The sequence below is a fragment of the Melitaea cinxia genome, chromosome 17 (genome assembly GCF_905220565.1).
Source record: "Melitaea cinxia chromosome 17, ilMelCinx1.1, whole genome shotgun sequence".
Classification (NCBI taxonomy): domain Eukaryota; kingdom Metazoa; phylum Arthropoda; class Insecta; order Lepidoptera; family Nymphalidae; genus Melitaea; species Melitaea cinxia.
In genome coordinates, this window is record NC_059410.1 from 13483130 (window position 1) to 13555218 (window position 72089).

A 72089-nucleotide genomic window follows, 5' to 3' on the forward strand; every position below is an offset into this window, starting at 1 on the left:
CCGAAGTTATCGGTGATTCAAAAGCATGAATGTCTCATAGCTTCAGTTCATACGCAATAAAATGAAAATTATAAATAATATTCAAGTTGAACTTTTATTTTTATTGTCCATTAATTATTTAATTTTCGCTAGAGATGAACTAACGATAAATTTTATAAAGAGCTACATAGCTAACGAGAATAAACCGACTTTTCTCATCTGTCATCGAATATGCTGGAGAGAGAGTAAGTTTGTTTTTATTTAATTAGTGCGCCCGAAGAGAAAGTAAAAACATTGCACTGCACCGTACTGCACTTTTTAGACGTGTTTATAGCACGAATGAAAATTCAATATCAAATTTAAAAAAAATGTGCATCTCAGCACCGATACGTGACTAAAGATTACTACTTAAAAACAATTACCGTGGTCTTTCAAAATTAAAACATACTATTAAATGAATTTAATTATAATTAATAAAAGTAATAAAACAGTAAATACAAAATAGAAATTTACCCTTGTTTTTATCGGTAAAGTAAATGCTGGTATAATATTATATCCATATCTTACATAGGCAGTTAAAAAAGTTCTGTAATTCGTTACTCTAAGCGTGACTGCGCTTCAGTGTCAATTGTTTCTCACGATTTCAGGGCCTTATATCGTTTTTAAGGAGTTAAGTCCAAAATTTACTTGCTCAAGTACGCTTCAAAAGAATTATTGAATCGTCATTTTACAAATTATAATTGATAGCTACCACACAAATTATACGGTCTTTAATGTTACTTTTTTTTTAATATATACTACCTTCACATTTTATTCTACTTATATGTTGTTCCAGGTGAAAAGACGAATTTATTTAAAAAGTTATCTGATAACGGGATTCGTTCGGCATCTGTTTTACAAGAACGTCATTCAATTCAAGACCATGCTTTATTTTATTTAGTGGATTTAGATTGTCCAGATGCAGACGTCGCTTTAAATGTTAGATTCAATCAGTATAACGTGTATAATATATTAAATTTAGGGATTATGCTTTTATGTTTACTAGACCTATTTGGTTACCGTTTTTATTAAAACCTATTGATATGACTACCCTTTCTCTTCCCCTGGGTGTCGTAAGAGGTGACTAAGGGATAACACAGTTCCACTACCACCATGGAACTTAAAAAGCCAACCGATGGCAGGATAAACATCCGTCTGCTGGCATTGAAATACACAGACCGAAGACGTGCAGCAGCGTCTTCGGTGCGACAAAGCCAGCCCTGCGGTCACCAATCCGCCTGCCCAGCGTTGTTACTATGGGCAAAACACATGAGTTCACGCCATATTTGGCGCGAACGCCTATGTCCAGCAGTGGACTGCGATAGGCTGATGTGTGATATGACTACTGCATAACTACCACTGTTTTAATGACAAATTAACGCAGTGTCATACAGTTCATAAATGGTTGTAGTATTAGCAGTTGCTGATTGCCCTAATATACGGTTTTGTTGTATTGGGTCCGTTGAGTATGAAGTGTTTATTTATTTATAAACTTGATCTTCCTTTAGTTTTGTGAAAAATAATGTATTAATAATCTCTACTTCTTCTCTAATCTTAACTTTCAAACTTTTGCTTCAATATTTTATAGATACAGGTTTTATTTTAACATACCTATTTTTTTTCGCTAGGTTTCTAGTTTGCACCTGCGATCACCATACCGTTGGCTGGCTATACACGAGAAAGTGCATCAAAAGTCTAATAATATACAAAAACTTTGGGACTTACCACTGTTGACTGATAGTGATTTTGTGTTAGCCATGAGAGACAAAGACAAATTTACACTGTCAGAACGTAAGCGAATTCTTATATCCATTATATCATGTTTTTATAATACTAGGGTAATAAACATGCGTACGAACCACCTGATGGTAAACGATTACCTCTACCTACCTTTAGCACCAGGAGCATACAAACCGTTCCACCGCTGTCATCACAACGCGTCTTCAAGAGCTCGGACTACCTTACTCACTACAAGAACATAACACTTATTGACAGTAGTAGTATTTGTCTGTGCTCTGTAAGATTGTTGGGTACTTCCCCAGTTAGACATCTCCAGATTTTGAGCAAGATATTTATTCATTAAGTATGTCCATTTATATTGACTTTCTGTAAATAGCCGTACTGATAGTAAAGATTAATATGATGTGAAAAAGTCAATACGTAACTGTAGTTTTAGATATATTATACTATTTAGAAGAATTAACATAACTTACTGACCTCTGATCTACATAAATCTCGAAATTATTTTCTTAATAATTCTGATAATGAAACGTACCTATTCTGGAGCTTTTCTATTCCATGGCCATTTATAGGTAGCACAACTTCCTGGAACGAAAGCAAAAGCCTCTGTCAAAAAAGTGTCAAACATAAAATATGTGGATAGAATTTTTCAAATTATTTTGTCCACTTCTTTTGTAACTTTTTAGTTCATAAACCGACCCCAGATGGTCCTACGCTTTCGAATCCTCGAGGCTACTACAGTGGTACATTCGTAGACACTAGACCCAGTAGAGAGTTCTTCAGAAGAAGACAAGATGTAATGGGTCATCCTTTGACTATGGCTAACGTTATACAAGATAGTAACACTTCGCAGTATCATTTGCCAAGAGAAGATAGATTGTAAGAATTTAATTATTTAAAAAATGTCGTTTTAATTATTTAACATTTTAAATTACATTTGCTAATATTCTAAAAAAAGAGAGTCGTTGCCACTACTTCCCAAATTTTGCTACATTTGGGATTCATTTAATTGTTTTTGTTGGATAATAAATACAATAGATAAAGCATCCGACAAAATGTGGGACAGACTGTTAAAGTCCAGTGTTAGGTCAACGAGCATGTTAGCAAATATAATCAACACAAGAATACGAGTCTTCAAAAATAAAATAATAAAATATTAACAGTCGCTGTTATTAAGAAATAAATCTGATATTGATATTAATTTTAATTTATATTTACTAGGGAACTTGACCACGATCCAATCGCAAAATTATCGTGGATGATTGTCCACATTGCGTTTCAAATGCTGAACGCCACACCGAGGTATATATTCAGCCACAGATGGGGCTACAAGAGGAACGGCCAGTGGTCTGGAATGATCAATGACCTTAACACTGGTAGAGCTGATTTAGGTACAAATGTTAATCATGTGCCCAATTTATTATATAAATATAAGGATTTTTGCTGAACCCTTTTAACAGTTTCATCATTCTCGTAATTCTCACACCTGGCAATAACAGTAAAACCGCACTTAAATATATTTATTTATCTAAATATGGTCCCTTTGAGCTTAGTACTTATATTTGTATTAGACGCAAATTTAAAGATTTTTTTATTTTTCACTCATAAAATTCAAACAAAACAAACAAAGTATAGTAATTCAAACAAAATAACACAACATAATAAAGGTATCTTATTATTTTCATATGTGTAATATTATAAGTAATTTATGGCTAAAGTTATTTGTTATTGTTTTTAGGTACGAATTGCGTTGCAAGTTCTGACCGGCTAAGTGTGGTTGTTTTTACGGATTCAATCGCTAAATTTAAAGTCAAGTTCGTCTTTAGACAGCCTCCACTTTCTTACGTTTCGAATATCTATACGCTACCTTTTTCTCTCAACGTCTGGTTCGCGACTATTCTTTCTATTGTCACCTCGACATTTACTATATTTTTAGCAACAAAATGGGAGACTTTGAGGCTAGGAAAGGTACAATGATTTTTTTTATATTTACGCTTTAGCCTGTAATCTCCCACCGCTAAACATAGGCCTCTTTACCCCTGTAGGAGAAGAATCAGAGTTTAAACCACCACGCTGCTCCAATGCGGGTTGGCGGATATATTCCCTACTATGAGTAACGATCGCTATAAAGTGTACCTGCATGATAACAACTGGGACTGATGGCTTAATGTACTCTCCGAGGAACAGTGAGGAAACCCACAAGGACTGCACAATCACCCAGACCACGGCAAACATCTTTATGGCCAATCCAAATGTTTATCATGTGCGGGCATCGAACCCGCAACTGCCAGCGTAGCAGCCACAAATCAGTGCTGTGACCGTTGCGCAAACGCGTCGTCGTTTTATATTTGTATTACTTGAAAAGAACAAATACGTTTCTACGTGATGAACTTTTTTCATAGTATAGGTTAGTGTAATAGTACTCATGCATTAATGAAAAATAGTATAAATGTGTATACGCAGAACAACACATTTATATATTTATCCCTGTATATTTTTATTTACTTTAAAATTGAACTAAAACGAAGGATCCATTGATGGAAAAAGTTCTTAGCCTTAAGCCCACATATGTCATAAATTCTCCCAAGACATGCAGAGCTACTTACAAAATTTTCCACGATGTGTATTTGTCGCGCTAAGTACTGAAGCGAAATTTTAAAGTATTTTTGTACAGATCATAATTTTTCGCCAAGTTCGACAAATAAGCTTACTCGACTACATCGCCTATTATAAAATGATAAATACACATTCCTTAATGTACAACCTTTTACCATTATACATTTAGGAGTATCATTGTTTTACAATTTTTAGTCACAAACCCAACTCGATGGAAACATTGGAGACACAATGCTGTTGACAATGAGCGCTCTCAGCCAGCAGGGCTGTTCTTTAGAACCCAAAAAAATTTCAGGTAATTTTGAGTAATTGTAGAACATAGGACGTTCTTAACTTTACTGCAAGTGTGGTGGTAAATTGAACAAGCCAAAGTAATGCGAATTTGTATGCTAATATTTCATGCCACTATTTAGCTTTAATTCGTTTTTAAAACCTAAATAAAACACTGAAAAAATTGGTTTGTTGGTCATTGTGACACATGTTCTCTAATAATATTTATTTTACCTATTACGGGTCCACAAATACAGCCACGTCCATGTCCTGTGTAGAGGACTAAAAATTCAGAACTCTTAAAATAAATGTATTTTAGATTTTGGCCATATTCTCTACATTTTATGATAGTTTATTTATTGGAGTGTAAAATTAAAACGTAAAATTGTTGAAACAATTAGTTAAATAAGTTTTAACTAAATTAACAATCACAGGTCGCATAATGTTATTTGTGATATTCACTGCAATGATGGCTCTCTACGCAGCGTACTCTGCTAATATAGTGGTTCTTCTACAAGCGCCTTCTAGTTCGATAAAGACGCTGGAACAGCTTGCCAATTCTAAGATGACAATCGCTGCGCTAGATGTCGATTATAATCGCTTCGTTCTGAAGGTATAGCATAATGGTGTTTAGTTTTGTAATTGACTGGGGATTGTAACTGCATTTTTATCAATATATACCAAAATGATCTTGTTTTTATAAAGAAAATACTTAATTCCACATAATAACGTATGTTTTGCAGAATTTCTACAAATCATGCATGTCCTCTAATGAAATAGTTTCTTGTATGTTAAATGAATTGTTAAACTAATCTTAGCACTTTTAGCTATGATTGCTTGATTCATTATTCATATAAGTGAAGGGTTTCACTTTTAACAAAAATAGTAGAAAGTCAGCATTTTTAATCACCAAACTTTCGGTTAAAATTCAACTCTTAATAATAAGATATTTTTAATATATGGAAATACATTTTTATTCAGGCTCAAAAAGACCCAATAAGACGTCTTATTTACAAAAGAATAGCACCAAATACGGGAAAAGAGCAATACTATTCTCTTAATGAAGGTGTTGAACGTGTGAGACAGGTAATTTTTTTTTGTCTTTTTATCTCTTTTATAGAATTTGGTTTAAAAGAGTAATTTTATACTAAGATGAAAATAGATACCGTTTTAGTGTGTAACAGAAATGTACTTCCTTTGAAATAGTTTAATCAAAATGATTAGAAATTTTGCATAGAAAATGTTACGATTGAGTTGAGCATTAAAATTGTAATTGTTTTGTTTTTTTTATACAACTAGGTCGGCAAACAAACGTACGGATCACCTGATGGTAAGCGATTAACGTAGCTCGTAGACGTCTACAACACCAGAAGCATCGCAAGCTCGTTGCCAATCCCTTTTCCCCCAGGAGCTCTGGTCACGTTACTCACCAACAGGAATACAGCACTGCTTGAAAACAGTAATATATATGTATAAATGTACCCTACTCATACGGTTTAATTTTTATCTGTTTTGTGATTTGTTTTTATATTACATTAAGAGACATAGGCTGAAGAGAGTGAGTGACCTATTTGTATTTAAGCAGTGCTTGAGATTTTCTTTGTAAGGTTATCACTCATTATGACTCAAAGAAAACCATTTATATTTGTAGGGTTTATTTGCATTTCATTCAATTATGGACTCGGTATACCGACGCATGGAGGCAACCTACCTGGAGACAGAAAAATGTGACATAATGGAAGTGGACTTCATGAACGCTTTAGATCCATTTGTACCGGTTTATAAACACTTACCGTACTTAGAACTACTGAGAGTCACGTAAGAAATCATTCATTTAAAATACTTTCGACAATTTTTTTTGCATCATCAACCGAGCAATGGCTGTCTCGACAAAGGAAATCTTGAAGCTTAATCGTAAAAGATGCATTTACCAATCCAACACTTAGTCGCAAAGCTATATGTGTAATGCCTTAATTATGTAAATAAAAGTATCACAAGTAATCATTTTAGGCTGCTAGAATTAACTATCAATATCAAATTTAGACTACACGTTGGCGCAGCGGTCACAGTACTGACTGTTGCGCTGGCGGTCGCGGGATTGATCCCGCTCACGACAGATATTTGTATTGGCCATATGGCCATATGTTTGTCGTAGTCTGGGCGTTGTGCTTGTGTATTGTGTGTGTGTTTCCGGACCCGCGACACAGAAGAAAATACTACAGGGGACCGTTGAGTGTGAAGCGTTTATTTATTTATTATTTTAATTAATTTCCATTTATTGAGCGTAAGAGGCCCAACTTTCGTTTTCTTTAACCAAACATTCGGAATTTGCGAATTTTTAAAATCTCATATGACATATCAAAATCGCGACATAAATACCATAAATATGCTCTCTTCAAGGGACAATCATTTATTTTCTTCAACATTCAACAGTCTTCTAAAAACATTCTGCGAAGTATGGTATAATTATATCCAAGAGTATTGTTACTCATCTTCTTGGGAAAGTTTCTGGCATCGGTAGTAGTTGTTATACGCTATACTTAGTTAAGTTAAACTGTAAAAAAATTAATAAAATATTAAGTAATCATACCATGATATGTTCTTTTTCGCCAGATTCAAGCGAATTCGCGAATCGGGTATTCAGGAGGCTCTCCATAAACGAATTTACGTACCAAAGCCGCGGTGTACAGAAAAGATGTCTACATTCAGCAGTGTCGGCCTTCTTAACTTGCGGCCTGTTGTTCTTTTCATGGTGTACGGTATTAGTGCCTCGATTATTATACTTCTGGTCGAAATCTTAGTACATAAAAAGTAAGAATTTTGTAATTTACTATAACTACTTAATGTATCATTTCTAAACATACTCAAAAATGGAAGTGCGTAGTTAAGAAGATTAGATTATTATCTTTCAAATTAGTACATTTTCAAAAATTTAAAGAACTCTATAGATTAATTATATTTTTCGCTGACACGGTGGCTTACTTGGGGTTGTTTTGATGGAAAAATTGTCTGTAACCCTAAAAATGATGCCAATTTATCTACCATTATCTCTAATTGTTTTTTTTTTCAGCTCGAATCGGAGCCATAAACGAATTTCATCTAAAATATTAAAATACTTCGAAGACTAATGTAGTGAAGCTTATTAGATGATTTAAAAAATAAAGAAATATTACAATACATAAATGTTATTATTTTATTTTATTAACAAATTTAGTATATATCTTAATTAATAAGGAAAAACATTTTTCTCTTTTTTTATTAAAGTTATAGAATAAGTACCTACCTTTTTTAAACACTCATGCTTAACGATAACATTTTGTAACTAAAAAATTAGAAAGAAAAGAATCAAATGTAAATTTACATCATTTAATTATCTCTATCTAATAAACACGTTAAGGGATAAGGAAACTAAAATATTTACCTAAATTATTTTAGCACAAAATTTAATTATCTGTTCTAGATGAAATATCTTTTTTTTTTAGATTAAATGTAATTCGTAAAATAATAATTTTTTATATGGTGTGAACAAAAAATACTAAATGAAAACTTTGAGTAAATTATTTTATATAACTAGATAGCTTTAGTCAAAAATGTTATTCTGTGAAGCTTGCGATTGTTATAAAATCACCGCGTCTCTTCTTTTTCACTAACTTTAAAAAGGAGGAGGTTCTTATTTCGACTATGTAGGTATGTGTTTTTTTTCTACGTTTGTTACTCCTCCAAATGTAAATGGAATTTGAAGATTTGAAGATTTTGAATATTGAGACCTGACGGGTACTTTTTGAGTTGTACTAATAATACGTATTTAATTGATTGTTTATTTTAATATAGATGTATATTATTTTTTTTATGTCACTAGGTCGGCAAACAAGCGTACGGCTCACCTGATGGTAAGCGATTACCGTAGCTTAAAGACGACACCTGCAACACCAGAAGTATCGCAAGCGCGTTGCCGACCCAATCCCCAACCCCCCCAGGAGCTCTGGTTACCTTACTCACCAACAGGAACACAATACTGCCTGAAAACAGTATTATTTTGCTGTAATCTTTTGTAAGGTCGAGGTACTATCCCAGTCGGGCTGCTCCATATTTTGAGCAGGAAATTCCTGCTGTGCCCTACCTCAGTAATACCCGGAGACCTAAAGTAAAGAAGCATGAGCATTTACCTAATGTTAGTGAGCTACTGTCACGATGCGTATGCATTAAAAATCTCCGTCACTGTTTACTAAACACGTTCAGTCTCCGTCGTGTCCACTTCTACGGCCGTCCCGTGCACGTTACGTAAGCAGCGGCCTTAAATATCAACATAAAAAGCGAGTGTGCTTTAGACCACACGACTGAAGTAAAACTTCTTTAGCTCCATCTAACTTATATCTCCCTCTCTACTTCCGTTCATCTTGCCTGTTCATACTTTTCGTAACGCTCTCATCACGCATTCACTAGCTTACTCTCGAAGTCAAGCGTACGTAAAGAAGCCTTACTTCAATAATCGGTTTTGGTTTAACTTTTTTTTAAACAATGGTGTTTACTTACGCCCGGGTGCTACATGAACTAGAACCGCCCCTGAGCACGATTACTTTACACCTTATTAGAGTTCATTAAGGTACTTGCGTATTTTAATGTCCCTCACGTATGTGTACAGAGTATTCCTTGCGCTATTTTGATCACATACATTACCTAGATCTGTTGACTTTTGTACCAAAGACTAAAACTATATAAACTAAATATCACAGTACGTTGAAATATTCGATGAAGAAAAACTTAAAAGAAAGGGGAGTAAAACAAGCCTTATTCGTAATTAAAATAAGCGAGTTATTAGATATAGTGGAATATCGAACTTTGTTTCTATTGACTGACTATTCTAATGACCTATGCTAACACAATATGAATAATCATAAAGTATTTATTATAAGTCACCGGGAATTAAATAAAAATAACATCAAACCGGATCATGTGTACAAACATAACTTAAGGAATTTTACGGGCTCAAGGAGTCTTTATCTTCTTTTCTCAATTTCATCGACTTTCGCGGTGCTTCCCCCTTTCTCTGTCTGGGAACGCGTTTTGCGCCTAAAACTATTTTGGGACACGTTGAAGTTTTTGTTACATTAGGGTTTACGTCTCTCATATCGTTAACTCTATTTCTTTGACCTTGAAAACTTTTTGATATCATTTTTGAAGGTGGAGTCTGCATTGTACTTCTACGTTTAGTTTTAATTGGTTTTTCATGGTAAAAATTACTATCTGGGTGCATTGCTGTTGTCTTGTTTACAAGTTTCTTCATCTCCTCTAGTTTCTCGCTCTTAAAATTATTTAGAATATTTCCGCCCGAAATATTAGCGAGCATTACATGAAGTTCGGAAAGAGTATGTCCATGGTAGTTTACGTCGTCCTGTAGTTTATCTAATTTTTTCTCGAATTGCTTAAACGATGATAGTATATTTTCTAACGTATCTATAGGTCGTACTCTTTGAATAGACATTTTTATATATTTGAAATTTATAATTTTTTAAGATTTATTTTCACACATTAATTTTGAAAGACTAAACGGTAAACTTCATCGTGACAGCTAATTTTTAAGATAGGTTGATTTATAATTAAAAAAAAAAAAATTATTGGTCTATATTTTATAACTTAACAAAATTAACATAATTATGTTTAAAAAAAAATTCAAGTTAGACACGCAATGGCTATAAATGATATTTATTGATATTTGAACACTACGCAAGCTATAACTACACTAGTTTGGTAAATAAGACTAGGAATGTTTTAAACACTCGTACCTCAAATTCTAGTAAATAAGATAGCATATTTGACTGCTCGTTGCCAATACATATAAATATTTAGGTTTATAGTTATTTAAATGTATTATTCTTGTTAATAAGAATCACCTAAGTAAATGAAATGAGAAAATCTTACCATACAGGTAGTTTTGTACAAAACATTTGTTTGTCATAAAACCTATTCGCGGATCGTAATTTATCTATCGCTTTAATTCACTTAAGCTTGTGATTATCTTTTATTTTATTCAGAATATATGGACCGATGACATGGATGATACAGGCAAGGGGCAGGCCACAGTGGACCCTAAAATATATTTTTAATTATTTTAGTTTTTCAACAAGTAGAGAAACGTTTTTTTTTTGCATTAATCGAATATAGGTACACGATACTTGTATAGGTAGGGCCGGTCCATAGGTTTATTATATGTCAAAAACGCAAAGATAAGTTCATAGGAATCTATGTTGACTTAAAACTTTATTCCAATCCATGCGAAATATTTATTCACAACCCCCATAGCTGCATGTTTTCACCATACCGCTATATTGCGAGCACACAGCGCTCAAATATGCGTTTCACCTATAAGATTCGCGGATGCGGATTAATGTAATGGCAATTTCAGCGATCTGGCCGTCGTGGTCGACCGTCGATGGCTTTACCGGCATTTAAAAACAGGTACTGTAAGACCAATAATAAAAAAAGGAAACTTTGACTCATATGAAAATTATAGACCTATAACTATTTTACCAATAATTGATAAAATAACGGAAAAATACATTAATCAACAAATTCAAAATTTTTATAATAAAAATAACATATTATATAATAATCAATTCGGTTTTCAGCCAAAAAATAAATTTTGACCGACTTTCAAAATGGTCCCATGATGTTGGCCCAGTATTAAATAGAAAAAAAAAAACCAAAAGTCGTCTATATAAGCTCAACGCAAAATAGATATTATAGTCATCAATGTTTTCATAATTCATATACTGGTTCCTGCAACTAACACCATTGACTTTGTTAAAACTCAGCGTTACCTTGGTACTTACTATCGATACTAAACTCAATTGGAAGGAACATATAAACAATGTTTGTGACAAATTACGTACCCTTTTAGCCAAATTAACCATAATTAAACCCAAAATTCCATTCACAATACTATTAATGTTTTATAAATCTTTAGGTGAATCTATTATATCTTATGGACTAAGCACCTACGGTCTTTCATATAAATCACATCTCTATAGAATCTATCATCTCCAATTACGAATCCTAAAAACAATTGTACCCATATACATAAGAAATAAATACAAAAAGAACTCTTTGAAATTATTTAAGTACTGCAAAGCAATGCCAATATATACTAAAATAAAATACATATTATTAACAGAACAATATTTTAATTCAAACATTCAATTAAAAATGAGTCACAATAAACTAACAAGAAATATTACAAATCACATATTAAAAATACCTAGACATAATAATTTTTATGGAATACCTACGCTTGAATATATTATTCCTTTCTTAATAAATAATCTGCCATCGAATTAAAAATAAAAAAAAAACAACTATAAAAACATATTATTAAAAAAAATAATTTTAGACCAACATAATTATAGAGAGAGAATGAAATGGCCGCATTTATTAGTTTTATTATAATTATTATTATTCTTTAACCACGCAATGTTAATTTTTTTTCTTTCCAATTATATTCACATGTATAATTTATTACTTTTATAGCTATAAATCATATTTTATATTAGTATGTAATATCGTGTGTAGTTTAATTTTATTACTTTAGAAAAACGTGCGTGGCGTGTAGTACCTTGGGGAAGTACTGCACTACGCTCCCAAACCATGTATTATGAAATGAGTGAGCCTAACGAGACTGTTTTGCCATGCCATCCGGTTAGCACCCGGCGCGCACAGGTATCCGGGCCTGTGAGTGAGAAATTAGTTACCGAAGACTGTGAAGGGGTGGGTACCCAGGCCCCCTCATTAGTAAATACTACTGGTCTTAAAGAAACAAATAAAAAGCTGGTTCAGCAAGCGTTCCACCCTAGTCTTTTTGTATCTAGACCTAGGAGTGCGTCTATGAGTTCCGTGGTTGACGCAAATGCGCAAAACATAGATCTTGCTCGTCACTCGGAAGTACAAACGTTGAACGTGACGGAATTTTCCGAGACAGAGAACATAGATACCAATCCTCCCTCGTGGCAGCGAGTCCCAAGCATAAGAAATGCCAAAAGGAAAAAAATGTCTACACCCTCCCCTGAAAAAATAAGCATCTCAAATAGATTCAGTGGTCTTCCCACCGACCAGATAGAAGAAAACTGCCCTGAACAAGGTGACGCTCCCAAAAAGACGTCCAAGCCACCACCTATTATCCTGTATGGTATAGAAGATGTCAACAAGTTAACTGATCTTCTTGAAAGCGTTGCGGATAAATCTGAGTTCACCTATAAAAATATGAACAAAAACCAACTTAGAATAAGCTGTACTAAGGTGGACACCTTCAAAAAAATTATGGAGGTTATTAGGAAGAATGGTCTTATCGGACACACGTTTAATCGTAAAGATAAACGACCATACAGAATTGTCATAAGGAACCTTCACTACACTACTCCCCTATGCGTGATAAAAGAGACCATAGAAGACACAGGTAACACAGTTGTCGGTGAAATAATTAATGCCAAATATGGACCTGATAAGCGACCAACTACCACATTCTTCGTCAATTTGGCACAGGGACCTAATAACAAAGCTGTGAAAAATTTAAAATACATCTACCACCAATCCATCACCATAGAAGATCCACGTAAACGGAATACTGTAGTCCAATGTCAGAGATGCCAGCAGTATGGACATACCAAAAACTACTGCATGAGGCCGTACCGTTGTGTGAAATGTGCCGAGTCTCATAAAACTTCAGACTGTCCAAAAAAAGACCGCAATCTGCCAGCTAAGTGTGCTTTGTGTCTTGGTTCTCACCCGGCAAATTATAAAGGCTGTGAAGTCTATAGAGAGATACTTGCAAGGAAATATGCTAAGCAAACACACCTCAAGAGAAGAGACAACATCAACCCAGTAGTCGAAAAACCCCCTTTGACACAACCGACACACGAAACATCGAAACCCATACCAGCTAACAATCAGCAACGGACTTATGCGAAGGTAACAAAGTTAAAAACAAAAAATGATAAAGAAGATCTGTCACCCCTCCAAGCCTCTAATAGGGCAGTGGAAGATTTGCTATTGAAACAAGCAGAAAAGTTTGATCTTATCCTTCAACAAATGAGCACTTTAATCAGTCTCATGACTACGCTGGTTTCAAAGCTAGTAAAATGACATCTCTTAAGATAGTGGCTTGGAACTTAGATGGGCTATCACCTAAAAAGCACGAAGTTGAAGTCCTCTTGCATACGCATAATGTTGACGTTCTTTTGGTGTCAGAAACGCACTTTACAGCTGCTAGTTGTGTCAACATCCAAAATTATAATATTTATACTGCCAACCATCCAGACGGAACTGCACATGCGGGTGCTGCAGTCATAGTGAGATCTAGCATTAGACATCATGAGCTCCCACAATTTAGAAAACCTTACATACAAGCGGCTAGCATCGCCATAGAGGATCGAAACGGTATGTTTAACGTTTCTGCAATATACTATCCTCCGAAATACGGAATAACTGTGGAGCAGTATGACGAGTTATTCGACTCATTGGGACCACGATTCCTTGTCGGAGGGGACTGGAATGCGAAGAATATCCATTGGGGTTCTAGACTTACTAATACTAGAGGTCGACAACTTAAGAAAAGTATAGACAAAAACCACCTGGATACAATTTCAACAGCAGAGCCCACCAACTGGCCCAGTGATCATAATAGACTACCAGATGTCATAGATTTCTTTGTGGTAAAGGATTTGTCCCGACTTTTCTACAATATCTACACATGCCTGGATGCTGAATCGAACCACGTGCCAGTCGTACTGATAATCAGTACCACAGTGGTTAGCATCAGGAAACCAGTCAAACTGTACAATAACCGTACGGACTGGACCTCATTTCGAGAACTAGTGGATTGTAAGCTGGATCCAAAAGTAGCTTTGAAAACAGAAAATGATATTGATATAGCTACAAAAATATTCACTACAACCGTCCAGGAATGTTGTTGGGTTTGTACGCCGGAAGTTACTGAACGTCCATCTCAGTGCAAAGTATACTCTGAAGAAGTACGGGCAAAAATAAAGGAGAAAAGGAGGCTACGGCGTGTATGGCATACAAGCAGACATACAAGTGACAAAAGAGCCCTCAATAGAGCAAGCAGAGAGTTAAAGGTCCTAATAGCGGAGGCCAATGATGTGACTGTGCAAACACATATAGAAAATCTCACAGCTACTAACTATTCACTATGGAGAGCTTGCAAAAACTTTAATAGACCATTACACCATAAGCCTGCTCTACGGAAGGAAGATGGAAGCTGGGCTAGGACCGCGCAAAGCAAAGCGGAAACCTTCGCAAAACATCTAAGCGAAGTGTTTAAGCCGAATAATAAGGGACCTGATGCAGACGAGTCGGACATTGACGCTATTCTCAGCCAGGATTTCCAACTTGATCGCCATCTAAAGCTGGTTACGCCGGGAGAGATAGCCCGGCAAATCAAATGTCTAGCGAACAACAAGGCACCAGGTTACGACCTCATTGATAGGAGGGTCCTTGAAGAACTGCCACGTAAAGGAATAGTCTACCTCACCATGCTGTTTAATGCTATCATGAGAGTGGGACACTTCCCGGAACTCTGGAAGGTATCCCTGATTACAATGATACACAAGCCTGGCAAACCTGCACACGAAGTCGCTTCTTACAGGCCTATTAGTTTGTTGCCGACTATGTCAAAGCTCTTTGAAAAATGTTTTCTACAGAGACTTAGCAAGGTTCTGCTGCAAAATCGTATCGTTCCCAACCATCAGTTCGGATTCCGGAAAGAACACTCAACCGTAGAACAGGTCCACAGAGTTTGCAAAAAAATAAGATCTTCATTTGAGAGGGGCGAATATTGTTCAGCTGTCTTCTTAGATATACAACAAGCCTTTGATAGAGTTTGGCACAAGGGGTTGCTGTGCAAAATAAAGTCATTGTTGCCCCACCCTTTCTTTGGAGTACTGAAATCATACATTTCTGATAGAATATTTCAGGTGAGAGAGAACGATTCCACATCGAAGTTCTACGAGATAACGGCAGGCGTACCGCAAGGCTCCGTCCTGGGACCAGTTTTGTACACTATATACACGTCGGATTTACCACAGGGCTCGAACGTTACTGTTGCAACCTTCGCGGACGATACAGCTTTATTGGCGTCGAGTGAAAGTCCAACTGAGGCGTCATCTATACTCCAGAACTCTCTTAACAAGATAGAAGAATGGTTGGCCAAATGGAGAATGTCTGCTAGCACCACCAAATCCATTCAGGTTACCTTCACGCTTCGCAAGGAGAACTGTCCACCGGTCACCCTGAATGGCACACAGCTCCCACACCATGACACTGTCAAGTATCTAGGCATGCATCTTGACCGAAGACTCACCTGGAAGAAACACATTTTAACGAAAAGGGATGCAATCAACCTAAAGTTCAAGGATCTCCATTGGCTTATGGGTCGAAACTCAAAGCTGAGCATCGACAACAAGCTGCTCATCTACAAAGCCGTTCTAAAGCCGATTTGGACCTACGGCATACAACTGTGGGGAGTAGCGAGCGCCTCTAATTTGATGGTACTACAAAGAGCGCAAAATGGCATACTACGGCAGATGTCGAATGCGCCATGGTTCCTCAAAACCTCGGAACTCCATGAACTGCTCCACATTACAACCATCAAAGAGGAAGTAGCTTTCTCGTGTCGTAGATACAAAACACGACTGCAGAAACACCCAAATCAACTTGCGGGTCAGCTGACGATACCGGAAAGTAATCGCCGTCTGAAAAAGCGAAGGGACATGTTTGACGAAGAAGACGGCTGGTCAACCTGATTAGCTGTAGCATACTAAAGGGCTGAATTTCGATGGGAGTTGCGCCCTACACATGATGGACCGACACCGCATCTGCTCATGGCCTACCAGCCGATTGCATGATAAAAAACAGAAAAAAAAAAAAAAAAAAAAACTTTAGAAAAACAGTGCACTGTTAAACTGTTAATTGTTTTTGCTGAACTGATTATTACATAAATTGTATCTATTTTTTTCTGTAAATAAATAAATAAATAAAATAAATAAATGGAGCGTAGCCACATATTTTGTATAAATGTCAGCTGTCACTTGTCATATTATAGTGAAGTGGTTGAGTTGCTTGCACCATGGGCGACACGGCGGCAGCAGAAATCGAAAATCTAAACATTAACGAAAAGGCAGGATTTTGAGCACAATATTTATATTTTACTCGTTATTTTATCAACTAGATAAGCGATGTTAAAACTGTTTAAATTGCGTAGAATCTGCGTTGTCCACATCAAAGAGGGCTATGCCACATGGGTTTGTAGGATTTCATCAGAAATGCCAGCTGGAATGATATCATACTTCCTAAACATTATTTATATTTTGAATAATAATATATATCTTCCGATATGTATAAAAATATTAAAGGTTTATTTAAGTTTATCGAGAGAATTTATTTTCGCGTTTATTGATTTGTACTACTTTGTTCCTTGAAAATAACACTTCTTATTGTAAATCTTATAAGATATCGAAAATGATTGAATAAAGCATGAGTCATTACCATTTTACTAGAATTTTTAGCTAATTTACATCTCATGTTTTAAAACTATGTGTTGACAAAAAAAACTCTATTCGTCGTTATTCAAATTTTTAATACTATATATATTTTATCAATTAATAAATCACATGATAACATATCCACAAAACTGATTTCTTAAATGAGATTTAATTTTATTTATCAGTTAACATAAAACCTTTTTGTAGTCACAGAAAAAAGCAATGAAGGAAAAGAAAAAAAAAGAGGAGTCATCCGGAGGTGTTGCTGAATTGAATCCGTGGCCAGAATTCATTCAAAAACGTATTGCTCTATGGGATAAGTTTAAGGCCGAAAGAGATGCAGAATTAGCATCTAAACCAGATCTGAGTATTGTTGTTACATTACCTGATGGCAAGACCGTTGAAGCAAAAGCTTGGAAGACAACTCCATATGATGTTGCAAAGGGTATCAGGTAAAGATATAAAGAGTGAAGCTTTTTTCTTTCATTTCTGTGCTGTGATACATAGCTTAATTAACTTACATTTTTTTGTAGTTAAAAACAGTGATATTTTTTTTATGATTTTTTTATTGTTATACTGTTATTTTCTTTGTTAACAAGTCATTATACTATCTTAACCATTCATAGTCATTTTACATTATGTTGACATGTATTTTGTCTGTATTTTTTTTTTGTTTAGAATTTGGATAAATTAATACATATTTATTATTACTTGCATCATCTAATTTTTTTTCCGATGTATTTATTTAAATCATGCTGCCGAATAGCTATCACACTGTTTATTAATTGGCAATTTTCAATAAATTAACACCTTATTTATTTGCTCACAAGCGAATTTTGGAGTGAATAGTAAGTATTGAATAATACAAGAAAAAAAATATATACATATATATATTATAATAATTTTTGTATAATTACAATTATTTATTATGAGCAAACTATAAAATAAGACACTAACGGCTAGTTTCAATATTCTAATTTGTCTACTAGAGATAGAATTTTGATGCAAGCTCTATACACATTGTGTCAAAAATCTATTGCTAGTAGGCAAACCAAATTAGATTATTGAATTGGCCATTAAATGTCAACATTTATAGTATACTTACTAGCTGACCTGGCGGACTTTGTACTGCCTTACTTTTTTTTTCTTAAATATAATAATTACATATATCAAAATAAGGTATAGGCTACCTTTCAAGTTGGATCAAACTGCACACGGTGTGCAAATTTGATTAAAATTGGTTAAGTAATTTAGGAGTCCATCGTGGACAAAGAACTTGATGTATAATATGAAGATTCCTTATATAACTATAATACAATATTTACAGTATAACAAATGACAACAATAAAACATAAATATTTGCTGTATAATATTTAAATTGTCATTATTACATATTACAAACAAAAATAATGTACTAAGTATACATGTACTTTTGACCTTTTTGATCAGTCATTCATTGCATATATTGGCTTAAAAAGTATGGCTTTGCATTATAAATAGTTCACTTTTTATCTCATACACTCTCCCTTACAGCCAAGGTCTCGCAGACTCTACAATAATAGCTCGAGTGAACAACGAGCTCTGGGACTTAGATCGGCCATTAGAAGGAGACTGCAAGTTGGAACTTCTGAGATGGGATAACACAGATGCACAAGCTGTGTTCTGGCACTCGTCTGCGCATATGCTCGGAGAGGCAATGGAAAGGGTACAGTGTTAAAAAATATACTAACTTTGCCTCGCGGTTTCACCTGTGTTCATTTGAGGAAAACTATACTAAAATATTATTATAGCCTATATAGATAAATGGACTATCCAACACAAAATATTTTTTTTAATTGAACCAGTAGTTCCTGAGATTAGTGCATTCAATCAAACAAACAAGCTTTATCTATATCTATATCTATATATTATATAAAAGCGAAAGGTCACTCATCACGAAATCTCTGAAACTATAACACCTACAAACTTGAAATTTGGCAGATAGGCTTCTTAACGAACGTAGACATCCGCTAAGAACGGATTTTACGAAACTCGACCCCTAAGGGGGTAAAACGGGGGTTAGAAGTTTGTATGAACGTCCTATGTTTTTGAAGTAAGAGACTTGAGATTTAAAATGTAAGCTCTATAGATGGTGAGAAGGTGTCCAAATAATGTATCTTTAGAAATCAACTCCTTTTTGGGGATAAAACGGGGGTTGGAAGTTTGTTTGAAAGTTCTATGTTTTTGAAGTAAGAGACTTGAAATTTAAAATGTATGCTCTATAGATGGTGAGGAGGTGTCCAAATAATGCATCGTAATGACACACTGATTTCAGTTCAGATTCAGTGTGTCACAAAGTTTTCCCGGCAAACTTCCAGTGAAACTCTCATCAAAATTGGCTTAGCCGTTCAATAAACCGTCCTCTTAAAGCCCCCCCTGACACACTGATTTCAACGCGGGCGAAGCCGCGGGCACAGCTAGTATTAGTAATTTAGTATAGACTTTGCCATTATTCGAACAATTAAAAAATATATTTATTGAAAAATAATAGTAAAAAAAAAAAAACAAGTGTGTTAGTGTGTATACAAAACTACATTGTTGTCTTAGTAAAATTATTGTAAAAAAAACGTGTGTGTAGTGTAATACAATAATTTTATAAAATAAGCATAAACTTATGTTTTACCAACATATCCCTTTCGAGACGACTGAACATTTAAAACCAACCTGCGCTATTCCAAACCAACTTTTTGAGCTCAAGATGGTAGCCAATATAGTGGACAAGTGTTTTTTTTTTTGGAATTAAGCGCGCGGGTATGAGTTTCTACTCAGGACATTGACTTCAGTTTCCTGTCATTTCCAATAATTGTTTGTTCGCAAACGGAAAAAAAACCGACTTCAATTACATCGACAAGTAATACAACGTACGTAGACGAAAAAAAATTAACAAACGCACTAGTCGTCACTACGATTTTCTAGGGTTTCCCTTGATTTCTTTGGGATTCCATCATCGGATCCTGGTTTCCTTATCATGGTACCACATTTGGGATGTCTCCTTTCCAACAAAAAAAGAATTAAAAAATCGGTTCATAAAGACGAAGTTACCTACATACATTAAAAATATATATATAAACGGTCGAATTGAGTAACCTCCTTCTTTGAAGTCAGTTAAAAAATTAGAAATCAAGCCTGAGGGATATAAATTAAATAGATGTGCAAGGTAGGATTCAAGCATTGTGTGTGTGTTCAAGTGTTTGCAAAACATGAGGTTAAAAAAATATTTAAAAAAAAACGAGTGAATTTTAGACCACACAACTGAAGTAAAATTTTCTATCTTCACTAACTTATATCTCCCCCTCGACTTCCGTTCGCCTCGCCCGATCACACTTTTCGTAACGCTCTCGTCAGGCATTCACCAGCCTACTCACCAAGTCAAGCGTGGGTAAAGTAGTTATTAAGTTTATTTTTCGTTCTAGGTATACGGTGGCCACTTATGTTATGGTCCGCCCATAGAAGAAGGATTCTACTACGATATGCATTATCCAGAGAAGGGTGTAAGTTAATATTATACCTTTTATAAAGTAATTGTTAATAAAACATGCATTTATAATTACTTACAGCCTTAAATTGCATAATAGTTAGTTGTTTTTAGAATACCATGCCAAACAAAGTACTAAACGAATCCTATAACAATATTTGTTTCTCATCCTTCAGTCTGATCTCGTTGCTTGAATGTGTTAGTTATCTTTTGAACTGTATAGTAATTGTATTGAAACTCGATGAAACGAAAATGCATCATGATTAAGAAACAAAAACATAAATGTGGAGGAGAGAATGTAATACAATACATTACACAGTATTTTATATGCTCGATGAAAAAAAAAATCTTTTTTATCTTATTCTTAACTTTTCAGAAGTTTCATTTCTGCCGTGTGTGAATTGCGCATATACACACACTTTTTTTGCTTTCTTCACTTTTTAGCGAAAATATATAATTTTAATAATGATATTTAATATGATATTGACAAAATATTTTTAATTTTACAGATATCTTCAACGGATTTCCACATACTTGAAGGCTTAGTCAAGAAAATCGCAAAAGAGAAACAACCATTTGAGCGTCTTGAACTTACCAAGGAGCAATTATTGGAAATGTTCGATTATAATCCATTTAAAGTCCGTATTCTAAATGAGAAAGTTAACACACCGACTACTACTGTGTATAGATGTGGACCACTCATCGACCTTTGCAGAGGACCTCATGTAAGACATACTGGAAAGGTCAAAGCACTAAAGGTCACTAAGGTGAGTTTTGTATGAGAAATATTAAAAATACATCGTCTTTTCCTTCATAAGTCATAACTAATAATGTCAAATATTTGTACCCTTTAATATACTAATTAACTACTATAATTTATTTATGAAATATAAAAAAAAATGTTACTTCACATACTCAAAAGAAAATAGTTAACATCATCGTTTTTTTTTTTTTTTTTTTAATTATTAATAGAATACATTTACTATCTATTTTTGGTAGTTAATAATACTCTTGTAGTATTACTATTTGTTCAGGTATTGCATAATATAATAACAGTTTTTTTATGTACTAATAAGTTTTTGCATTGACTATAATTTACATATTATTACAGAAATATCAAGGATTACAATTTACATAATTATGCAACCTATATGTTTAAATGTATAAATATAACTAAATTTATAAATGTTTAACAATACAGAATTCGGCTACATACTGGGAGGGTAAGGCTGATGCAGAAAGTCTACAGAGAGTCTATGGCGTGTCATTCCCTGAACCAAAACAATTGAAAGAATGGGAAATGATTCAAGAGGAAGCTGCGAAGAGAGATCACAGGAAAATTGGACGTGTGAGTAAATTTTACCCTGCTAAGGCTATTTGTAACTCAAATGACATAAACAAAACTAAAAACAGCTTAAAATAAGAAAACTATAGTCTGTTCAACTAGAAGAGATACCATACGTAAACAAAGCCCACCGTTCGTAGCGACAACGGAACAAACAAAATATAGTCTATCTCTTTCTATCTTGCTTGTTTGCTATCCGCTGCACGTCTCTCGGCAAGGTCAAATGATATTTTAACTGGCTTTGAAAACATTTGGACCGTGGACGGTCCTTTGATTTTGTATTATTTATTATTATTTCATTCCGTGTCCTGAAGCTCTCGGAGTGATACATAAATTTTGTTCGTTCTCGACTATTTCCTGTTATTGTTTTCGTTAATTATTGTTATCTGTTACTGGTTTTGTAGTTATAGTTGTTATTTTAGTATTAGTTGTTCTTTTTGTTATTTAATTGTTGCTGTTATATCTAAGTTTGCTATTATGGAACCTCAGCCAAGTACTTCAAAAGGAACACCCACAGATTTTAATTCCCCGAAGAAAAAACGAAAATAACCAAATTTCTCCACCACAAAAAGCAGACCGACTTTTAGTGCAAAAATCGATGATTTTACGAAATCGGCAATACGGAGAAAGGTGCATTCGTTTTTTTATAAAAGGTGAACTGCCAACTTTGAATAAAGTGAAAAAATGAAATAATGATGATGAAATAATGAAAATGAAAAATGAAATAAATATAGACTAAAAGGACATGCCTGTATAAAATATTGAAGCATTTAAATACGTTAAAAGACAGATAAATAATGCAATAATTGATAGAGACGACATTGTATTATGGAAGCGAAACTATTTATATAAAATGAAAGTGTATAGAGAACAGAATCGGCGGTTTTTTTTTTTAAATAGATGAGACATGGATAAACGCGGGTAAGTAAATTAAGTGAAAATTTTCATTATATCTAGGTTGAATGTTTTAGCTGACTTAAAAAAACAAAAGGGTATAAAAATTGACGTGTCTCGAATATGTATGTAATATTATTTGTATTAACATACCACGATCTTTTAAGGCCACTATTTCTCATTGAATTAGCAATATTACCTATATTGACATTCATCAAACCATTCAGTAGTTTTTACGATATAATAAAAAGCAAAGGTTGCTGACTGATCTATTAGTGCTCAGCTCAAACCACTGCATCTATCGGGTTGAAATTTGGCGTATTGACAGTTCAGATGATGTAGGTATCAGCTAAGACAAGTATTTTGAAAACCCCAAAATTCACGCGGGCGAAGCTGCGAGAACTACATCAGATAGGAAAAGTCGAACTTGATGTAGGATGGCTTTACAACACAACTTCAGTGTCTAAATGGTAGTATTTATAAAATAATTACACTAAGAATACTGATACTTTGCACTTTACATTTTTTTTTTAAATATGCTTTTCAGGTCACACCGTCAATAAGACTTAGATGGATCCCACCGTAAAGTCCAAACGTCAGGCATTCTTGAATGGCCTCAGTACTAGGATAAAAAATCCTACGTCAAAGGGCCGACGTTTGATAGTACACATTGGAAACGAGGATGGGTTTTTTAGAAGGTACTAGTTGGATTTTTGAATCCAAAAACCGGTGACTACCACGAGTTTATGGACGCTGTGCATTTCGAAAAATGGTTCGAGGAGGTATTGCCTAAGCTAGGTGACAATGCAGTGGTAGTTATGGACAACGCCCCACCACTCAAGGCCTCAAGAAAAGATCCCTAATTCAAATTGGCTGATAGCTGATATTCAGCAGTGGCTTACAAATAAAAATGTCAGTTTTTCTGGAAAGAATATAAAGTTAGATCTTTTAAGTAAAGTTAACCAAGTAAAAATCTTGTATGAAAAGTATACTGTAGACGAATTAGCCAAGCAACGTGGAGTAGAAATATTGAGGCTACCTCCATCCTGAATTACCATTCTGAATTCGGAGTAGAAATATTGAGGCTTTCTGCTTACCATTCGGAATTAAATCCTATTGAATTAATTTGGGCGGATATAAAAGGATATATTGCTAAAAAATAATACAAAATTTGAATTTAACAGAATAAAGGAGTTATTGAATGAAGCCATCGAACAAGTCACATTTGAAAAATGGCAGAAATATGTAGACTATGTTAAAAAAGAAGAAGAAAAGTTGACCAACTAGACCATATAGTTGATAATGTAACAGAAAAAACTTTTATAATAAATGTTACAGATTCCGATTCAAAATCAACAGATTCTGAAAATTCTGATTTTTAATATATAATAAATATTTTAGTAATAACAATCATTAATATTTTATTTGTCCCTAAAATCCTAAACTTAAAATTAAACTAAACTTAAACTTTAAATGTAAAATAAATTTATATTTTGATAATTACTATTTAAGAAGTATCAAATCTTATATACTTATATATAATTATATTATTTAAGTAATCATTAAAATATAAATATATTTTACATTTTAAAAATGTAATAATAATGTCAAGTAAAAAAAGGTTACAAAACCCTGCATAGGTAATTTACCTCGCCTTTGGTTTTTTGGGGGTGTATGAGGAACATGGTGTTCCTCCTCAGGTGTCAGTTCCTCGTCCGCCATCGCAAAGGGAGGATCCTCCGACCAGACGGGTGTTGTGTCTGGTGGGCTACCGACGCCGACGGTTGTTGTCGGGATCTTGTATATATACTTAATCACTTTGAAAACTCTGATAGCGCGATGTAGCATACGTCAGTTTTCTCTAATTACGTAGTTTGTAGTCGTTCTTATTTCGCGCGATAGATGTCGCCACAGTTTGTTTACGTTGGGTATCTCGACTCGTTGAACGTACTTTAGATTTTTTTTTTGGTAATATAATAAATTGATAAATACAAAATTTACACAAAATTTTATTTTTAGAAATCCATTACATACATACATTATTTATATTTTTAAAATATTGAACAAAATAGAACATTTTTCTGTGGACTGGGTACACTATACCACTAAGTTTTTGATTTAAATGCTAAAATGTACCCTATATTGTCGCAACTCTAGCGATAAGACCACCTTTGTACACTGTTTTTTTATTTATTTGTAATATGTTATTGTGTTGATCGTTGTTGTGTACAATAAAGAGTATCTATCTATATTTACAGGAACAAGAACTATTCTTCTTCCATGAGCTATCTCCGGGGTCCTGTTTCTTCCAGCCCCGTGGAGCTCACATTTACAACATCCTTGTTAACTTTATAAAAGAACAATACAGGTAATCAATCTTATGTTTTCTTAGTTAAAAGATTAAATAGTAGTACTTTAAGTCTAAATAAAAGACTAAGCTTTCACTTGGGTAAAATTTCGAATTACAATATATTGCGCCACAAGTTAGGGTTACCAAATTAAAGAAAAATTTTAATTAATTTAATTTTTTTTTTTTTTTTTTGATACATTTACTTAAAATAACTTTTTTCAATGCTGTGTGGTTACGGCATCAAAGAATATAGCCACCCCCTCTCTTCCGGTGGGTGTCGTAAGAGGCGACTAAGGGATAACACAGTTCCACTGCCACCTTGGAACTTGGGCTTTGAAATACACAGGCCTAAAACGGGCAGCAGCGTCTTCGGTGCGACAAAACCAGCCCTGCGGTCACCAACCTGCGTGCCCAGTGTGGTGACTATAGGCACAACACATGAGTTCACGCCATTTTTGGCGTGAACTTGTGGAGGCCTATGTCCAGTAGTGGACTGAGAAAGGCTGCTGTGATGATGATGATGATGAACATTTTTCAAAAATTGGTCTGTGACAAATTGATGTTTGCATATATATGGATCTACATTTTTCAAAAATTGGTCTGTGACAAATTGATGTTTGCATATATATGGATCTACTTTCTTCAGTCACATTTTAATGTGATGTGTTGAACTGTTGTTGTGACTGTGTTTGTGTGAATGTGTAATGTGATATTTATGTAAACTTTGGGGATGTGAATCTAAGACTTAATTCTTTGGTGTATGCCTAAAATGTCTCATTAAAACAAATCCATTTTAAATAACAATATTATTTTTTACAGGAAGCGAGGTTTCAATGAAGTAGTGACTCCAAACATGTACAATGCTAAACTTTGGCAGACTTCGGGCCACTGGGCTCACTATGCTGAAAATATGTTCTCATTTGACATTGAAAAGGAAACGTTTGCTTTAAAACCTATGAATTGTCCAGGACATTGGTGAGATATGTTTTATTGAATTTATTTATGTGTTACTTAAAGTTGATTAGTGTATTAGTGTTTATAAGTGAAGTGTCGAAAGTCTGGATAGGCAAATTGTTACATCAATTTCTAAAAGTATATTTGTTTTGTCATAAGTAAATTAAAAATAGCATGTGTAAAATGTTGGCTTCCTAATAGGACTCCCTTTTATAGACAGATAACCTCCGCAGGTAAGACATTAACATGAATAATTAAATCAATGCTATCGAGACCAATGAGGCCTCACCACCATCCCTCGGTGAGCACCTTAAGCCGTCGGTCCCGGTTTTTATCATGTACACTTGATAGCCATCGTTACTCATAGTAGGGAATACATCCGCCAACTCGCATTGGAGCAGCGTGGTGGGTTAAGCTTTGATCCTACTACTACATGTGTAAAGAGGCCTACGCTTAATAGTGGGATATTACAGGCTGAAGCGTATCAACGGTGTCGGTGTTTGCCTTTGCGGTCTCGTCATAGGTCCACTACACTGATCCTAATTTCTAACTTCTCTTCAAAGGAGACCAGGATACTTGTTACCGGCAAGCCGAGCTGGCCTTCTGGACTTCTTTCTTTCTTTTTTGGTCCTCAGTCTTTTGCTCACATAATTTTCAAATGTGTACATTAGGTGTGATTTTTTGTGTTCTGTATTAAAAGAAATCACGTGTATTGTAAGTGTTAGGTACACTGAAATAAATAAAAGACCTCCGCTGTCGGGTCGCACCGTTGAAGTTCGCCCTGCAAGAAGTGGAACAAAACAAACCGACAACACCCTACTTTGAAATAGAAAAAAAAAAAAAAAAAATTGCATGTATTTAGAATAAAAACGGACATGGGTTTATAAGTGGTAATGTATATGACTTGTAAAAAAAAAAAAAAATACCGACAACACGGTTACATCTTGCCCCCGTCCCGCAGCCTGATGTTCGAGCAGCGCAGCCGCTCGTGGCGCGAGCTGCCGCTGCGGCTGGCGGACTTCGGCGCGCTGCACCGCAACGAGCTGAGCGGCGCGCTCACCGGCCTCACGCGCGTGCGCCGCTTCCAGCAGGACGACGCGCACATCTTCTGCGCGCCGCAGCACATCGAGAAGGAGATGGTGAGCCCTTCTCTCTCTCACTCACACACACATGTTCGCGTGAGTGACGCGCATACTCACACGCACGCACACACGCGCAAACAAACGCACACGCACGCCCACGCAAGCAAGTGACGACGAGCACACTCATGAACGCACATCTTGACCAAACGATAGCAACGAGCGTCATACATCATCATCATCATCATCAACATCATCATCATCATCGTCATCATCATCACCACCACCACCACCACCACCACCACCACCACCACCACCACCACCATCATCATCATCATCATCATCATCACCACCATCACCACCATCATCACCACCATCACCGTCATCACTTCAGCCTAATACAGTCCACTGCTGGACATACGCGCCAAAAATGGAGTGAACTCATGTGTTTTGCCCATAGTTTGCCCGCTGGGCGGGTTGGTTTACATACCAACAAATAATTTTTGTCTTTATCTTACACAAGAGACATAAACATAAATTACATCATAAATATTATTTGCTTATTTCTGTAACCGTAATACCACTGATAATGGTACTGGAGGCCACAATACTATTTCATATCTATATTATGGATTTCCTCGAGCATTGTGGGGACCTATTGGATTGAGAATGATGATGATATATCAGATCATGATAGTTTCCAAAAATCTAAAAAAAAGAATCAGTCACAAAAAATGCTCAAGCACGTCAGATATTAATAGTAAATGGTTTGCGTGGTGGGTGTGACTGTACGAAGGGATAAAAAATGAGGAAAAAATATATCAAATCAAAAATCGCTAAATATATCACAGTCATATTCAGAAGGGATGTTAAGTGAACCGTCATATAATATATAATAGTAGCTCCTTTTCAAAATACAGATGATTTGGATGTGACCAGAGGTCATGACCAAGTTTTTAAAAGACCAAATTAAGAAAGACTTGGAAAACTTTAAAAAAATTTTTTTTTTTTTTTTTGTATATTCAAAACGCTTAAGTTTGCTAGCATTTATTTTCGTCGCCTTCGACATGATTGTCAGATTTTGGGTCAGCACGACGATAAAATTAAGAGTCTGTATAATATGATAATCTGACACATTCGAGTATTTTAGTATTGATATTTTTACTAATCTGAACGGCTACCCTCGATGTTCGACACTATACAAAGGGCTCAAGTATCGTTGGAGTACTTATGTCATTCTGATGCGCTCAAATTACTCCTAAAATCTCCGGTAGGGCTTCCGCTACCATAATGATTATCTACCAGTATCAATTAATCTTTCATTTTCAGCTTGGTTGTCTAGATTTTCTGGAATGTGTATACTCCACTTTTGGTTTCACATTCCAACTGAAACTGTCCACGAGGCCTGAGAAGTATCTGGGAGACATTGAAACTTGGAATCAAGCTGAAAAGGTAATTACTATGACCTTTAAAACCTCTTGTTTTTATAGAAGTTTGGCATCATATTCCTTGCTTCTGTTTCTATAATCTGTCTTTTTCTATAGTTCTGTTTCTATAGTCTGTATAAAATATGTTATATTCCAGGCTCTAGAAGATTCTCTGAACAAGTTTGGTAAACCATGGCAGCTGAACCCCGGCGATGGTGCGTTCTATGGCCCTAAGATCGACATCACCATACAAGACGCTCTACGCCGATCGCACCAATGTGCCACCATACAACTCGATTTCCAACTACCCGAAAGATTTAATCTCAGTTATGTCAGGTAAATAGTTCATTCTTATACAGATATATCATGCAAATGTTAGAAGGAATCATTTTATTTATTTATTTTTAATTTCTTACAATAAATAAATAAAAGAATTTTATTATGAAGCATTTTATGAGAGAGAAAACTATTAAATGGTTATTAGGGTTTCCCGTAAGAGTTTTTGTTTTTCTACTTTGAGTTGCACTAAAGTTGTAGAATGAATATTGGAGGCAATTAATATTGCTCTCAAATAATTCGAAAGCTCTCAGGGTGAGTGGAGAATAGTGTTGGTAATGTGCTAGCAATATACTCGTAGTGTTGCAGGCCTCCATAAGCTACAATATCCTAATCTAAACATACCTATAATCAAGTGGATCATATGCTTGTATACGACCCTAGCGGTATAAAAAAAATATGTGCTTTCGAGTTATACCATAATCATAAATGGCACCTTATAGATTACATCTCAAAAACCGAAGTGGTTTTATGAGCTTTCCGAGGTATGGTAAAGGAAACCAGAAGAAGAAATAAAAATAATTGTGTTTGCTTGCAAACGAAAAAAAAAACAGACTTCAATTATAGCGACAAGTAAAACAACGTAGGTAGATGAAAAGATGGCCAAGTAAATACGCGTTATCAAACAATTCTCAAAAAGTTTTCATCAGATAACAAACATTTAAAAAATTGAATATAATTGAGAACCTCCTCCTTTTTTTGAAGTTGGTTAAAAAATAGTAATTACATGAAAAAAATGTAGATATCTACTATAATGAAATTATTATTATTTATTTTTATGGTATTAATGAAATAACCTACTCTCTCACCACACCAGATTTGTCGACTTAAAATAATTCTATGTGTAAATAATTCCAGTGAATCCGGTGACAAGAAGCGTCCAGTGATAATCCACCGTGCTGTACTGGGTTCAGTAGAACGTATGATAGCTATCCTAACTGAATCATATGCTGGAAAGTGGCCTTTCTGGCTCAGTCCTCGCCAGGCATGTGTTGTTCCTGTCGGTCCAGCATTCGATGACTATGCAACGCAGGTACCTTATATAATACCATTTTTGTAAACTTAGTTTATTAGTATTAAATCATCTGAAAAGCCACAATTATGTATATAAAAATGATAAAAATAATTCTTTTTTTGTTGGAAAGGAGATATCCCTAGTTTGGTACTATGATAAGGAAACTAGGATCTGATGATGGGATCCCAGAGAAATCGAGGGAAACTTTCAAAAATCGTACGGGTGACTAGTAAATTTAATAATGTTTTCATTAAGTACTATAAAGCACTACTATTTAATAAAGGTCTGGAGTCGATCTGATTGATGATGGAGAAGAAAGATAGTCGAGGGAACTCTTCAACAATTTATAGCAATTACCTGCTTTTTGATCTTAATTCGTTTCTATTGATGAGAACTTTGCACCTGTATTAGTTATAAGTGCCATTACAGTCTGATGATGGAGACAAAAGATAGTCGAGGGAACTCTTTAACGACTTATAGCAATTACCTGCTGTTTGAACTTAATTCATTTCTATCGATGAGAACTTTGCACCTATATGAATTACAAGTGCCATTACAGTCTGATGATGGAGACGAAAGATATTCGAGGAATTACCTGCTGTGTGGTCATCTGTGTCACAGGACCAGGTTTGATGATGGAGCCCATAAACACTCGAGGGAATTTCTCAACAATTTATAGCAGTTACCTTTTGCTGTTTGACGACCGCTTTGATATAATGGTGCATGTGCCGCGTCGGCGGCGCCTAAACACTGACGGTCGCGGGTTCAATTCCCGCTTGGAGTGGATATTTATGTTTATACAAATATTTATTTTCAATCTAGTTGTTAATCCTTGTGGTTCTCCCAACCTAGCCTCGGAGAACACGCTAGGCTGTCAGTTCCGGTTGTTATTACGTACAACTTTACTCATAGTATGTCGACGCGTTAGCGCAGCGGTCACAGCACTGGCTGTTGCGCTGGCGTTAGTGGGTTCAATCTCCGCGCAGGACAGACATTTGTATTGGCCATATAAGATGTTTGTCATGATCTGGGTGTTTGTGCTTGTGTATTGTGTATGTTTCCGGACCCCCGACACAAGAGAAAAAGCATCCTTGTTAGGTCTACCCATCACTAAAAATTGTAAAATAAAATCATTTTTAACAAAAAAAAACCGACTTCTAACAGGAAACTAAAAAGTGAAAAATAAACTTACTTAGTACAAAGTAATTCGTATTTTGATTTAGTTAATCAGAAATGATTAAATAAATATTTTATAATATTGAAGAAGTTTCCTGTTTGAAGTCGGTTTTTTTTTTGTTAAAAATTATTTTATTTTAAATTTACATTCATCATCATCATCATTGTTCCGTTTGCAGAGTTATAAAATAAATAAATTTCTAAAATAGAAGCAGCCTATGTTACTCCTTATTGCATAAGATATATCCCAGTGAAAGTACCGTCAAAATCGGTCCACCCGTTTCAGAGATTAGCCGGAACATACCGACAGACAGACAGACAAAAATTGGAAAAATGTTATTTTGGTATATGGACCGTGTATACATCCGTATGCATTTAGTAAAAAGCAGTATTTTAATATAACTAAAGGACACTCCAATTTTATTTATTTGTATAGATTGTTTACGTAAAATATGTTATGTTTATATTATTATAATGTTAAAACTATAATAATATAACTTAAAATTGTATGTGATTTTGAATTATAAAAATAAGCGTATTATTATCTATTATATTTTATTGTATAGTACGACGAACGAGTAGTAGATACCCTGACGCCTTAAGACATCGTCATAAACAGTGTAGGGGAGAGGTTCCGTGAATAGTAGGTACTTAGTAACAGTTACCAAGTTCGACTTTAAACTTACAACTAAATTTACTAATCAATACCAGTAAAATTAAAAATTAATACTTTCAAGTACCAAGATTAGTTACGTCGGTACAAAATCGAGCAGATAGCGGTATCAATGTGTGCGTACGCGTAATGTTATTGTGTTGCGATTTAAATACCTAAACTTGAGCGAGTGAAAAATGTGATAGCGTCCTTAAAGTTTTATTTATAATAAATAAATATATAACTCTTAATATTAAAATAATAGTAATAAATTTACATTGCTGTGTACATTAACATTTTACTTATACTTAAAAAATAATCTCAAGATAAAATTTTACTAATCTTATCTCACTGAATAAACATTTACATAAATGTACTAAAATAATTCGTTGATATACAATGAAATACTGGTCTTCTTAAGTTCTATATCTTGTTTCCTTGTGTCTAAATAAATAACCTAAATGTCAAATTAAACATTGTTTATTTAACATACTAATATCAAAAATGCGTAATAGAATTTTAATAATTGTCTTAAAATCCATTTGCCTATATTAAGCATACAGTAAATAACAATCCACATTTTTTATTTGTAATCAAAAATAAGATTAATCATTATTATTATTATTTTTTTATATATACAGGTGAATGAAAAACTGTTCGCCAGTGGCTTTATGTCAGAAGTGGACACGGACGCAGGAGATACTCTCAATAAAAAAGTTAGAAACGCGCAATTGGCACAGTTCAACTATATATTGGGTAAATTTTTTAAACTGTACATATGATAAGTAAATAATAATCGGCGGTTCCTAAGCCACATAATGCAAATATCAATTATATCATAACAAGACTTGGGGTCTAGGATCCAACCTTCAAACCCTGGAGCTGAAAACAGGGTCACTACAAACTACTCCAATAGGTCGACTTGCAAAGCTTTTGTTGTGAATAAGTGGTTTGTTCACAAGAATCTTTAGTATAATCAAACATAATTTCATTCATTCACAGTGGTAGGTGAAAGAGAAAAGAACTCAGGAACGGTGAATGTCCGAACCAGAGACAACAAAGTCCACGGAGAAATGTCAGTTGAAGGGCTCATCGAACACTTTAACAAACTGGTCAATGAAAAAACGCTATCAGAAGATAGCCAGCTTTTAAAATAAATATCATTCACTCATATTGTAACTGTCCCAAATTTTTACCTTTTTAGAGTTACTAAAAAATATAGTTTGGATGTTACTCATAAAAATTATTTTTTCAAAAATTTTGCTACTGAATTTCGAATTTCTTTAATTATTATTCTGTTAAATTATGACATGTAAAGTTGTTATAATTGGTAATCAGGTTAAAAATAGCTTAAGTAGTCTCAAATTTTCAGTTAAAAACTGTTTCGCAGAATAGTTGATATTGTTTTTTATATAAACATCTTAAATATGCACACTTTTTTTTCTTAATTTTATTCATTATAGAAAAAGCAAGGCTAGTTTTACATTATACAGTTCACTTTTTTTTGCATATTTTTCTTAAACCTTTTAATTGTTAATGAAATGATGAGGTAAGATTTAATACGTCTTTCCCCTACACAGATGTAAATTTTTCGTGATGTTTTTTTGTGCATTTGACTTATTATTAACTTATTTCATTTAAGTAAAGGTGAATAAATAAAAATTACAATCTTTTTAAAGAGTTTTATTTAATCATAAAAAAGTGTTTTAGTGTTTTTTTCTCATAACATAACATGAAAGTCGATTCTTAAACACTGGTTTATACTAACAACGTTTATAATTTATAAAAAAAAGTCATTGAAATAATAAACAAAAAAGCCGGTACCTACTTTGTCCAGTTTTTTTTTTGATCATTAATAATAATTTTACTTTACTATACAGTCGCCAGTAAAAGTTTATTATTTAAAGTTATTAAACATAAAAACGTATATGAAAATCTAATTTAATTTTTAAAACTAATTCATTTTTTTACTTTACCGCGCCCGCAATGTAACTAACACACCTAAAAATACAGTAGAATAGAGAACCTCCTCCGTTATTAAAGTCGGTTAATGAACATAATGAAGACTGTGCAATTTGTTCGTTAAGTGATTTAGTAAAAAAAAATGAATGGGTAGGGGTGGCAAATCTTCGTTGAGCCCTGGGCGGCGAAAATCCATGCTACACCACTGGAAACAGACCTTTAGTATCAATTCAAAATATTGAAGTTTAATTGATAATAATAATAAATTTAAGTGATAATATTGATCATTCTGTCTTCATATGCCCGTTGCCATTTTGTTTGATTGATGTTTCCTTCTGTTGCAATGCGTAACGATTTAGAATGGAAGAGAACGGTGTTTCGACGAATAGGTACAGCGGAATCGCTGATACGAACGAAATTATTGTTAGAGCAATTGAAAGTGTGATCTGTAATATAAGAAGTTAATATTGCAGTATTACACGTAATTATATCTATTGTGTATTTATTTATTTCAATGGTATATCATTTCTATGCATAATATGTTGCGTAAAAAGTGGACTAAGCCATACAGCATTTTCTACAAGCACTTACCATGTGCAAAAAAGTCATATGCACTAAATCAGTTCGCATGTTCATGTACATAATCAAAAGGGGATAGTGTAGTAAGTACGCGCTGTAAGTCAATTTACTTAGTATTATCCATTTATCCCACTCGAAAAATTTACGGTAAACATCTGAAACAACCAAATTTATTAGGGTATACGGGAATTCCACAAAGAAACATGTTGAACAAAGGCTCCCCTTGTGGAAAAACTTCTCTGAAAAAACTAATAATTTCTACTAAGCACGAATCACTACAGCCTATCCACTGCTGGACCTAGGCCTCCACAAGTTCGCGCCAAAAATGGCGTGAGCTCATGTGTGTTGCCCATAGTCACCACGCTGGGCAGAGGGTTGGTGACCGCAGGGCTGGCTTTGTTGCACCGAAGACGCACTAAGTAGGAATAATAATTCTGAAATTTTTATTTTCTCTTACAAACTGAAAAAGTATTATTGAGTCATTTATATGGTTTAATAAGTCAGACTAAGGAAGATTTGGGACTCTGTCAGAAGAGCTATTTAGAATTTATTAAACTTTTTGTAGAAACGTTATGCGGCTACGAATAGAGTTATGCAGAGATTTTTAAAGTTATTAAAACTGTCTAAGAAATTTGTGCGGCATTTGAGTGTTCCCCTCCACGGAAGTCTTTAGTAAAAGGCGAAAGATTTATGCGTTTTGAAGAAAAACCCTCTGGTTTCCCTTAACATGTTTTTTCGAAGTGTGTAGTGCTGTTGATCCTATCGGCTTTGACAGCGTCACCGAGTAGGGTAACCGAGTACTGAGACCCAGCCGTGAAAAAAAAGGGGAGCCCTTTCGGGATGTCCATTTGTCCTATGGGTGTCTCCTAGCGAGATCGTACCTCGGCTAGTAGAGATATAATAGGCGGTAATGGAAATAATCACCACGCTTGGGTAACGGGTTGGTGACCGAAAGAGTGAGGCTGGATAAGGATTGCGGAGAACCGGGAAATTTGACGTAGTTGTTTTATTTAGGGAGGCTTATATCCCGCAGTGGACTATGATAGGATGAAGCAAAGTGAAGAAACAAGGTAAGAGAGTGTCAGATAGCTATCAGTAAAAATACTTACTCTCCAATTTCATGACAAGTCCTGCAATGAATACTGCAATGAATCCTCCCACTAGCGTTTTATTTAAAGCAGCACATATCGCTCGTACGTACGCCGGATATCTCGGACCATCTCTATAGAAAACCGCTCCAGACAGCACAATAGCAGTTACTATTGGAACAATAGACCAGTAGAGGACTTTCAATTTCTGCAAAAAAGTTCCTGCTTTTATCATTTGAACATTAACATAAACATTGTAAAGTGATATTTCACACGATTTCACAATCCATGTCATTATCACACCACGAGACTTATGTCGGTTCTTAGGTCGGAGTAAGTTCTAAAAAAGTAATTAAAAAATCTGCCTTCCTTACTGAGTATTTCCTGCTATCGACTTTCTTCTGCTGCCATTCGTGTATGAAGTAGCCAAGGGAGATCCCTATGACGTAGCTGCTCATATTTCCATGTCCCGTTCTATATATCTCGTTAAATGTCGAATCCGATATAAACAATTCACCAATGACACTGAAATAAAAAGAAAAAAACATAAATGCTATGACACAGGCCAAGAATCGAATCCACGATATATAAAAAAATTAAACTTGTTACGTGTGCGTGTACGTTTATTTTTATTTAAAGATTCGCTTCAGCCTGTAATATACCACTACTGGGCTATATATGGGCTGGGCACTATATCTAGTTTCAATGTTTTAAATTCTCTTTCCCCGTGTAGGAGAAGGATCAGAGCTTAATCCACCACGCTGCTCCAATGCGGGTTGGCGGATATATTCCCTACTATGAGTAACGATCGCTATCAGGTGTACATGATAACAACCAGGACCGACGGCTTAACGTGCTCTCCGAGGCACTGTGGGAAGACCCACAAGGACTGCACAAACATCTAGACCACGGAAAACACCTGTATGGCCAATACAAATGTTTGTCATGTGCGGGGATCGAATCCGCTACCGCCAGCGCAACATGTACAATCCATGGCCATTTAAAGAGATTACTTAAGGGCAATTAATTTTGGAAATATCTAATTAAAATTGTTCACTTACGTTGGTCTAAAAATTACGATAGCGTCAAGATCTCGAATATATGTATGTATTGCGACTGCAGCGCTACTGAGGACCACCAGAGACATCAGAATCGTTTGTGTAAACCGAGTATTTCTGAGCGAAACCATTAGCAGTACACCAAATATATACAGTTGCATATCTGCAGCAATAGACCTGTTAACAATTATTATTATAATTAAAATACTTTACATTATTTGATCCCAAAAGAATATGTGGATATTTTGGATCGCAACCATAAACGCCGAGACTTCGAAAAACAATTGTATGAATTATTTTCATATGAAAAGGTTAGTAAAGGTACAGCCCATTTGATGGTAAATGGTTACCGTAGCTTATAGGGCCTGCAACACAGAAGCATTGCAAGCGCGTTTCTGACCATCCTACCCTCCCCCTGAGCTATGGTCACCCTACTCACACAACAATACTTGAGCGTAGTATTAGGCTGTGATCTGGAAGGGGTCAAATAGGCGACCACTAGCGCATTAATCAAGTGCTGTGATTATTGCGTCAACGCGACATTATAAATCTCAATATTGCAGATAAAATTTTACATGTACGGAAAATTTGGAACGTACAATTCATCTTACGCTGATACATTTACTTGCAAATAATCTTATGTACTTGATTAACTGACAGTAAAATAATAAGTTAAAAAATATTACCATGTTACAGGTAAACACTGAGGGCCTTGGACATAGTTATTAAAAAACAGCAGGCTCTTCCACCAATTTCTCTTACAATACGTTACATCAAGCTCGCCTACCTGAAAGAAGAAATTAATCCATTATTAATGTAAATATCAACAAGTAACATACATATGTCTAATATTCACGTTCACCAAAATTACGTTTTACTAGCCCTTTGGCGGATTCGATCCCCGCTCATGACAAACATTTGTATTGGCTATACAGATGTTTGCCATGGTCTGGGTGTTTCTGCAGGCCTCGTGGGTCTCCCCAACGTGCCTCGAAGAGCACTTTGCCGACAGCCGTCAGTCCCGGTTGTTATCACATACACCTGATAGCGGATGTTATATATATATATATATATATATATATATATATATATATATATATATATATATATATATATATATATATATGATAGCATAGTAGGGAACATATCCGCCAACCCGTAGTGGAGCAGCGTGGTGGATTAAGCTCTGATTCTTCTCTTACATGGGTAAAGAGGCATATGCCCAGCAGTGGAATATACAGGTTGAAGCGAAAACCATACTAAGTCTGTATGTATATTTGTTACGAGTCAGGATCGAGGCCACAATCAATAAGCGCAACATTCAGTATCAGTAACCACTGCTCCACCAGAAAATTTTCGCGTAACATTTAAATTTTTGAATAAATTAAAAAAAAATTAATGCTTAAACATTTATGTGACCTCTTTCTTGTTTGCCTAAATTTCATGTAGAGACATAATTGATATATGTATGAAACTTAAATAAATATTTTATTCTCTCTCTTAATAATAAAACTTAAATAAATAACTTATTCTTATTTTCAACATTATTCCCAAGTAGAAATTTTTTCGTCTTCCTTAGAAGGACCGGACCAGGCATGCCTGATCAGGACTAGATAAGGCATGTAACGCAGGTGATTGGTCTGGACCTGATCAGGATGAGATGAGATTTCCTGATCTGGACCCGATCAGGAAATCTCATCTCATCCTGATCAGCCGGTTCGGTCCGGTCCTTTTAAAAAACACGAATGTATATTCTTGAAAAAATTGTTTCACAAAAAAAAAAGCGAATTGAAATTATAAATAATAATTATATGATATTTATTTGATTTTATTTTTTCCAAAGTATTATTTACTTTAAATAGTAATCATTTTTTTATTATTATTTAATTCTTATTATTAATTAAATTTTATTTATTAACTTCTAATAATTAACTACTAATTAACTATTTCCTATTACTTATGACTGCTCCACTGTGTAGAAATGGACTCCCTGCTAGACTGTCCTGATAATTGTATATATACTAAGTGCGCTTAAAAACATTAATAGCGCGATTCAGGCTCAGTTCGCGTAATTTCTTTCAGGCTGCCCTGTTCTGGACCGGATCGGGTCCTGATCCAGTATGCCTTACCATACTTGATTATATTTTACATCAGGCTGTCCTGATCTGGACCGGACCGGGTCCTGATCCAGTATGCCTTACCATACTTTATTATATTTTACATCAGGCTATCCTGATCTGAACAGGACCGGGTCCTGATCCAGTATGCCTTGCCGGATCTGGCATGCCTCATTCTATCCTGATCTGGTAGTCTGGTAGATACATGATTTGGTTGAGCCTGACCTTTTTCTAGTCGGGTTATAGATAAGTACAATGATATATCTGAGAGATAAAATGTGATATGTGGTTAGTGATGTATTTCTGTTGTAGTTGCTGTTTCTATATTTGGGGAACTATTATTAGCTTTATGTTTCTATGTAAATTGTGTATTTGTGAAACTATTTTAGCTGTTGTTCCTCCTCAAAATTAAATAAATAAAAAATAATAATAATAACAAAAATACTTTTTTGTCTACGTTTTACCTCCCAAAACGGTCCTGGTCCTAGAAACCTTAACCACGTCGCCGTCATCAGTATTACAACGGCGTAAGCTGGAAGTAATCTGTAAAAAGTTAAGTATTATAAGCATACTTTTATTTAATACTAGCGACCCGCCTTGGCTTCGCACGGGTGCAATGCTGATACTAAATATACTACAGAATGTCTATATTTATAGTGTGAAGCTAGCTATGGTTATTAACATAATAACAACAACATTCAAATATTTGATTTCAACATTCAATTGTTATAAGTATTACACGTTGTTACAGAATGTGTTGAAGAAATAAAGGTTCACTGCTCGTTCCCCGTAGGTGATAGCGTGATAATATGTATCCTATATGTTGACCCGACTTCTTAATAATATTTGTGCCAAATTTAAAGTAAATCCATGCAATATTTTTTGAGTTTATCCGGACATACATACAGACAAACAGACAAACAAACAGACAAACAGACAATAATTCTAAAAACTATATTTTTGGCTTCGGTGTCGATTGTAGATCACACCCCAAGTATTCTTATAAAAAAATATTCAATGTACAGTTCTGACTTTCCTACCATTTTATTATATGTAAAGATATAGATTTTGTTTAACCCTGCACTGGTAAAAAGACGTATGTCACGCCTGATGATAAGCAGTTATCGTAATATAGAATACATACAACACTATAAGCCTCGAAGAAACTTTGACTTACTACCACACTAACGCAACACTGCTTGAAAGCGATATTATTTATCTGTGAACTTCTGTAAAGTTGAAATAAGACACGAAAAGGTCCTAATTGACGGATCAGGCAACGTTTTCATATACGTACCTGAGTAATCTTTTATAAATTGCTAAAGGTACGATACTCCAGTTCAGTTGATAATTCTCGGAGATTACACGTATTCTGTACGCCAGCTGGAATCCAGCCATGACGAAAACCCCCTGCATCATGATCGATCCGTTGATTATTAACTGGTAGAACGGATTGCTGTATGACTGAAAGATGTGTGATGTATTTTATTACTTCAATATACAATTGATTAAAAAAAGGAGTAAATTTTTGTAATTAACCCTTTATAGTACAAGCATTTATATGACCAATACAAATTTTTTGAAGTAAAACTTCTACAAATTTTTTGAAGTAAAACTTCTACAAATTTTTTGAAGTAAAACTTCTACAAATTTTTTGAAGTAAAACTTCGTTACGCACGCTTCACTTGGGGAGTAAGCTGGTGAATGCGTGACGAGACCGTTACGAAAATTGTGATCGGGCGAGGCGAATGGAATTTGAGAGGAAGATATATGTTAGTGAAGATTGAAAGTAGAGTTACATTTTGTAAGTTTTACTTCAGTCGTGTGGTCTAAACCACCTCGTTTTTTTTTTTTTGTTAATTTTCTATTTTCATTGATATAAAAATTAAATTAAACATTTATTACCGCTTCGATTTCATAAAAATTTCCACCAACTACATAGTAAGATACAACTGTATGTACTAATATCACCCCATAGGCGATGAGGCATCTGTAATAGGAAAATTGTAAGTATAACTACCTACTTCAATACATTCAGCACGATGTGAATTTGAAAGATTAGTAAGCATGAGATAGCTGAGTAATTCTAGATCAAATTTGAAGTCTGTACAATCTGTTTTCGTTCTAGTTTTCTATCCTCAAATCAATTTGACACAATTTGTTTGGAGTTTGTATCAAAATTTTATCTCTAGTAAGCAAATTCAGAGATAGGTAGAGTATTGAAACTATCCGTAAGAGAAACAACGGTCAAAACAAGAACTACAAAAATTTAGCAAGCAAGTAAATAAAAATACAATAAATAATAAATTAAATGAATATAAATAAATTATTTAATAATTAAAAACATGAATCTATTTAAGTAATATTCAATCGGATTTTTTCCAAAACTGAGTCAGTATAAAATTTTGCAAAGCTAATGTTTTTTAATTTAAATGACTTGATAGATACCTTATTCCATTAAAACCTTTAAAATCCTGTGACCGTCCATCGTCCTGTTTTGTCTTTATCAAGTTTCTCCAATTTCGTTTTATCGAGAATGATAAAATAATTGAATTACCTAAAAGAAACATATCCATTACATAGTACTATTCAAGACAAGTGCAATTAAATTATACGAGTACCTATATTGCGTATACAAATAATATACTAAAAATAATTCTTAGAAATTAAATCATTCCAAGTTATTTGTTTTTATTACCAAACTCAAAAATTATTCGAATTACAAACTTTTATTATAAATTTGTAGAAATAATAATAATTTGTAGAAAGTAATAAGAAATAATTTGTAGAAAGTTCGCATCAAGTGTAAAAATTTCGTACCAAGATTGTTAGCTACTTATGATATGAAAATTGATAAAACTGTAATTTGTTTTTGAAAAATATAAACTTTTAATAGAACACATTTTTACTAGAGTTTTTATCGAAAAAATTAGGGCTAAAAACTTTGAAATACGGTTTTAAAAAAAATGAATTATTACTGTTTCGCTTGTTCGATGTGCAGTAGACGTCGTAGAGGCTACTGATAATATTTAACATTAAAATTGAAAGAATAATTAATCCCGCTACTAAATCACTGGTGTCTATCTTGATTTTATTGTCTGACAAATTGTAGCACATATATCGTTCTAATTTAGTTTTTAATCGGTAATCCTCCCAGAAAGTTTGGTTGAGGCATCCTTCGAGGCTCGCCTCTGAGACCGATGTATCATTCTGTATATGATTTTGGCAGTGTTGTGATACGCATACTCCATATCTTAGTTTTGTGTGATCGAAATGTGTCGTTGATTGTTTAGAATATTCCTGAAATATAATTAAGTTTGATTAAGATAATATTCCATTTAACTATTATTTGATAATGCGTTATAAATATTTTAATGTAAAGTTTTATAACCTATAAATACGATTTAATTCGATAATTTATAGTATTTAGTATATTGTATTTTTGTCTGTTCCACTTTTATAAAATCAAAACAACGAACATTGTATTAAACATAGTATAAATAATATTTAAGAGTGCATTACTATCAATTCATAAATATTACCTGTATCATGGAAAGAAGTTCGCTTGGCCCATCCGATACAAGGCGGAAAAATAATTTACAGTAAACATCACTGGGTTTCTGGAGGCAGGAGTCGTAATTATCTATTTTATGTACTGGAGGTATACGTTCAAATTCAGACGCTAAAACAAACGATTGTTAGGTATTAGTAGTAGAGTTTTAAACAAATGTTATTTGACGTAATAAAATACTTTTACATGGGTACTCTTAATTTATAGATCATAACCTACTAATATTATAGGTACAGCTAACGAGTTTGTTTGTTTGAACGCGCCAATCTCAGTAATTACTGGTTCGAATTGAAAAATTCTTTTTGCGTTGTTTGCGTCCATTTACCAAAAAAGGATATTTTAGTAAGTTTTTTCCTCAAATTAACGCGGATGAAAGCGCAGGGTACAGCTTGTTAATTATAAAGAAAAAACGCTCAGTCAGATATGACCTTAACCCAATGATAACTGCAGATAGTAAAATTTTACAAATTTCCTAGTGAGTCGGTTCATTTATGATAATATCGTAAGAGGCCATATTCAATTCATATACAATTTCAACATGTATATCTCGCCAGTATTGAACCAATGGAACATTAGTGATCGAACCGTTTGATGATTTAAAGAAAATAAGAAAATATATAATTTAATTGTATAAAAAATAGCAAGAAAAAACCGAGATATGTCTCGTTTCTGTCGGGTCTGGGTTTTTTTCTATGGGGCGTGTCCGTTCTTCTTTCGTTTACACTAAAAGTCAGTTTTAAAACTGATTAGATATAATATATTATTCAGAAATTCCCGAAATTTAATTCAAAACTTTAAAAATTTAAAAAAAAATTCCCGTGGACGCCTGTAACACCAGGCGAGTACTTCAAGCGTGTTGCCAACTTTAATCCCTTACCCTCGCCCGAGCTCAGCTCTGAAATTAATTTCAATTAGAATTTTTAACTTGCAGAGCAAGCTGGTGAATATGTGACGAGAACGTTACGAAATGTGTGATCGGATGAGGCGAACGGAAGTTGAGAGGGAGATATAAGTTAGTGAGGATAGAAAGTTTTACTTTAGTGATGTGGCCTAAAGCAAACTTATTTTATTTTATTAACCTCCACTCGAAATATTACATTCAGCGTGCAATAGGGAACCTCATATGTCAACCTTCAACGACCACAAAATTAAGAGAAACTTCTTTAAGGCTGACTACGAACTCATTAACAAGGATCTTTGTAATATAAACTGGACATCGGAACTCGCCAATCTGTCTCCCGAATTAGCTGTTGACAAATTTTACAATCTCTTAAATGACATAATTGAGAAACATGTGCCCCAGACAAAATCAAAACCCCCTCGCTATCCGAACTGGTTTTCTAAAAGTTTAATTTCTACACTTAGGCGAAAAACTAAGGTATGGATGCGTTGGAAAACTTACGGTTCATTAAGAGATTATCAAGAATTTGATTTACTGCGGAAGCGAGTCAAACTACTAATAAGGAACTGCTACAATCTATATATTGAAAATATAGAAAAGTCTCTTAAAGACAATATAAAGTTGTTTTGGAAATACACCTCTGATTTAAAAGAAACTAACTCAGGATATCCAAAAACCATGAAACTTAACAATTGTACATCTAGTAATCCAAGCATAATTTGTAGTATGTTTTCTCAATATTTTCAATCAGTTTTTGAGCCGGTAAATCTAGAAGCTTACAAAATTTCTGACACACTAGATACTAATGAGACCCTCATATGTTTGAATCAACTTTATCTACCTCAACTTGACATTTATAAAGCACTAAAAGATATAGATCCTAGCAAAGGGCCTGGCCCCGATAACATAGCACCTATATTCTTAAAAAGAGTTAGTAAAAATATCTCTTTTCCGCTTGAAATGATTTTTAATAACTGCCTCAGAAAAGGTGTATTTCCAAGCCAATGGAAAAGGGTTTTTATAACGCCTATATTTAAATCGGGTTCGAAAAATGAAATACCAAATTATCGGCCAATATCCATCCTATCAACTATTCCGAAGGTGTTTGAGAAACTAGTTCACAATTTCATATCATCGAAGCTTAAGCATACTATTATCGAGGAGCAGCACGGATTCGTTAGGGGGCGATCTACCTTGTCAAATCTATTAGTTTTCACAAATTACATATTTAAAAATTTAGACAAAAAGGGCCAAGTTGAAGCTATATACACTGATTATAAAAAAGCGTTTGACAAGGTGGATCATCTTTTGCTCTTAAGAAAGTTATCGTACAATGGCATTAAAGGTAATCTCCTTCGGTGGCTCTCTTCGTACTTAGAAAATCGTACCCAGGTTGTCGTCATGAATGGATACGCATCTTCTCCTGCACTTGTGACATCCGGTATCCCACAGGGATCGATATTGGGTCCATTACTATTCACTTTATTTATTAATGACATCTCGCCTTGCTTTAAACATTCAAAGTTTCTTTTATACGCAGACGATTTAAAAATATACTCCACCGTAACAAACAATAATGATATCTGTTTGATGCAGGAAGACTTGGATAGACTAAATGAATACTGTAGAGCCAATAAACTATTTTTAGCCTATAGCAAGTGCAAACATATTCGATTTTCAAGAAATAAAAACATAATACCATCCACCTTTTCGCTGGGAGATCATATGCTCGATACTGAACCGTCGATTCGTGACTTAGGTGTTTATCTGGATACAAAGCTTACGCTTGATACACACATTGATCATATAATAAAAAAATCTTACCGCATGTTAGGTTTTATCTGCCGCATCACGAAATCTTTTAAGCGAGAAGAAACATTTATGTGTCTTTACAAAAGTTTAGTGCGCTCACAACTTGAGTATTTATCCCCCATTTGGAACCCATACTACGATACATACAAAAATCGCCTAGAACTTGTACAAAAAAAGTTTTTACGTATCCTCAACTACCGTATTCATTCTCCAAGGTGCTCTTATGATGAATTATTAGATAGATACAGCATGATTTCTCTTAGCGATAGACGTTCGATGGCTGATGCACTTACCCTCAGACATATTTGCATGGGTGAAATAAACGCACCACAACTTCTTGCAGAACTGTATTTTCGAGCTCCAGCTAAACCAACTCGGTCTAAAAACCTTTTCCATATAGAATTAACTAGAACAAATATAGGTCAACGCGCGCCACTTTACAGAATGTGTGTCCTACACAATAGTTTATTTAATGATATAGACATGTTCTCGTGCTCCCGGCATCTTTTTAAAACTAAAGTTAGGAAGCTATTTAGTTAGATCAATTAGTTGCCTTGGTGTTTTCATTAGCTCTAGACTATAATAGTAAAAACTAATCATCATTACTGTCCTTGCTGTAAATCTTATCCCTATGTTCTTAGTGAGACATAGAGGGGACAATTTATTTGTATCTATTTTTTTTTTCTGTTTTATGCTACGCTGTTATTCTGTAATTGTTTCTGTACCGTTCTCCAAATAAATAAATAAAATAAAAAAATAAAATAAAAATAACCGACTTCAAAAAAAGGAGGAGGTTACTCAATTCGACTGTATATATATATATATATATATATATATATATATATATATATATATATACAGTCGAATTTTTAATGTATGTTCGGAGATAACTTCTTCGTTTATGAACCGATTTTGATAATTCTTTTTTTGTTGGAAAAGAGATATCCATAGTTTGGTACCATAATAAGGAAACCAGGATCTGATGATGAGATCCCAGAGAAATCGAGGGAAACTTTCAAAAATCGTAAGGGTGACTAGTAAATTTAATCATGTTTTCATTAAGTACTATAAAGCACTACTATTTAATAAAGGTCTGGAGTCGATCTGATGATGGAGAAGAAAGATAGTCGAGGGAACTCTTCAACAATTTATAGCAATTACCTGGTTTTTGAACTTAATTCATTTCTATTGATGAGAACTCTGCACCTGTATGAGTTATAAGTGCCAATACAGTCTGATGATGGAGACAAAAGATAGTCGAGGGAACTCTTTAATGATTTATAGCAATTACCTGCTGTTTGAACTTAATTCGTTTCTATTGATGAGAACTTTGCATATGTATGAGTTATAAGTGCCATTTCAGTCTGATGATGGAGACGAAAGATAGTCGAGGGAACTCTTCAACGACTTATAGCAATTACCTGGTGTTTGAACTTAACTCGTTTCTATTGATGAGAACTTTGCACCTATATGAGTTACAAGTGCCACTAAAGTCTGATGATGGAGACGAAAGATAGTCGAGGGAACTTTTCAACGATTTATAGCAATTACCTGATGTGTGAACATCTGTGTCGCAGGACCAGGTTTGATGATGGAGCCCATAAACACTCGAGGGAATTTCTCAACAATTTACAGCAGTTACCTTTTGCTGTTTGACGACCGCTTTGATATAATGGTGCATGTGCCGTATCGGCGGCGCCTAAACACCGACGGTCGCAGGGTCTATTCCCGCTCGGAGTGGATATTTATGTTTATACAAATATTTATTTTCGGTCCTAGTTGTTAATCCTTGTGGTTCTCCCAACCTAGCCTCAGAAAACACGCTAAGCTGTCACTGAACTTTACTCATAGTATGTCGACGCGTTAGCGCAGCGGTCACAGCACCGGCTGTTGCGCTGGCGTTAGTGGGTTCAATCCCCGCGCACGACAGACATTTGTATTGGCCATATAGATGTTTGTCATGATCTGGGTGTTTGTGCCTGTGTATTGTGTATGTTTCCGAACCCCCGACATAAGAGAAAAAGCATCCTTGTTAGATCTACCCATCACTAAAAATTGTAAAATAAAATAATTTTTAACAAAAAAAAACCGACTTCAAAAAGGAAACTAAGGAAGTAAATACTGCGACAACCTGGCTATAATAACAAATACAAACAACGCACACACAACAAGCAAGTACAAAAATATTATTAGATATGTCAAAACAATAACAGAATATAAACAGTATTCAACCTAATGTCAATGAAACAAATTATGAAAGAAAACTGAATACAACTTACGAGTAGATACTAGAGTAGTTATTGTTTTACTTGGCACCGACTTCAAAATTTTAAAACATTTATTTAATCATTTCTGATTAACTAAATCAAAATACGAATTACTTTGTACTAAGTAAATTTATTTTTCACTTTTTAGTTTCCTTTTTGAAGTCGGTTTTTTTTGTTTACATAATAAATACATAAATAGTAAAAAAAATGAAAATACTACATTCAACATACCAAACAAAATTACTCTGTTTTGTCGAGTTTTAAGGTATTTATTTGTATATATATAATTTTTTTTCATGATATATTAAAATCGTATTTAACTGTTTGTATATATGTCTGTACAACTGTTTCTAGAACGGTAAAATAAGATAAAAGAGGCCACATGGCATCATATATATTTTAATTCTCACGGAATCAGGATCACGCCGTAGAAATAATAATTAAGAATCTTGCAAGTGAACGAAATCGCGGATACTGCTAGTTGGAAATGAATTAAATAAAATCAAAGGGAAGTGTAATATTTGACCAAATCATATTATTCTGGCGATTGTAAGCCAGTTTTAACAAATAAACAGCAATCGGCTTGTGAAAAGGAATTACAAGACATTATATTAAGGCAAATAAAAAAAGGTTACTTATATACTTGGTATCAAGCAGTTTATTTATTTAATTATTGATAATAATGCGCCAACAAGGTAGAAAATAATACACACAATAAATAGGATCACAATACACACAAATTAAGTGTTACCACAGTTAAAGGCACATACTTTAGTGCATTCTATTTCATTACAAATAATAAAATACAAAGCAAAATCAAAATCATACAAAAAATAAAATAATTTTTAACAAAAAAAAACCGACTTCAAAAAGGAAACTAAGGAAGTAAATACTGCGACAACCTGGCTATAATAACAAATACAAACAACGCACACACAACAAGCAAGTACAAAAATATTATTAGATATGTCAAAACAATAACAGAATATAAACAGTATTCAACCTAATGTCAATGAAACAAATTATGAAAGAAAACTGAATACAACTTACGAGTAGATCCTAGAGTAGTTATTGTTTTACTTGGCACCGACTTCAAAATTTTAAAACATTTATTTAATCATTTCTGATTAACTAAATCAAAATACGAATTACTTTGTACTAAGTAAATTTATTTTTCACTTTTTAGTTTCCTTTTTGAAGTCGGTTTTTTTTTTTGTTAAAAATTATTTTATTTTTTGTATGATTTTGATTTTGCTTTGTATTTTATTATTTGTAATGAAATAGAATGCACTAAAGTATGTGCCTTTAACTGTGGTAACACTTAATTTGTGTGTATTGTGATCCTATTTATTGTGTGTATTATTTTCTACCTTGTTGGCGCATTATTATCAATAATTAAATAAATAAACTGCTTGATACCAAGTATATAAGTAACCTTTTTTTATTTGCCTTAATATAATGTCTTGTAATTCCTTTTCACAAGCCGATTGCTGTTTATTTGTTAAAACTGGCTTACAATCGCCAGAATAATATGATTTGGTCAAATATTACACTTCCCTTTGATTTTATTTAATTCATTTCCAACTAGCAGTATCCGCGATTTCGTTCACTTGCAAGATTCTTAATTATTATTTCTACGGCGTGATCCTGATTCCGTGAGAATTAAAATATATATGATGCCATGTGGCCTCTTTTATCTTATTTTACCGTTCTAGAAACAGTTGTACAGACATATATACAAACAGTTAAATACGATTTTAATATATCATGAAAAAAAATTATATATATACAAATAAATACCTTAAAACTCGACAAAACAGAGTAATTTTGTTTGGTATGTTGAATGTAGTATTTTCATTTTTTTTACTATTTATGTATTTATTATGTAGGTATGTTTTAAAATTTAAACAAAAATTGTCGTATTTAATAGAAAAATGTTTGGTTATTTCATATTTATCTGTATGTAAATACAGTTTTTTTTCCGCGTAAATTCCCTTTTTTGGGTAATTCCTGGATGAAAAATAGCCTATGTAGCCCATAAGCGTTGCTCCACATCCGTTCTATCTTCCAGTGAAAGTCCTAAGAAAATCGGTTCAGCGGTTCCGAAAATAAGCCCAGATAAAAAAGAAGACAGATAGTCAGAAAAAAATTTAAAAATCGTTTGCTTAAGTTTTAATATAGTGTAAATAACTATATGTACTTAAAAAAAACACGGTTATTTTGAATCACAGACAGACGTTTCAATTTTATTTATGTGTATCTTATTTACTTATATGTAAAATAATTATATATAAATGTCAAGGTTTGATGGGGATTTTAACCGCACAATAAAGGACATTGGCTTACCGTTATGTTCTTTTTGGCAAACGAGTGCACTATCAAACTCCAATTTACTTTTTAAATATTTCTATTAGCAACTAACTAACAAAAAAAATTGGTTGTCTGTAATGTTGGTTTACGGACGATAATTTAACGTGACAACGTCATAATAAAACATCTCCTCGGACGCATAAGCCAATCGAGTGGAAGCGAGATAGATGCGCCCCAAGCGTACAATGAGCACAACGGGACAGTGAGCGTAACGGGACCATGAGTCATTCTTTTTCGTGTATTCAGCCGGCGTGCATTTATTAGACGTTGTCACGTTAATAAGTTGTACATAATTATTTACAGTTAAACAGGCCCTAAGGGTTATCTATTCATGCACCTAAGGGTTGAGGGAAAGGATACTTTTACTAAGGCTTAAGGTTTACCGACGACCGCTCTGGTGTAATGGTGCGTGTGCCGTGTCGGCGGTGCCTAAACACCGACAGTCGAGGGTTCGATTCCCGCTTGGAGTGGATATTTGTGTTTATAGAAATATTTATTTACAGTCTATATTCCCTGCTATGAGTAACGATCGTTATCAGATGTATATGATAAGAACCGGGACTGACGGCTTAACGTGCTCTCTGAGACGCAGTGGGGAGACCCATAAAGACTGCACAAATACCCAGACCATGAAAAACATCTGCATGAACAACAAACATGACCAATACAAATGTTTGTCATGTGCGGGGATCGAAACCGCAAGCGCCAGCGCAACGGCCACAAACCAGTGCTGTGGCCGTTGCGCCAACGCGTCGTCACTTATATTTAATTGAGATTAAACAACTACTTTTCGAGTTATATCTAAATAAATAACTTAGTACTAACTAATACTTGACTATTTTTCGTCGACCTACGTCGTATTATACCGCATACCTTTTCATTGGGATGTAATCGTAATAATTATGTATTTTTTTAAATATTGGTGAAGTGAACTGTTGACTTATAGTATTCATTAACAAATAAAATACATTTATACGTATGCTAAAACTAGCGACCTGCCCTGGCTTCGTACGGGTGCAAAAACTATCAGTGTTATTCTACTATATTAAGCATGTAACATATAATCCTTCCTCTGGAATCACTCTATTTACTAAATAAAGTGCATCAAAATCCGTTGCGTAGTTTTAAAGATCTAAGCATACAGACTGATAGCGATCGTTACTCATAGTAGGAAAAATATCTGCCAACCCGCTTTGGAGCAGCGTGGTGGATTAAGCTCTGATCCTTCTCCTACATGGGGAAAGAGGCCTATGCCCAGTAGCGGGATATTACAGACTGAAGCGAAGCATACAGACGGCGGGAAGCGACTTTGTTTTATACTATGTAGTGATAAAGGCGTTTAGAATTTTTACGGCCACCTAGATCCGTAAGCAAAGATAAATTTATTGTTTTCGATATTGTAGTGTTATACCTTTTTTTAATTGTATTGAAATAAAATTTGACATTTTTTTAACAAAATTAAAAACGTCAGTTAAATCGTTCTTTCACCACAATCAATAAAACAATGATAAGCTCCTATTCCTTCGTTTTGAATACATTTAAAACTACTGTATAGAATTTTTTTAATTAATTTTTTTTCCCCTATCTCCGCTCTGGAAAATACGTCCATAATAAGATATAAAAATATTTACAGTAGTTTCAAACGTATATAGACAATGATTACTTAATATTACTTTATTTTATTGAATATTTACTTAACACATTTTAATAAAAATATAACTCCAACTTAAGCTATATTGAAGTTTAAGAACTTATCTATAAAAGATTTAAAAACAGAAACAGCAAAAAATGTAACCATTAAATAATAAAAAGAAATAACTTACCATTGAAATAAGTCAATCCATAGCTTTTGTGTACAAATGAAATGAAAAATAAAATACGTATTATCAAATTCATTTTGTTAGCACATCAATAATAACTTAATAATGGATATGTTTCGAACCAAGATACACTTGATATTATGTGGGCGTAAGTAGAAATGAACTGTTTCCACCGACCGCACACCCCGCTTGCAACAATTTAATGAATTGGCAGCTTCAGGCGTCCTATATTTTTATATACTTTTACAGAACATTATTTTTTTTTACGTTAGTCAGCAATTTCATACCACAACTACCATAGATGTCAAAGATATCGTTGGAATATTGTAAATCTACTTTTACTACGGAAAACAACGAACTATAGCAATATATTACATTACATATAATTGTATTTGCTCACAAACGAAAAAAAATCGACTTCAATTTCATCGACGAGTAATACAACGTAGATCGACGAAAAAATAGTCAAAATCGGTACACCCAGTAAAAAGTTATTGCGGATTTTCGAGAGTTTCCCTCGATTTCTCTGGGGTCCCATCATCAGATCCTGGTTTCCTTATCATAGTACCAAACTAGGGATATCCCCTTTCCAACAAAAAAAGAATTATCAAAATCGGTACATCCAGTAGAAAGTTATGCGGTATAATACAACGTAGGTCGACGAAAAAAGCGTCAAGTAAAAACGCATTATTAGATATAACTCGAAAAGTAGTTGTTAGATCTCAAATAAATTTAAATGGGACCAATTGACACACACCACCTTTCGATTAAAAAAAAATTGTCGAAATCGGTCCACCCGGTCAAAAGTTCTGAGGTAACATACATAAAAAAAAAGAAAAAAAAATACAGTCGAATTGAGAATCTCCTCCTTTTTTGGAAGTCGGTTAAAAATATATAGGTAATCGAAAAAAATGAGCGAGAAGATCCAGATGTCGATGATATCTAGTCCAGGGCCGAAGGATTCTCTTCAGCCTATAATATCCCACGCTACGGCAATGCGGGTTGGCGGATATATTCCCTACTATAAGCAACAATCGCTATCAGGTGTATATGATAACAACCGGGACTGACGGCTTAACGTGCTCTCCGAGGCACGGTTGGGAGACCTAGAAGGACTGCACAAATCACAAATACCTGATAGGATACCCAAAAGGATGCGACAGTAAAATCTTGACGGTGGTTCCATATCGAAGAGTTCATCAAAACGCTCCCCATTATAGGTACAGTTGGTATAAAACATACAGAAACAACCTCTCTTCTTATTTTATTTTATCTATAATATAAAAATGAGTCGCTGAATGTGTTGCTAAGCGCAAAACTCGAGAACGGTTGGACCGATTTCGCTAATTCTTTTTTTTAAATATTCCTTGAAGTACGAGGATGGTTCTTACGGAGAGAAAAATTAAAAAAAAAAAAAATTAAATTTCCTGAAAAAGTCTAAAAACAACACTTTTCTATACTCCCATACAAAAGATTTGTGATAATAATTAAAAGTCACTGTTAGGCGATACGAAGTTCGCCGGGTCAGCTAGTTTATTTATGAAACTTTATTGCACACACAAAAAAGAAAATACATTTTAGAACGATTCGATACAAAAACAAATAATGTATGCAAAGTCGGCCTTATCGCTTATAGCGATCTCCTCCAGGCAACCTTTAATAAAAGTATAATAAAAATATGTTGGTAGTAGTGCGCAATCAACAACGCAAGTTTAGTACATATAATAACTAAATTAATTTACATACATATACCTACATAAACATATAAACACATATGTAAACACATACAAAATATATTTATAAAAACATACAAATAAAAACAATATACCAATAGAATACATATACATATTTAAAACTATGTAAGAGTTAAGTAGTATTTGTGCAAACGATTCTTAAAAATATTTATAGACTCTGCTTGACGGATGTTATTGGGCAGGGAATACTTAAAGGTTCTGCACCATCCATAAGTTTTCGATCATCGACAATGCAAACTGCCAGGTGTTGAATGGAGTCAAATTGTTGGAGTTTTTATAGGGCAGCTCCTGCCTAAATTTTCGAACAGCATGGGAACGGAATTTTGTAAAGCAAAGGCTGAAGTCCCGACGGGAAGTATGGGCATACATACGTACATGCTCAGAGTTCTTAGCTTTTTGGGACAATGGTGTACTCAGAATTTTGTAAAATCGGGGCAAAGACAAATAAATGTAAAAATCGATAAGTAGTAAAAATTTATTTTTTATTTAGTTGTTAAAACTTTTCATTCGGTTTCACTATTTACACTACTACATAATATCTTGCGGAGATTTTAATTAAATCTTACTAAAATTTCATTATTAAAATCTAAAATATCAATTATTAGCTTCGTAGTCAGGGTACGACAAACCCGTACGGGCTAGTAAAATAGTTAAGAAAACAAAAATGTAAGGAACTGTGAAAGATGGAAAAGAATAAAATTTCTTTGTTAGTCGTTTCTTTGTTTTCAGATTTGTGTTAGGTAATTGGTTAAAAGCATAATTTAGTAATGTAATAAATAGGTAGCTCTCCTCTTCGTATAAATATTTTTAAATATTTACAAATAAATAAATATTTACACAGTACACACACGTTCGTCTGTTCCTAAAGTAAGCAACTTAATGCTTGTGTTATAGGCAACAGCCGACTGGTATATAGCTACATTTTTTTTTCGATAAACATACTTATACATAATATACATATATAAATATATAAATAAATATTTATATTACACCCAGACTCAGGGTGGGAATCGAACCCACAACCCTCGGGGCAGAAAGCAGGGTCACTACAAACTGCGCCAACGGGCTAGTATAATGTATTAAAAAAAACTGCTTTCAGAACAACAGAACTTTGTTTTATTTGTTTTGCCTTTATCGTCCAATATAATCTTATATACATTAAAAAAAAATACCATGTAGTATGTAGTCCAAGATTGCTACCGGAATGTAAGGTCATGCCAATGTAATAAAATAATAATATAAAGAGGATGTTTAAAATTCATATATTGTATAAAAACAAACGGAATGTGCTAATGTTACTGTTTTCCAGCAGTATTGTATTCCTGTTGGTGAGTAAGGTGACCAGAGCTCCTGGGGGGATTGGGGATTGGGTCGGCAACGCGCTTGCGATGCTTCTGGTGTTGCAGGTGTCTATAAGCTACGGTAATCGCTTGCCATCAGGTGAGCCGTATGCTTGTTTGCCGACCTAGTGACATAAAAAAAGTGTAATATAATAATATAAAGAGGATGTTTAAAATTCATATATTGTATAAACACAACTCAATCAATTGATAGTAGATTACTTAGTTTTTTTTAAATGTTTGATTAATAGGAGAATCAGTGTTTTGTATAACTTTTTTATCGCCGGCTGCAATAATTTGTAGTATATAATTATATTACTTATTAATACATTAAAATATCTGTAGTTTTAAAAAGTATCGAATGGAATATAATACGCTATACACTGTATACACTTCACACTAAATTGTAAAGCTTGTTTTTCCCTTTTTAGTAGTTATTTGTCGCAGTCAGATTTTTTGTTTTTTCGTATTTTTTTTTTCAACTTTCACGGTCACTCGTCACTACCTACTTAAATGGAAATTCCCGCGATTGTCATTTTTAATCTCCCGATATTTCAGTGACGTTATATAGACTTCATAGTCACGGTTAACTTGACCTTTGCCATTACCCACTTTTGGCGGTAAAACGAACAATAATATCTTTATTATACTAAAACAATAACAGAATAATAATATTTTAATTAAATTAAAATAATTATATACTTATACTAGCGGACCCGGCAGACGTTGTCCTGCCCGGAAAACAACTACCAAATTTGATTGCTTACATACCGATAGCAGCGTCACCTACCGGGTCCAATTGAGATAAAAACTACCTCATCTTCCAAGTTGGACCAAATTACAGATGCTTACAAAATTTGTTAAAAATTGTTTCAGTAGTTTCGGAATTTATCGCTAACATACATCGTGACACGATATTTTTTATATCTATATATATAAAGATTTTATATTTCCCCCTGGTCACACCATGACTTAATAACGATTTGGAATGACATGGAAAGGAAATTTTTAAAAAAGCACAGACAATCGGAACATTTACAAAAGCTTTACGACTAGACACATTATATATGTCGTGTGTCTATGGGATCAGCTAGATATATCAAGATACATCCAGAACCTTAGTGTTATTTTTGCCATGCGGGGTCTACTGAAAAATGCCGCCCCTACCAATTCATTTAATTTTTTTCTTTACCTAATTAATTTTACACACTAATTGCAAGCACAATTTCCACTATGTTCATTAGACGACATTAAAAAGGGGGAGGCTTAAAATTGTTCTGTATTTTTATGTGTGTTACTTTGCGGACGCGATTTGGAATTGCTTTTTACTTCAAAAAAAGAGGGGGGGCTCAATTCGACTTTATTTTTTGTATCTTTTGTTATTTAATAAAACACTTTTTTCGGATTTTATCGCGGTTTATTGTTAACTTTTGATTCCCGACGTTTCGGATACTTTACAGCAACCATGGTCACGGGAGGACTGAGGTGTCAGACGTCCCAACGTTACAAAGTTATTCGAAACTACCCGACATACATCAATATCTTATATAGTCCTATCTACGCAGAATGTGCTAATTGAGTCTTTAATCTGTGGTGAATTATGCTTGGTTTTTGATTTAATTATATTAATAATGGGGTCCCAAGCAGGTGGTAATTGCCAGCCATCTTCTCTATTGAAATTTGGATGTTTTTTAATTTCAATAGCCTCACGGATCATCCTTGGTTGGAATCGGTGTTCTTTTGCGAGGATCTGTGGTTTATCGAATCTAATATAATGGCTAGCTGTGTCTAGACTGTGTTCACAGATTGCAGACTTAGTATAGCGACGATGTTTTAAGTCAGCTATATGTTCCTTAACGCGAGTTTTGATCGATTGTTTTGTTTGTCCTATATAAGAGAGACCACAGTCACAATCAAGCTTGTATACTCCTGCATCTTGTAAGGGTATATGACACTTGACAGATGGTAAAAATTGACTTATCGTTTTTGGCGGCTTGAAAAAAGTTTTTATAGAAGCTCGCTTTAAGATGAAGCCAATCTTGTCAGTGACCCCTTTCATAAATTGTTATGTATGTTACCATAGAAATTTTGGCTGGTTGGACCGATTTCGATGACTTTTTCATCGAAAAGTGTCACGTGGTCCCATTTAAATTCAACTGAGATCTGACATGTTCTTTTTTCAGTTATTGCTAATAATGCATATTTACTTGACTATGTTACCGTCGATCTATGTAGTATTATATATACATCATAACTTTTTACTGGTTAGACCGATATCGATAATTATTGTTTTTATCGAATAGGTACTGATGCTTGTCGTGCGATTTTATTTAGGTTTGATCGATATCTAATAAGTTCTTTTTGAGTTATCTATAATAATAGGTACTGATTTGACTATTTCGTCTACCTACGTTGTATTACTGGTCCATGTAATTAAAGACGGTTTTTTCGTTTGCTTGCAAGTTATTTTTAACCGACTTCCAAAAAAATAGGAGGTTCTCAGTTCGATTATATTTTTTCTTCATTTTTATGTTTTTCCAATGGGATATTCAAAACAGGTTGAGCTTATTCTCGTACTCAAAGCAAGTTTTATTACATCTTTATAATAAATCCTTTTATTTCCGAGAACCAAGAAATAGTAACATAATTCCTACATGTGTTTATAAAATATCTCTTATCTTGGTGTGCCTCTTGGCATAGGCCTCCTCCAGTGATTTCCATTGAGCTCTGTCCTGCGCAACTCTGGTCCACAGATAGCCAGCTGTCATTCTGATATCGTCCACCCATCTTGTTTTCTGTCCGCTTCCTCTTTCCGTCTCTTGGATACCATTCTGTCACTACCTTACTCCATTTTTCTTTTGTATCACGCATCATATGACCTGTCCATCTCCATTTCTGCTTATCTATTTTGCTCAGGATATCGGTAAACATGGTTTTACTTCTGAGATCAGTTTCTCACTTTATCTTTTGGCTTACAACCAGCGCCAGTTTCTCCTTTAAAGTTTTGGTTAGCGAACATGTTTCACATTCGTAGGTTAGGCATGGAAGGATACACATGTTAAAGGTTTATATTCAGGTCTGGAGCTTTCATAATTTCCTTTAGGGACCAGTCCTTAGGGACCAGTATTACATCTTTAAAAAATAGTAAATAAGCACACGTACCAAATTCATCTAAGTACAAACAGTGGAATGACCTTCCTCCTGAGCTTTTCCGTGAAAAATATTCTCCTTAAAAGCCCGGCTACTTACTCGCATCTCTTCTAAATTTGCAGGTATTCATAACCAACAGTAAACATTTACCATCAGATGGTACCGGCCGCTCGTTAACCCCCTCATTATAACAAAAATGGGTCGTTCTACAAATACTACAATTCAAGAATGACCTATACAAAATTTAACACCTTTTAAGCGGACTTTATTTGAAAAGTCAACATTCGCATTCGCATTCGCGTATGTTGTGGACAGCTTTTCGCATTCACATTCGCAATGTGATAAATCCAACATTCGTTACATCACTAATACCAACACAAGATTAAGGAATGTAATTTCACAATAAGTCAATAGTATGTAGTAACATACTTTGCTGTGTGGAGACGGCAGCAAAGAATATAGTAACCCCCTCTCTTCCCGTGGGTGTCATAAAAGGCAACTAAGGGATAACACAGTTCCACTAACACCTTGGAACTTAAAAAGCCGACCGATGGCGAGACAACCATCCAACTGCTGGCTTTGAAATACACAGGCCGAAGACAGGCAGCAGCGTCTTTCGTGCGACAAAGCCAGCCCTGCGGTCACCAACCCGCCTACCGCCTATCCAGCGTGGTGACTATGGGCAAAACACATGAGTTCACGTCATTTTTGGTGCGAGCTTGGGGACGCCTATGTCCAGCAGACGACTGCGATAGGCTGAAGTGAGTGACTACATACTACTTTGTATGTTTTAAGTAATCAATCAAGAGTACGGTAGGCTTGCTTTATATCTTTCTTTATTATATATTTTGTAATAATTATCTTTCCTACTGTAAACAACGTGTCAAGATGGAAACTACAACTATGACGCTAATGGAGCATATGGACCACAAGGCAGTGGCTTACTGCAGTGAGCTCATGGATTGATATTATTTCTTGTATACTTACGTGACACAACGCTGATCCTACTACAGCTATCGACACGGATATTGAGCGCAGACCTTCAATTTTACTTTCATATTTTATGGATGTTGACATTAATGAGTACTAAGTAAATACTTTTACATTTTATTTAAATTCATTACTGTATTGATGAAAACAGTTGTCTCTTTTTAACTTCTGAACTACATATATCTAGTAATTCCGGGATATACACCCAATTTTTTTTTCATTTACTCAAAGCTACTAACATACAAATAAAATACACTTGATTTTTATATATGCACTACCTGTGGTCCTTGATTCGAATAAGCATGTATTGTTTTTGTCGACTAGTCAATGAATAAACTGTGTATTTTCAATTGAAAATTAAACTGCATACCGGGATATACGCCTTAAACGCGGTATATATGCCCTGGACTTAATTTTCTAGAGGAATATATGCCCTTTGCATTTATTAGTTATGTCTTTGTAAAAAAAATATGTGGTGTCATGGGACACTAGGTAGGAACGAAGTTCGTAGTAGTATAGAAGCAAAACAATTTGAAAAAGAAAATGTTGAATTTTATATTTTCTAGTTCTTGATTTTTTTATTTTGTTGATTGGTTTTTAATTAAGTACATAAAAGTATTTAGGATATTTAGTATTGTAGAAAATAACAAATACCGTAAAATAAAATAAATCAAAGAAAATAATAATAATAATAATAATTCAAACTATTAAGTGAAATAAAAAAACATGTCTTTATTTATTTTTGTCGACAGTATAAAATTACATAAATAATTTTAAAAAAGGTTACTAGTAATATTTTAGTTATACAAACGTCATATTATACAGTCGTGTGACTGATATTATGTCACTTCCATTATATATTTTTCTTACGGTTTTAGTATCACATTTTTTTCATTTCGGTCGCCCAGCCAAATGTCAAGCCTGCCGTAAGGAACTTCGTTCCAACATAATTGTGTTTGCTCACAAACGAAAAAAAACCGACTTCAATTTCATCGACGAGTAATACAACGTAGATCGACGAAAAAATAGTCAAAATCGGTACACCCAGTAAAAAGTTATTGCGGATTTCGAGTTTCCCTCGATTTCTCTGGGATCCCATCATCAGATCCTGGTTTCCTTATCGAAGTACCAAACTAGGGATATCCCCTTTCCAACAAAAAAAGAATTATCAAAATCGGTACATCCAGTAGAAAGTTATGCGGTATAATACAACGTAGGTCAACGAAAAAAGCGTCAAGTAAAAACGCATTATTAGATAGGTATAACTCGAAAAGTAGTTGTTAGATCTCAAATAAATTTAAATGGGACCAATTGACACACACCACCTTTCGATTAAAAAAAATAGTCGAAATCGGTCCACCTGGTCAAAAGTTCTGAGGTAACATACATTAAAAAAAAAAAGTACAGTCGAATTGAGAACCTCCTCCTTTTTGGAAGTCGGTCAGAAAAAGAAATAACACACATAACTTAAAAGAGATCAATCATCTTTGGTAAAAAATTATATCATAATAATATCGAAAACTTCAAAACTAATTTTTGAATAAACCAACTAAATACATCACATAAAAATATTTTAAGTAAAACACTACAGAGATCAACATAATCCCTACCCTATTACCAAGCGCTTAGTATCACTGCCGATACCTATATCAGTCACTCACTAATATCTTTTCGTACTTTAAATAAACACAACGCATTCACGCATTCAGCCCGTAGCATCCCACCGCTGGGCATACGCCTCTTTCTCCACGTAGGAGGATTGGACCATAATCCACCACGCTGCTCCACTGCGGGTTGGTGGATATGTTCCCTACTATGAGTAAAGATCACAACCAGATATTTTTGATAAGAACCGGGACCGACGGCTTAACGTACTCTCCAAGGCACCGATGCACAGTAAGAGATCTACAAGGACAGACATTCAACGCGGAAAGAACTATTTGAATTATCTTGCTTACCTTAGGACAGACGACCATGTGTATGTTATAAGATATAAAAAAGTGGTAAAATATTTTATATATATATAATCAAGATACATCCACGGGCTTTAGAAAGCCATGTCCTTTTTTATTTCTAAAACATGCTATTTTTTTTTAAATCAAGGTAGGCGTTATTACTAGATCGTTCAATAAGTCCCGAGACTAACCTGGAAATGGCGCATATATTAAAAACCCTTTTGATTTTTAAAAAGTACTGGCTATCAATACAAGAATATGTGTCAAATTTTTAAAAATGGAACAATTAAATTATTGATTTTGAAACATTTAAGTGACGCTACGGTTGTAATTTCGATACAATGGAAAAAACGAGTTTCGCGTGTTGATAAAAAATTGTATTTTAATGGGAAAAAATACCGTTGAAGCACAGCAATGGCTTATAAAATGTTATGCAGGATCAGCTCCCTCTAAAGCAACCATTTGTCGGTGGTATGCCGACTTCAAACGCGGTCGCATGGACACCAATGATGGGGAACGCTCAGGTCGTCCAAATGAAGCAGTGACTCAACAAAATATTAACCAAGTCCTCAAAATCGTATTGGAAGATCGGAAGGTAAAAGTGCGAGAGATAGCCGAGATAGCGAAGATTTCAGCTGGTAGTGTTTTCACTATTTTACATAAAAATTTGGCCATGAAAAAGCTTTTTTCTAAGTAGGTGCCGCGTTTGCTTACAACTAATCAAAAGAAACAACGTATCAATGATTCAGAGCGATGTTTGGCGCTGATGAATCATAATAAAAAGGATTTTTTACGTCGGTATGTAACAATGGATGAAACCTGGACATACCATTTCACTCTGGAATCCAATCGGCAGGCAGCGGAGTGGAGAGCGGCTGGTGAAAGCCGCCCGAAGCGTCCAAAGACTCAGAAATCGGCCGATAAGGTTATGGCGTCTATATTTTGGGATGCGCATGGAATACTTTTCATCGACTACCTTGAAAAGGGGCAAAATATAAATAGTGACTATTACATGTGCTTATTGGAACGATTGAAGTACGAAATTGCGGATAAACGGCCTCACATGAACAAAAAGAAAGTGGTGTTTCACCAGGACAACGCGCCTTGTCACAAGTCCGTGAGAACGATGGCCAAAATTAACGAATTGGGCTTCGAATTGCTTCCTCATCCCCCTTATTAGCCAGACTTGGCCCCCAGCGATTACTGGCTGTTTGCAGACCTCAAAAAAATGCTTCAGGGTAAGAAATTTTACTCAAATAGTGAAGTTATCGCAGCAACGGAGGCTTATTTTGAAGCCAAAGACAAATCGTTCTACACACATGGGATAGAAAAGTTAGAAAAGCGTTGGAGGGACTGTATCGCTCTTGGAGGAGACTATGTTGATGAATAAAAATTAATTTTATAAAAAAGACCTTTTTTTAGTACTTAGTCTCGGGACTTATTGAACCACGTGTTAAGCAACATCATTGTTTAAGTTGGACTAACTTAATGTCTCTAACAGAGACGTGAGTCCACCGACCGGTTCTTATACTAACGTATGAAATATTTTTTTAACTATTCTATTCTATTCTAGATGTATAAATTTATCTATGTTTTTTTTTTACAATTTTTTTGTTTTTTTTTTACAATATTTTTTCTTTTTTTAAATTTCTTTTTCTTTTTTTGTTAAAGTTATTTTATATAATTATATCTTACATTACCTAAACGAACAACACATTTTCCTAATAATAATATATTTATATCTAACATAATCTTACATTATTTACATGCGTGAACGTTTTCTTATTCTTGGCATTCTTTGATCTTTGGCAGCCTCGAGGCTGGCTGTGGTCGTGATGACGACTTTCTCGTCCTCATCGAATTCCCCGACTATGCGAGTTGTCTTGCCACATCCTGGAACCCCATTAATCCATTCCAGTGATGGTAGCCCCCAGACCACGGAAGAGTCATCGGCGTCACGATGCCCCGTGATGGTTTGAGCCATCCGGAGTATCCGATCATCCAGCATCACTATCGTGCGTCTGGCCACTACCACCACCGGGTCCCCTGGTGGTGTATTGAAGATCTGAGGCTCTTCTTCCTGCCCCTCAGATTCGACCACGCTCACGAAGCCTGCTGTGATGTTATATGCAGCCATATACCTCCCCGACATGTTTCCTCTGAGTACCTGTCGGGCCTCGCTGTTGTAAATGGCTGCTTCAGCTTCTTCGAGTTCCACCTCCAGTAAGTTTAGGTGGTTGAACTGGTAGGTCTGCATGATCTTATTGCATGTGGCCAGGTTTACCTCTCGGTTTGCCTTTGTTATGGCCAGAAACTCGTTAAGGGCATTTTGCCCGTGTTCATACGGTGTGGACGCTGGTCGAAGTCTTGGTGGTGTTACGTGCCCCATATCGGCCCTTGTTCGAGCAGCTGGTGACGCTTCCGGGTATTTCGAACTGTCGTCTTCGGTAAACCTTTTCACCGCCTCAATTTGCCGCTCTCTTGTATCGACCTGATTGGGGAACAAGTAGGGCGGTTTTTTGGCCCATTTTGGGGAAAACGTCGATTGGATAAACTTCGCCATCGACATCAGACTCGCTTTCAGTTTCGGTGTGGCCTTTGAGATATTGCTTTCAGCCTTTTGGACCTCGACCTGTAGGCGTTCCGATCCGCTGGGTGTGGGCTCTTCAAGAGCCGGCGATGCAGGGGGTTTAGATGTCCTGATTTTGGGTTTTAAGTAGTCTAAATCCTCCCCCCTGTCTTCGTATATAATGACCTCGTTTTTCAGTGAGGCCTTTAGGCACCCGTACTTGTCTGGTACGTTGCCTCTGTTATATCCGATACTCATTGAGTCCACACTGATCCTTCTAGGGGCACTCCCGGGGTCTCGTCCAGCCACTGTAGCCACAAGCTTGACTGCGCGAAGGCAGACTTCTCTCCCCACTCGAATAGCACGTTTGTTTTATTTTGCAACCGTATCAGGCGGTAAGTTACGTCGTCCTTCGGTTTTTGCGCAAACGCCTCAATCTTAGAGCGCTTTATGCTTGTGTTTTGCGTGCTACCAGTTATCAGAGCAAGTCCCGGCGATATCACTAGCTGATCCTGCCCTTCGAAGCGACAAAAACTTATTTCGACTCTCTTCACTTCGTTGTCTATGAACAGAGCCACGTATCTGGTCTTTATTCCACTTCACCGCTTCCTTTCCCTTCTTTGAGCAAAGACACTGATGTTTTGCTGTGGGTAGGTGTTTATTGGCTCTTTTCTGGAACAAATTCCGCAGAGAAGACGGTATGTTCTTTGTTATTTGGCCCCGCAGCGGTCGGGTATTGGGGGGCTGAGAGGCAGTTGTACCAGGCTGGTGAATGGTATATGGAACACGGTCCTGAACGGGCGTCGGTGTATGTGTGATTGTGTTTGTTTTGGTAGTTGTTGTGACAGTACTGACACTATGTGGTATTGATGCTGCCTGTGGTAGAGCAGTCGTGCTGTTTCTTTTTGCAGCTAAGGAAACGGCTTTTCTCGCGAATGCCAGGAAAGACATACTGGTGTGGAGTGAGGTCTGGTCTAGTTTTGTCTGGAGTTTAAGTTCCAGATCCAGCCTTTCTCTGTCGAACCTCAGACATTCCAGCAGAATGTACAGAACTGTCTCCTCACAGAAAGAATCGCAGATACACGAAGGGCTGTCCTTAAGGTGGAATCAGTGTAGATACGCCGCAAATCCACCGTGACCGGTCAGTATTTGTGTGTCGACAGTTGTTAGTGCCGATTTTCTTACCAGTTTGCAAGCGGTCTTTACGTCTGGTAGAAAGATTTTCGTGACCGAACCAGTTACCGAAGAATTGTATCTCTCTTGCCACAACTCGAAAGTCTCTTCAAGTAGGTATCCGCCTTCTGACATACGACACTGGAACTTTGTCGTAGTCGGGTGCCGTCTTTTTCGTTAGGGCCGCCTTTTTCGCCAGTTCGTCCGCTCAAATAATAATGACAGTCGCTAGAAGAGGCATAAATTATTATGAATTACCTAACTATCTGTGTAAGACACACAGACTGATTTTTCGTAATATTTTTGTGATTTGTAATATTTATTTTCATTGAGGGAGGAATAAATAAAAACTAAAATCCTTTAAAGAATTTTATTTCGTTATAAACAAGTGCTTTTAGTGCGAGTTTTTCCATAACAAAATAGTTTTATTGTTTGCGTGTAATGTGTCAATCATAAAGCATCACAAACGAAAGCTGAAAACTGAATAATTGTGTTTACCTGCAAACTAAAAAAACCGACTTCAATTACATCGACAAGTAATACAACGTAGGTAGACGAAAATATAGTCAAGTAAATACGCATTATCCAAGATTACTCAAAAAGTTGTAATCAGATCTCGATGAAATTTAAATGTGACTATACGATAAACATCGGCTTTCGATTAAATTAAAAATCATCAAAATCGATACACCCAGTAAAAAGTTATGCAGATGTTATGATGATGATTATTTTCTAGGATCCCAACATCAGATCCTGGTTTCCTTATCATGTTACCACACCGGGGATATCTCCTTTTCAACAAAAAAAAAAAGAATTTTCAAAATCGGTTCATAAACGACGAAGTTATCCCCGAACATACACAAAATATAGGAACTGCTGGTTCGAATTGGAAAATCCTTTTTCTGTTAAATAGTTCATTGACCGAGTAAGGCTATATAACAAAACACTACCATCAATAGGAGCTCAGCATTAATAAGAAATGTTATAAAAACGCGTAAAAGTTTTCTTTTGTGAGAGTATCCTTTGCGTATGCTGCGTAAACGATTAAACTTACGTAAAAACTATACATACGCGACAGCATGTCTATCTCTTAAGTATGGAGGGTAGAGGGGAGGAGACTCATATGGGAGAAAAGATGACGTGTCCAGCTGTATGCTATTTATAACAGTTTAAAAACCTTCTACAATCCCTCTGGTGTAGACAAAGTACACCTATGGTATGAATGTAGCAATTGTAGATGAATTGAAGTATGACGAGTTAAAAAATTGAATAACATTGCCGACTAAATTAGTTAATAATTTTTTTTTTTTTTTTTTTAATTCTTTAATATTTTTTTTAGGGACTTTTGTCTACACAGACATGCCAGCCCCATCATACCCTAATTCTCACTATGTCTAAGAAATGGAGAGAGAATCATTGATGATGTAAGATCATATTAACTAGCAAATTTGCTGCATCAGACAAAGGTTCTGTTAACACAGAAAAAAAAGTACCCATATCAAATTTATTTATACTAAATCGTTTCATCAATAATTCTCTCTCCGTTTCGTATTTACAACATTCACTTAATATGTGGTGTACATCGTCTAGCAGGCCGCAAGTGTCACAATAAGGGGATTCAGCTTTTTTCATTAAAAAGGCAAACTTTTTGGATGGAAAATGGCCTGAACGTAATTTGAATGCTGTAGTGATGTACTTCCTACTAATCCTTGCTTTTATAAACCAAGGTAAACGAGGGGGCTGATTTTGAATAATTTTGTACCATATACCCTTTTCTTTACTTCTTTGGTCGAAATATTCTTTAAATTTTTGATAACAATCAATTCTAAATTTAGTCAAACTTTCTGAAAAAGTAGGTAAAACGTGAAGTTCCAATCCTTCATTTATAGCTATTTTTGCTAGATAGTCAGCCTTCTCGTTACCACTAAGACCTATATGCGATGGAACCCACTGCAGCTTCACATTTATATTCCTAATCCGGAGTTCGTTTAAAATGTTGACAATTGTGTAGGCTATCGATACACCTCTGCTATATCCAGAGGCGCATCGAGCCAAATGTTGTAAACTACTTTTACTATCCGTGAAAATGACAATATTTTGGTTATTCAGTGTACTGAGATATTTTAAAGCCTCTGAAACTGCAATGAGTTCTGCCGTCATTATACAAATATTTGATAAAATTTTAAATTGACCAAAAATATCCCCTTTCTGGCTACAATAAGCACATCCAAGTCCAGCTTCGCTCCTCGACCCATCTGTAAATATTTGTGTCCAACCAGAATACTTTTCGTACAATTCTTTCACGACACTAATTTTCAGAGATGCGCTTTCATAGCTTCTTTTAGATAATTTAATACAATTCAAATTAGTTTCTATTACATTACTTAAATCAATACTACTGATCCATGAATTCAATTTAAACATTTCTAATAGGTTCGAGGAGTGAATCTGTACCTGTTTACATTCACGATATACTAATAAAAGTAACGGGTTTTTAATATTTTGCCAGTATCTCTCATATCTTGATGAACTTAAATCATCCAAAAGTTTAATTGTTGCATTATTTGACCAAGATCTACATTTCATACAATATTTATATGCTAAATACAATCTCCTAATAAACAATGGTTGAATACACAATTCACTCTCCATTACATGTATAGGAGTACTTCTAATGAATCCACCTATTATTCGAAGGGCTTGGTTTTGAACCTTGTCAATTTTATAAAGATGTGTTTTTGCACTGTTATCGTAAAAATAGCAACCATAATCAAACCTGCTTCTAATCAAAGACAAGTACAAGGATCGAATATGGCCTGGATGGATACCCCAACCAGACCCAGCCAACACTTTTAATAAATTTAAAAATTTTGTAGATTTCTCAACAATCTCATTGATATGTTTACTCCAACGCAACGATCGATCTAGCCAGAGGCCTAAATATTTAATATTTTCATTCAATAGCAAAACATCATTATTAATTTTTAACTTAACTTTTCCTCTACGGCGACTTCTACTAAATATACACACCTTAGATTTACTTCCAGATATTTGAAGGCCAATATTATCCAACATTTTAACAACCGAGTTCAAAGCTATTTGTAATTCCGTTTCACAGTGCTTTAAATCGTTATGGCAAATGTAGAAAATAAAATCATCTGCATACTGTGCAACACATACATTTTTTATTTTAGTACATATTTCAAAAGTTGCTATATTAAAAAGTAACGGAGAAATTGGGTCGCCTTGGGCTAGACCCCTATTAGTATACCTAGTTAACTGATCCATTGTACTATCTTTGATCATTAGCTGTCTGTTGCTCAGAAATGACCAGATGTAGTTGCATATTCTCTTACCAACTCCTAATTTATCCAATGTCGTAACCATTCTATCTATCGAAATATTATTGTATGCATTTTCAATATCTATGCAACACGCCACTGTTGATATTTTATTTGCAAAGCCTAATTGAATGTAAGAAACAAGACGTGACAAACAGTCTGAACAAGATTGTGTCTTTCTAAAACCACAAGTAAGAGGTGATAAAATCAACTTGTTTTCTATAAACCATTCCAACCGTTTTCCTATCATGTTATGAAATATTTTACACAAACACGATATAAGTGAGATAGGTCTTAAATTGATTTCTGAATTTAAGCTATTATGTGATTTGGGAATGGGAACTATCAAAATTGTACGCCATTGCTTTGGCACAGTAGCCGAATTAAATATAGCATTAAATATTGTTAGAAGTGCTTTTTTACCAGCCAATGGTAAATTAAAAATCATGGAATACGTAATACCATCAGTACCAGGAGCCGTATCCTTCTTTTTTAAACAGGCCTCTAATTCTTGAATAGTGAAACTTGACTCTAGTAAAACATTATTGGATTGGACAAAAGGCTGACAGTTCGAGGCATAATCGGGGGTAAGGGATCGAAGCAACTCGTTTAGTTTCTCTTTGGGTGGTGAAATAATAGTTTTTTGATACCCTTTAAACCATCTCATTTTATTCCACATATCTGTTACGGATGTAGACTCATTAATATCCGTACAAAATTTTTTCCATCTGTTTAATTTAGCCTTGAGCAGCATTGTTCTTGCTTGCTTAGTTTTATCTTCTAATTTTCGAAGATTATCTGGAGTAGGGTTTTTTCTAAATCTACTGAGAGCTAGTCTACGCTCGGCAATCGCTTTTGATAACGTTGGTGACCAGTAATGTTTAGGTTTCAAATTTTTGATAGGACTTATAAAAATTTTACTTATAGGTATGTTTTTGTTAGCTGAAAAATTGATTTGATTGATAAAATAATCATATAAATCTTGTATACTAGTAATAGAACGGTTGAAACTATCTACCGAGACAAATGAATCAGTAAGGTCCTTTTTGTATGATTCCCAATTAGCTTTTAAAAAATTACGTTTTTCAATATAGACTATTTCGTTAGTCAAATTCAATTTAACTTTAATAACCAGATGGTCACTCCCGAGGTTCTCATTAATTACCCGCCAGTCAAAACTAACAGCTACATCAGACGACACAAATGTTATATCTGGAGATGACATCTGCAAAATGCCATTTACTAATTTAACTCTTGTTGCATCTCCATTGTTAAGTGACACAAAACCTTGCTCTAAAGAAGAATCCAGTAATTGAACACCCCTGTTATCAGTTTTGTAGGACCAATTGGAATGATGTCCGTTGAAGTCCCCCCCAATTAAAGTTTTCCTAGATGCTATTGAAAAGATACTATCCCAGTCACACTGACGTGTTGTAACAGATGAAGGACAATAAACAGAAATTATATTTTCTAAGTACTTACAATTAATTATTTTAATATGAACTACCTCTATGCCAGAATTAATACTACTGCTAGAGCAAACAAACGACTTTAAAGATTTATGGATCATAACCGCTACTCCTCCATAAGAGTCATAACGATCCTTTCTATACACATTATACTCACTCAGATAGAGAGTAGTGTCCGTATTCAACCACGTCTCAGAGATAATAGCAATATGAATTTTTTCTTGATACAATAAATTTTCAAAACTAATTAATTTTGGTTTCAAACTTTGTGAGTTCCATTGCAATATATTAATGTTACAGTTCTTATCCATTGAAATAATTAAACAAATTTTCACCCATTCGCGTACCAGATATTGTATTAAACACAAACAATTGAAATTCTTCACACACTACCTTCACAAACGCTGATACTTTATCTTTAAATTCATCATTAGACGTTACTATATTCTTAATTTTAATTATAAAACTCCAAATGTCAAATTTTTGCATTCTACTTCTCTCGCGTTTTTTTGTATGGGGATTTTCTATATTAGGGTTTTCTGCCACTGAGTCTGAATTGCTGTTGTCATCTTCTGAAATTTGTAATTCCATTTCGTCTTCTTGTAATTCTGTTTGTGAGTTTACATATGATTCTTTATTTTTCTTTTTAAAACTTTTTCTAAATTGTTGTGATTGATTTGTTATCTTTCTTATTTTAGACTGTTTGTTATGAGTGTCTTGTTCTTTATTCTTTTGTAGAACCGAACTATACGTTTTTCCTGAATTTAGGGAGGTTCCCGGCAAAGCTTTATGAGGTTCCTTATCAATCCAGTGCGATATAACCGGTAATAAATTTTCTTCTCCTCTTTGCTCATCCAAATAAACTTGTAAAGCTTTTTTATATGTTAAATTTTGTTCACTCATAATTAATCGGATTTTCTTTTCTTTTAAAAACCACGGACAAATCTTGTCTATAGCCATGTGTTGACCCTTACAATTTGGACAGCAAAATATTTCCACTTCACAGTTATGATGATCCTTACCGCACTTTGGGCATGTCGGTTTGTTAATGGAGCATACTTTCTTTGAATGACCGAATTTCCAACAGTTGGAACATTGTGTTACTGGGAAAACATATTTTTCTATATCCATTTTACATCCATACGCAGATACATACTGTGGTGGAGAAGAGCACTTAAAACATACCCGAATCGATTGACTATCAATCCATTTTCCATCTTCATTGATTCTTTTCAATCTCTTAATAGATACTATCTCATGTACGGAACTCAAATTATCTAATAATTCTTCATCTTTTATGTCAAAATCTACTCCCCTAATTACACCGTAAGATAAATTTCCTTCATCAGTAAATTGAGCCCTTATATCCATCTCTGAAATCTTCTGACTTTGTATGAGTTTTTCAGCTTGTTTTTTATCATCAAACTGAATAAATAATTTATACGCACTCTTATATTTTATTTTTGTAATATTAGTTATATTTTCATTTTTCAGAAATTTGGCCATAGCCATTTGTTTAGGCAAAACTTTTAATGAAAACAAACATACTTCATACTGAACAGGTCCGTTTCCATTTCCTTCTTTATTCAAATGCTGCTCCATCATATAATTACTATTACTTGTCGAATCACTACGAATCAATCTCTTGGATCTTCTCCTTGTGACAGTCGTAAATCCTTCTTCGCTACTATCTTCGGCCTCACGTAATCTTTTTTCACTTTTTTTAGCATTCTCGGTTTGCTCCGTTAGATCCAAGCTCATATCCTTCAACAAATGTTCACGCTGCTTTAAAGTTGTTGAATGACCCTCATCAGGATCATCCTCATCACTCAAAGAAAATTCATCCATATTCATTAATTATTTTTAAAGTGGGTAGATTGATAATATTTTTACAATGTAAATACAGTCGCAATCGTTACGTGCGCTCGTCGCAGACTATCGCGCGACACTCTAGTTAATAATTGGAAACTTCAATAACTTACGTTGTACAACATAATATAGTAACTATAACCTTAAAGAATTATTATAAGGAAACGTTCACATAGAGTGATTTTATTTCGTAAACTGAATAGTACTTATTGCTTTATTAACATTTAATTTTATGAAAAATATATGTGAATAACAGAAAACCAATTCTAACAATATTCCTTTGAAAATTACCGATGCTAATGTGGCGCCACCCAAATTTAATGTGTTTCGACGGACACTGATATATAAAGATAATTCTCCTGCCTTCTAACCTCCATATCCTTAATGTTAACTCATTATAACCGTTTTTAGAATATTAAGTTCTAAAATAATGCACTACTTGCGAAGGTGGTTTTATAGATATGATCATTATCCCAATAAATATCTTATTCATCACAAGTATTTAATTTTTGAATAAAATTCTCCTTTATATCATTCGATTTCAATGAATATCTTAGAAGATATCATAGTCTTAAAATACGTCTGCAACGATGACAAAAAATGACGACAAAAAACGATGAATGATCACAAAAAATTAAAAGACGATTTAATTGCGCTATAAATAATAAAACAACGACTCGTCGCCGCTTCGCGCGAGCCAAATGGAAATATTAGTTTTTTTTAAGAAAAACTTTTTTTACACACACTTGACTTGGAAATAAGCTGGTGAATGCGGGACGAGAGCGTTACGAAAATTGTAATCGGGTGAGACGAACGGAAGTTGAGAGTGTGATATAAGTTAGTGAAGATAGAAAGAGAGAGAGAAAGAGTTACGTTTCGTTTTTCTCAAATTACAAAGCTAAAACCGCAGGTCACAGCTAGTTTATTACATAAATCGTAAAAAAATACATAATGTAAATAACTTGTTCTATCACTTAAAAAGTTAAATATGATTTTTTTC

At 34.6% G+C, this 72089-nt stretch overlaps 2 protein-coding genes and 1 non-coding gene across 3 annotated transcripts; 2 read left to right on the forward strand and 1 right to left on the reverse strand.

Annotated features, from left to right (window-relative positions):
• Window positions 1-2557: 2557 nt before the first annotated feature.
• LOC123661586 (glutamate receptor 1-like) lies at window positions 2558-7827 on the forward strand. The gene is made up of 9 exons (XM_045596537.1): window positions 2558-2637; window positions 2980-3149; window positions 3497-3726; window positions 4570-4669; window positions 5079-5257; window positions 5626-5730; window positions 6296-6462; window positions 7258-7455; window positions 7715-7827. The coding sequence occupies exons 1-9, from the start codon at window positions 2558-2560 to the stop codon at window positions 7770-7772; spliced, it is 1287 nt and encodes a 428-aa protein (XP_045452493.1). The 3' UTR covers window positions 7773-7827.
• Window positions 7828-16740: 8913 nt separating this feature from the next.
• LOC123661545 (threonine--tRNA ligase 1, cytoplasmic) lies at window positions 16741-33606 on the forward strand. The gene is made up of 14 exons (XM_045596503.1): window positions 16741-16952; window positions 17400-17644; window positions 18726-18897; window positions 20645-20722; window positions 21216-21473; window positions 21908-22054; window positions 25204-25313; window positions 26115-26270; window positions 27211-27388; window positions 28658-28780; window positions 28913-29091; window positions 29950-30124; window positions 32576-32690; window positions 32937-33606. The coding sequence occupies exons 1-14, from the start codon at window positions 16887-16889 to the stop codon at window positions 33089-33091; spliced, it is 2157 nt and encodes a 718-aa protein (XP_045452459.1). The 5' UTR covers window positions 16741-16886; the 3' UTR covers window positions 33092-33606.
• A 1469-nt stretch (window positions 33607-35075) lies between these two features.
• Window positions 35076-35192, reverse strand: LOC123661957. Its single transcript, XR_006744418.1, has one exon. It is a non-coding gene; the product is annotated as a U5 spliceosomal RNA (small nuclear RNA).
• Between the last annotated feature and the right edge of the window lie 36897 nt (window positions 35193-72089).

What these genes read in the sequence shown, in the direction of transcription:
- LOC123661586 (XM_045596537.1), top strand. Translation starts at nt 2,558, where the DNA reads ATGGGTCATCCTTTGACTATGGCTAACGTTATACAAGATAGTAACACT. An exon ending in AGAACCCAAAAAAATTTCAG is followed by an intron (nt 4,670 to 5,078) that starts GTAATTTTGAGT and finishes TAACAATCACAG; the next exon opens with GTCGCATAATGTTATTTGTG. An exon ending in GTGTTGAACGTGTGAGACAG is followed by an intron (nt 5,731 to 6,295) that starts GTAATTTTTTTT and finishes TTATATTTGTAG; the next exon opens with GGTTTATTTGCATTTCATTC.
- LOC123661545 (XM_045596503.1), top strand. Translation starts at nt 16,887, where the DNA reads ATGTTAAAACTGTTTAAATTGCGTAGAATCTGCGTTGTCCACATCAAA. An exon ending in AAGAGGGCTATGCCACATGG is followed by an intron (nt 16,953 to 17,399) that starts GTTTGTAGGATT and finishes ACCTTTTTGTAG; the next exon opens with TCACAGAAAAAAGCAATGAA. An exon ending in ATCACAGGAAAATTGGACGT is followed by an intron (nt 22,055 to 25,203) that starts GTGAGTAAATTT and finishes CTATATTTACAG; the next exon opens with GAACAAGAACTATTCTTCTT.